A 72089-nucleotide genomic window follows, 5' to 3' on the forward strand; every position below is an offset into this window, starting at 1 on the left:
GGCTGCAGCCTAAATAAGAACTCTGCTGTTCACTTGGACCTCTGCCTTCTTAGGCATACATTTCACCTGCCTTATCATTTTTAGGCAATTCAAGCGGCTGTGGCTTTTTACGAGATCTGAGCAGCTCAGCCAGTGGTGCTAGAGACTCTGTGACATCAGGCCAGTTCAGCCAGTCATTGCCAGAGGCTTTAGCATCTCAAGCACCCTAAAACCCCTCCTGCATTACAATAGGAAGAGGTAGTGATTTGGTGGTGCAGTGGCTAAATGCCTGTACTGCAGCCACTCACTCAAAACCATAAGGTTGTGAGTTCAATACCAGCAAAAGGGCTCCAGCTTGACTCAGGCTTGCATCCTTCTGAGGTCACTAAAATGAGGACCCAGATTGTTGGGGGCAATTAGCTATCAGTTGTAACCCACTTAGAGACTGCTTAGTTCAGTATGAAGCGGTATATAAATGAAGCTGCTATTACTATTGCTATCTTTTGCCTGGTACTCTAGAAACAGGAACAAAGCTTGAATAAATGGCCATGGATCTAGGACATTGTGGCCACAATTGCATATGACCCAGAGTAATGTAGCAGTCCCACATGCAGAACTGCACTACTGCATTGACAATAGTGCCCCATCTAGAATGGGGTCTCCAGAATTTGTCTCAACCATACTGCCTCTAACAAAAGGATTAGGAACTGTAACCCTTGATGAACTACCTTCCTCATTGGTTCTCATTCTTGGCCAAGCTGGATCAGACGGATGGCATTTAAAGTCCAACAGGTTCCCCTCCCTGATTTTAATAAGCCATTTGAACCTGTGACCTTCCACATGCTTTGCTAGAAGATACAACCATGTGTTCTTAATAAATCTGTTTGTCACAATGGAATGGAACAGAAATGGGATCATTTTGACAGGAGACAAAACAATCCATCACTTCTGGTGAATCATTCAGAGAGGATTTGGACAGAGGTTTGTTCCTGGAACTGAGAAAAGTAGAATATTAGGGTTGTTGTTGTACTCTCTCACCCATTCAAGTAAATAAATATATTCCTGGGGTGTCAAAATATGCTAAAGCAATTTCGAAATGACAAACTTTCACTTTGGGAGGTAGGGGTACTTTTTGAAACTTGTACATTTAAAGGTTTTCCACTTGCCAAGAGCATTTTCTTTTCCTTCTCTCTTAATCTCTCTCTCTTAATCTCTCTCTCTGTGTGTGTGTGTGTGTGTGTGTGTGTGTAAACAGCCCACTGGTTAAACATTATGCGCACATGGATCTGAAGCATATAAAGAATCATGAATACCGCAAACCCAGTTTATAAATGCTTAAAATGAAATTATTACTATTAATATGTTGCAGTGTGTCTTCAGGTGATAACACAAGCCACTTACCCGAAGAATTTCAACAAAACATAAACTGTTTAAATACTTAACAATTTTATTTCAGGTTTGCCATTGACACACAAACAGCAGAGACCAACAGACAGTATACATGGTATACACAAAGCAGCCAGTACAATCGGCATTCCCATCCTTTTGCTGTATATTTCGCAAAAGAACCATATTTAAAAAACAAAAAAGGAGCCCTTCCCTCCCTCAAATAACATCGCAACAGAAAAGGATGTCAGTGTTGTATAGTTTAGGGGAAACCAATAGTTTCGATCCTACAATGTTTATGGCGAGCTTCAGGAAAAATCAGTAGCCAAACAATGGCAAGTAAGTCAGAGAAGACAGTGAAATACCACCGCTTAATAATGTATTTTCAGGGCAGGAGGCGGTGACAGGCTAAGATCTCTGCAATGCAAAGATATTATATCCATATCTACAGCATAAAAATATTCCCCTCTGCCCTTTGCTAAGGAATTGTAGTTATACAAAACCAGGCTCTATAACGGATTCCTAAGCACCAAACTACAGTTGGTAGGACTCTTTGGAATGATGCCACAGCCATGATTCATCATGGTCCGTCTACAAAGCACCCTAATTCCCCATGCTACATGTATCAATGAAAGTCCTTTGTTGACCACAACAGTGGTTCCCAGGCTTTGATCCTCGAGTTGCTCCAAACTTCAGTTCCCAGAATTCCTGACTACTGGCATGATGGCTGGGACTTCTGGGAGCTGAAGCCCAAGATATCTGAGAGCCATGGACTAGAAACAAAAAGAAACTTTGGTCCAGAGGTACTTATTCACCACATCAGATTAGCCAAGAAGCTACTTAGCAGCCTGGTGAAACTAGTATAAATTCTGTATTGGTTTTCAGCATAGAAAGGCCCTGAAGATCTGGATGGGACAGTTATGCACCAATAGATGTTGTTGGACTGAGTTTCCCATGAATCGTTAACATTGGCTATCCTGTCTAGGGATGATGGGAGCAGCACCTCAGAACATCTCTTATCCTTAATCTAAAGCATCAATAGCTTTGTGGTTGTCTTTGAAAAGAAACATCTGGATGGCCAGTGGAACGTCCCATATCTTGACCCAAATTAAAAGAAGAGTCAGCTGATACTTGAAACTGCAAGACCCAGTCCAGTAATCTCTTGACACAGATGTTGCTTCTATGGACCATCAGTGGTGGGATTATATGGAAACATAATCTCTTGATAACAAAGAATTGTGGTTGTCACTGTAGGCCCAAGGAAAGAAAAATAGACTGGACTACTCTTGTCCTAGAAAGAAATCTGTTTCTGACAACAACTGCATAAGGATTTGTGGAATGATAGGGGTTCATTATATATATCTGGATCCCAAAAAAAGATCTATGCATGCTCTCCAGTGCAACTGGGACTGGAAAAACTAGTACAGCTGAAGTTGAATGAACTATTTAAACAACAGATCTAAATTTGTTTAAGTTTTTCTCTCTCACTGAGGAAAGTTGGGAATGACAATTGTGTGGATGGGTGACAGATGGGAATAAGGATTTCTCACAGATAACTCTCAATCCCTTTGCCAAATTCTTGTGGTTTGTAGGCTAGACTGTACTCTCAAGGGTGACTTTGGACATTGAGGATCTCTGTAGTGCTACAAAACTTGCAACTGATATGACACTTGTCTCAGTTTCCTGACTAGTTCCCTGCACCTCCTAACCTACCTAATACATGTATTGCATGAAGAACATGCTTCCAGCTTCTTTCATTTGCTCTCATTAAGGGCAGATGTACACCACAGACTTAAACTGGTTTAGACATCTCTTCCTTTCTCCAAGGCATGGGAACAATGGACTTGGCATCATTCCCTATTCCCAAGTTTCCTAGGATTCTGAAGGGGGAGCAATGGCTGTGAAACTGATTATTAAACTGATACAAGTTTCTAGTGCACAGACACTGGGCTGACCAGACGCATCAGCTGAAGCCAGGAACATCTGGCTACCTTGATGATTAGTTATTAGTCCAAGATTCCTTTGGCATTTAAAGTGGAAGGAATTGTGTAGTCCTGCAGAAGTTAGTGAACTGCAACTCCCAGTAGTTTTAGGTAGCATAGCAACTGTTAAAGAATGCTGGGAGCCATGGTCCAGACATTGGAAGGCTGCACAATTCCCATCCCCAATCTAAAATACAAGGCACTATAAAAATGTAAAAGCCAAGCTGCAGTGGGGTGATAATCCATCCAGTCCAACATTATTTTTACCATACTGGCCAACTAGATGCCTTGGAGAGGCCCATAAGCAGCAGGATAGTCACCTGTCCTTTCTGTTATCCAGCAACAGCATTGACAACATACAGCCATGATGTCTCATAGCCAATGGCTGATTACTACCAGCTGATCTAGATTGGCACAACTCATCCCTGAGATCAGGAGGACAATGAAAATCAAGTACCGATGGCCAAGATCAGTTGAGAATCTGAATTGAGATGCTTTAACTGGGGGTGATACAAAGCTATTTCTAAAGCCAACAAGTCTTTAACATAGTTTTAAAGAAGCCAGGTTCCTCCACAGACTCCTCTATTTAACTAGAAGGTGAGATGGCTTTCTAGAATTTGCTCCACACTCCCAGAAATAGAGACCCACACAGTGGCAGCAGGAATGGCTAGTGTTTCTCATTTTATTGGGGCAGTGACATTGCTGGCTGAGTCTTATCCCTTCAATAAGTCTAACAGCTTGGTTAGCTCCTTTAAAATCTCAACTAAAATCTGGAACAGATTCACTGCTCCACTGGCAAAAGAGCCACCAGACACTTCTGAGTCGAAGGCCACCAGTTGCATATGAGTGTATAGACTAAAGAACTGTACTGGAGAGACCTATCTGGATTATTTTACATGTGTATCCACACAACACCCTTATATTAGGTTTATTCCAGTTTAACCACTATGGTATCCTGCAATGAATCTTGCAAACTCTTGTTTGGTGAACAAATGGAATATTCTCTGTTAGAGATCCCAACCTAGCTGATCACACTGAAACTATTTGTTGAAAAACCAGATGAGAGGTGGGTTTGTCTAGTCAGAAATGATCATGAAAATGATAAAGTGTCAGAGAGAGAGAAAAACATATGCACAAGTCTCAAATGTATTAATTATGATATTCCCGGTTATAATGGAACATTAAAAAACTGTATTTGCAGCATGAGTAATCAATCCCAGAATTGATTTAAACTAGGCAGATTATATTTTCACATACTGTAGATATCTAGATTTCTGATGGCTGTAGTCAAGCACTTTGGGAATAGAGTGGGCCTTTGGTATCTGCTGGTGTTTGGTTTCAAGATCCTCTATGGTTACCAAAATCTGTGGATGCTCAAGTCCCATGTGTCCATTATATAAAATGGCAAAATCAGTGTTTATGTTATGGGATTTATTTTTAAATATTTTCAATCTGTGGATGGTTGAAACCATGGATTTAGAATCTGTTAATATGGAGGACTGATTATTTAGGGCAACTGGAATGAAATATCAGCTAAGAAGGTCCTCCTCTCAGAGTGGGGTAACTATGGCCCTTCTAATGTTTTAAATTGCAGCTCCCAGAAGCATGAGCCATTGTGGCCAATGTTTATGCAGTCGGTAACCCAAAACATCTGGGGGACCAAAGATCCCTCACCCCCATTCTATTCCAACCAGGCACTTTTCTCCATATTTTTGCAAAGTAAACATCATGCTCTCATGAGCTTCCTCCTCACAGGATCTCAAAGGATAGGGGGAATCCTAAAAGCCAGATCCCAATCTCAGTTTGTTTTTTTAGCAGCATTGCTAATGCACTTATTTCAGCCAAACTACTTGGACTGTCTTGGGCATGGACAAGCAGAATAACAGACCAGTTTGTCTTGGTTCATAGTCCCTTTTGCATATATTACACCTTTAAAATCTTGTAAACAATCTTGAAGGAGGGAGTAGGATGCTACCACTTTCAGTCAATAGGAACCCTCCCTCAAATACTCACTGAATGAGCACCATCTTGAAAAGAAGAGTTTTCTTTGCTACATGTGGCAGATATAGAAACGAAGTCCTTGGCATCATTTCTTCCTGGATAAATAAATAGTAATCTTTACATGAAGAAATATCGTGGTGATTGATCGATCATCTGTGGTTACCAGAGGTACAAAACAGCAGCTGGTGAACTGAAATTTAAGGCATGGTGGTTCTGGGACAGACCTGTACAGTTTGTCTATGCCCACCAACTGTATGTGTTTCTGTGTTTTCAAAAATTCTGCTCAGAAAATGGGGAATTGCACAGCTTTTTGTGCAAGAAAAGATGTTTTTGTTTGCAGAATAACTCCTGAACACTTCAAAATGTTTGAATATGGGGAGAATACTCCAAGAGATATTCATTTCCCCCCACAGTGGGACGAAAACTACTTTAATTATTTGTCCTTGCACTTGAGGATGAAATAGTTAAGGTTGGTGATAGTAGCAGCTCCAGATAGATACTTACTCCATAAGTCAAGTCAGTATCTAGAGTATTTGGTGTAGGGGAGTTGACTGCCAAAAAACATGGGTACTTCTATCCTCTACTTCCCTGTATATATAAAGGCCCTATACAGACAGGACAAAATAAAGCTGCTTCAAGTCACTTTGGAGGTATGGTGTTTCAATGATACATGCGTCCTAAGTGTCTGGAAGCTGCACCAAAGCTGCACTCCAGTCCTTAGGACTGGTGCGTGGCTTTGGTGCAGCTTCTGGACTCTTAGGACGCATGTATCATCGAAACACCATACCTCCAAAGTGACTCAAAGCAGCTTTATTTTGGCCTGTCTGTATCAGGCCAAAGTTTCCTCTGCAAGTTGACTTGTCTTCCAGGACAGTACCACAAATAAATATCGTGGTCATCTGTAGATAGAAGATGTGTTTTTTTGTTTTTAGAAGGCCTAGTGTGGCTGAGCCCTGACAGGGTGCTAAAACCCTCACATATGTTTAAAATTACTCCCTACAAACACCATGCCTGCACAGCACAGAATCCTTGTCCAACATGCCTTACTTCATAAACAGGGGAGACAGCAAGGTAATGTTTAGCTCAGCAAGTCACAACTTGGATAAGTAGCCTTACGCAACAAGACACTGTCCACCTGGGCAATGAGAGAAATATTATCTTCTTCTCCCCTTTATTTTCAAAACTGGGAACAATCAGAACTTCATTTCCAGTCCAACAAAAGAAAACAAAAGCTCCCCTATATACACGCACACGCTGAACCAAGGGTCTGCACCTTATTCTAGTGCAAAACCATTCTTGCTGCAGCCTTTGGTTGTTTTTTTTAAAGCAAAACGGTTTTACTTTGTTTGGGAAGGTTGTGTGTGGCGTGTCTGGGAAAAAAGGGCCTTGGGCTAACATGCAGTATGTGGACTACACTTTGCCTTTTGTAAAGCAATAACCGTTACTTTCCAGCACAGTTAAGAGAAAAAACTTTAAGATGCATTACCACTCTACTAAAAACCACCGTGGTGAGGTTATCCATAGTCTCTTTTGCATCATACTTAGCATACCCACTCACCCTGCATCAGATTGTTCAAGTAGCATACAGTGATCATCAACCTGACCCATAAGATTTTGCTTGCACAGTACATAGTTGACTGGGCAAATTTGCAAAATGCTATAGATGAAGGGAAGTTCATATTCACAGGGATTTTGCATAGGATTACCGCAGTCTTTGGGGACCCCCAGACAAACCAATGTATTTAGAAGGCATGTGGTTTTAAGATAATTGCAGAGGGAGGGAGGGAATAAATCTATAGGGTGGAAGGATGAAATGTACTTCCACTCCACAATATATGGCACAGTATCATGGAAGGAAACAAGGGAAATGGGCAACTAAGGGCCCAAACAGGCCAAAATAAAGCTGCTTCAGGTCACTTTGGGGGTACAGTATGCTGTTTAAATGATGCATGCATCCTAAGATGCCAGAAGCCATGCTCCAGTCCTCAGGCCTGGAGCACACCTTTGGCACAGCTTCTGGCCTCTTAAGATGCATGTGTCATTTAAACAACATACCTCCAAAGTAACCCGAAGCAGCTTTATTTTGGCCTGTCTGTTCAGGCCCTATGTCAGGCAAGAAGGACCAAGAGAACACAGGATGAAGCACCTTTTCTTTTTTTAAAGTATACTGTTTGGTCCATAAATGCTAACAAAAATAAAGCTCCCAAACAGTGACTGGCTGTCAGTCCTTCATAAAACCATGAGTGCCAAGAACAAACAAACAAAATGTGTGCCAAGATACCCGCAATGCATCAGGGCTAGGATGCCACTAGCCAGTAGGCCTTGGAGGTACCACATGGTACCAGTTGTTAAACCTTAAATTTTGTTGCAGGTGTATAATGGTGATTCCTTACAGTCCTCTATAAGACTTGGGTGCTGGAGAGGAAGGCTGACTTCTACCTTCCCCTTCCAGAAAATAAGAGATGAGCCCTTTTTGTTTTGAATGAGACTGGGGCCATAGTTCTTAGGAATGACTGTCATTGGTCCATCTCTGACGGCAATTTCTTCAAATTCTGATCTTGGCTTTCTTTCTCCTCAGGACTCCAAAATGCACCACTAGGCTGTGACAGAGTTTGGGGTGGTTTCGAGGTAGTTGTTTATTCCTGCTTTACCACTGAGTGACCAGATCCTCCAAACTCCACTACTCAGCCTCATATTGCTGGCAACCTCTCCTTTTCTCTCTCTCTCTCTTTCTTTCTCTTTTTCTTACTATTTAAAATCCTTTTGTTTGTTCAAATGTGCTATGTAACAGACCCCACCCCTCCACTCAATCGACTCCCTTTCCTTCCCCCAGAGGCCTTTTAGGTCATCTTTTTTTTAACACTTTCCACCATGGTATCACCAAAAACCAAAATGCTGCCCCATTACACCTAGGTCAGAAATGGATTCAGTCTGGTCAACATGGCCTCAGGGTACAGAGGTCCAGCTCCTGGGGCTTTTTTCTGAGGTTGCAGCGATCCCGGGGCAACAGGGTACCACCCCGCCCTGTGCATTTCAGCATCCGCCTTTTGAACCCCCTACCACAGGTTTTGGAGCACGACGACCAAGGCGAGACCTCCCAGCTGGGACATGGGTCTCCACATATCCGGATATCAATGGGCCGCTGAGTGGCATCACAAGCAGAAGCTAGCTGGCCGAGGGTGTCACGACACATCACCATGCGCTTCTGCAGCCCATTGCCACAGGTAACAGAACAGTCTTCCCAACTGGTGGTGGCCCATTTGAACGAGGGCCGTTTGTAATCCGGCCGGCCCATGTCCAGGCGGTTAGAGAGGCCAAGGATGCTGTTGGTGAGAACTGGTGGGCGCTTCCCATCTTTCCGGTACATGGACTTGTCTTCTTTGATTTCCTTGGGCAAATAGAAGGAATAGCGCACCCGAGGTGGAGTCATCTTCCCAACAGACAGCACTTCAATGGTCAGTGGCTCCTGGGTGGGCATAAAGGCCTGGAGGCTTTCCACAGCTGTCCCTGTCCCACTGTAACGCAGCACGGTGCCTTTGACCATGAGGTCCCTTTCTACAGCTGAGACAATGAAATGTCCATTCAGGAGGTACTTGCCATGTGCATTCTTCACAGCTAGGTAGTTATCATCACTGATAAGGCCCTTGTAGCCCCGCTGTCTGATGTCGATGCTAGACGCACCAGCTGGGATGAGCACCACAAAGTTGTAGCCATGCCTTGCAGGGTTAAGAAACAAAGACATTCTCAGATATCAGCTAGCTAAATCACATGTCAGAGGTCTCATATGGAGAATCTCTCAGAAATGCAACTTTCAAGCTAGTCAAGGCTAGTGTCAACTCAGTTTAGGAAAGTTATTTTTTGGACTACAGTCCCCAAACACCTCAGCCGGCATGGCCAGTTGCCGAGCTTTCTGAGGGATCCTAGGAAATGTCCAGAACAGTAACTGTTCCAAACTCCAGGTATCAACACAGGGCCTTTTCAGTGGTGGTGCCTCAACTGTGGGATACTCTCCCCAGAAAAGCTCGCCTTGTGCTTGCAATAAGATATTTTTGGTCCCAAGTGAAAATTTTGGTCCCAAGTATTTTACCAATTCCTTGAGTGCATTCATATCTTTGCTCTCTCATCTTCCAGCTGGATTTAAATTGATTTATATAATGTAATCCTTTTATTCCTTGCTGCTAGTTGTATCTAGGTTTAATATTCTGTTTTCTCTGGTTACTATTTTATTCTTATGCTGTTCTTTTTTATATTTTTAATATACTGTACACTGCCCAGGGAAGGCTGGTTAGTGAGACAGCTTAAAGGTGTAGCCAATCAATCAATAAATTAATCAATCAATTGGGCATCCTCTGGCAAGAGCCATGTGCCCAATGTTCTAGGAGGGGTCCACCAATTATGACCTTCCAATCAGTGTCAGGAAACTTGGTGTGATCAGGAACCCACTGAAACTTCCCCCAATACTTCCCACAAAGCATTACCCCATGGCATTATGGGAACTGCAAATGGCAGCTCACCCACCACCCATGCAAAGATGACCCAGTATAACACAGGTGATGTCCTCTCCAAGAAGGTTAAACAAAAATGCATGTAGCAGTTATTCTCAACCTGTTGCTCTAAGAGTGGGTAGCTCTTTTTATTAATTATTCATTATGTCTTAGTGTGTAAGGCACTCCAAAGGTGCTTTACACAGAATCCAGTATCTCCAAGGTTTGAAGATGGGGTCTTTCCCTTCTCTACCTGCCTGAAGATGCCAGAGATTGAATTTGGGACCTTCTGTAAGCAAATGTGTGCTCTTCTACTAAGCGTCTTCTAAAGGTAGCTAGACGACTGCTCAAAAAGGATTTGGTCACTTACATGGGTTTGGTGAACAGGCCAGAGACTTTTTTGCAGCTTTTGTTGTCTCCTCCACACACTCCACATTTGTCATACTTCTTTTTGGAACCAAGTTTCCCATCACAACCAGCCTTGATACATTTCCCCTGGACGCATAGCGAGGTGGAATCTGGAGAGCATGGTGTACCATCCACAACCTGAAAATCACCAAGGCAGAGTAAGAACATTAAATGTTACTTTAGTCATATAGGGCCATATACCATTCCATTTCCTCATACAGCATTGACTTAGCTATCTGAGATGCCCAGAGAAGACTGTCTGCAAACAGTATGCTGAGCCATTCCAAGGGATGGAAGCTGACATTCTGAACCAATGCATTCCATGATAGGTATACTCTCTACTTGGAACTGGAATCAGTTCACTCTTCTACTCTACTTTTAGGAAAAGTGAAAAGATACATCTTTTCCTAGCCCTTTAAACAATTTTTGTTATGTGATTACCTTAACACTGTTAGCTTTTAACCCTTTCACACACACCCCCGAGTGCTATGTTTTAGTGGAAAGTTCAGATACACATGTAATCAAAGTAAACAAAGCTAATAACTACTCCATGTGAATGAGTGAACAGTCATAGACCTAGTGGTGCTTCCTTGCACTGGTGTGCAACTGCGCTGCTGCACTGGCACCCCAAAAATGAGTGGATAAATCATGGAGGTTGGAGACTTCAACAATGCTAATCAGGATGGTGTGAAATATATACCTTTTGTATGAGACGCAGTGTGCCTCTCTGTATATCTGCTGCTGGGGAACATGAAACAGCATGGAGATACACTTGTGTCCTGCTGGTGGACATCCCAGGGGCTACTGATCGGTAACAGTCCGCTCCAACATGCCCCTTGTTCTTAGATCCTATGACCTGACTTTAAATTGAACTTTCTGCTTTGCTGTATGTTGTGTATATTGCTAGCATATATCTGCCATTTTCATTGTGGACTTAGTAAGCACCTGAAAGTAAACTAAGGTCCACTGGAGAATCAGGGGGGAAATAAGACATCCTGCCTCGATCCAATACAGGGAGAGCTGAGATACATATTATTATTATTATTATTATTATTATTATTATTATTATTATTAAGCCCCAGAGGAATTGTGGGTACCATTCTCTTTGGACTGAAAGAGAGCAGAGCACCTAGAATTTCTACCATCCCAAGACTGATACCCTTAATGCCTGGAAGCTAATGCCTTGTTTTGGCAGTGGCTGTGGTTCCAGGCCTCCCGAAAGATTCCTTCATTGCTGGACACTACTGCATACTACTTCTATAGCATAAGCTTATTGGTGGTAAATGATGCAACAGATGATATATACCAAGGCAAAATTACAGCCCTTTCATCAAATAGGGTTCAGCATCCCATCACAACCAATGGGCCCCTGAACAAATTCTACCCAGATCTATCCCTTGGCTAGCAATTTTATTCTAATCCCCATTGCTGGGCAATGGTCAGGTATAACCCACACACCCTCCTGACAAGGCCAATGGAAAATAGGCTCCCAAAGGTTATATAATGCAGAAGGAGAGAAAATCAGTGTGTCAGCATGACTCATCTCTTCCCTTACTGCCATGAGAACTGTACAAGCAGGTTCACTCCCCCAGTCCATTCCCAGGCTTCATATCTTTTCCCAGCCTCAAACTGCAGAGCAAATGCAAAAGTTATCCCACAAGGTCACTAATACAAATGAATTTTTTATGCCACTGGACATCTGTTAACTTTAGGTCATTATGCTAACAAGGACTCTAAAACCCATCAATAGCAGAGGCCTGGCTCACTACCAGGCTGGAGGAGAGGAGGAGGAGGAAGACAGGAAGGAGGAAGACAATGATAACAACCATCAATAACTACTACCAGGTTACTGTGTCTTCACTCACCTTCGGCGCCAGGACGTAAAAGTATCCTGTTCCATTGGCTCGACAGATGAGTTTGCACTTATCCCGAGGAGAAACTCCAGAATATTTGGGAACCCAGGAGACTGTGGCAGTGAGCCGGTTTGTACTGTGGTTGTAGCCGTTGAAAGCCTCACATTGTTCTTCCCGAAAGCTCTTTCCTGGAACTGTGAGAAAACAATTCCTTTCAGGAATTCAATTTTTTTCAAAGCTCATTCAAAGAGCTATGTCACATAGGAAGAAATACACAAGGCCCCTCTGCTCAGTGTGTGAACTCTCCCTGTTGAAAAGTATTGAAATGGATGTCTGGTTTTATCTGCAATGGTTGCTTAATACAAGGGTGGGTAAAGTCAAGCCCTGGGACCATTATGAGGCCTTCCAATCTGTTTTTATGTCCTCAATTCCCACCACCCACTCTTCTGGACTGCCCTTTTTCTGGGGGCAACAGACTGGAAACATTTAATATACACAAAATCGCAATTCACAAAAAAGGAGACACAAAAGACTGCAGCAACTATAGGACCGTAGCATTAATTCTCCATGCAAGCAAAATTATCCTCAAAATTCTGCAGCACAGGCTCCAACCAAACATGGAGATAGAAATCCTAAAGGTACAAAAAGGGTTCAGAAATGGAAGAGGTGCTAGGGATCACACTGCAAACATACGATGACTAATGGAACACACCAAACAATTCCAAAAGAAAATCAGCATGTGTTTTATTGACTATAGCAAAGCCTTAGACTTAGATCATGAAAAGCTATGGAATGCTCTTAAAGACATGAGAGTGCCACCACATCTGATAGTCCTGATGAGAAATCTGTACTTAGGACAAGAAGCTACTGTTAGAATAGAATATGGAGAAATTAGATGGTTCCCAATTGGCAAAGGGGTCAGGCAAGTCTGCATCCTTTCACCCTATCTGCTCTACTTGTATGCAGAAAATACATACAAAGAGCAGGCTTGGAAAATGGAAGAAGGTGGAGTGAAAATAGGAGGGAGGAATATCACTGATATGCGATATGCGGATAACAGAAAATATTGCAGGCCTGGAACAACTACTAAGAAAAATCAGAGAAAGAAATGCAAAGGCAGGCTTACTGCTCAACATAAAGAAAACAAAAATAAAGACCACAGAGGATTTACACAGATTCAACCTAGACAATGAGAAATTGTAATAGTAAAAGAGTTCCCATACCTTGGGTCAAACATTGACCAGAGTGGTAGACTGCAGTCAAGAAATAAGAAGAAGACTAGAAATGGGGAGGGCAGCTATGAAAGAGTTTTAAAAGATCCTAAAATGTAAAAATATACAACTGAGCACAAAAGTTAGAATCGTACAGACCATTGTTTTCCCTATTACCAGGGATGGTTAGGAGAGCTGGACAGTGAGGAAAGTGGACAGGAGGAAAATCAATTCATTCAAGATGTGGTGAGAAGAGTGCTGAGGATACCATAGACAGCCCGAAAGACAAACAAATGGGTCCTAGAACAGATCAAGCCTTAAATGTCCCTGGAAGACAAGATGACAAAACTGAAGTTGTCATACTTTGGTCACGTCATGAGAAGGAATGACTCAATGGAAAAGACAATAATGCTAGGAAAGGTGGAAGGATGTAGAAGAAAGACCACATGTTAGATGGATGGACTCTATTAAGGAGGCCATGGGCATGAAATAACAGGTTCTAACCAGAGCAGTGGAAGATAGGGAGTCTTGGAGATGTCTCATCCAGAGTCAGGATCGACTTGAGGGTGGTTAACAACAACAAAGAGAAAGCTCAGCAACCTCTCCTGGAAGACTCTAAGAGCAATTATTCAACTTCTTAAATGGTTGCATGGTGTCACTGCATTGTTTAATGTGTTTTAAAACCCCAAATATTCAAAACTAGAAATGGATTTCCAGCTCTTGCTTCTGAATGCCCTTCCCTTTGAGATGGAAAGGTTTGAATAAGGTTTGACTGTCACTGACATTCTGGAGCATTTCACTACCAGATGAAGGCTTATTCATCTGCCCAGATGCTTGAAGGATAGTGTATGGTTCTAGTCTGTCTGGCTCGTTTCAGCTGCTCTTCCTTATTTTGCAATGATATTGTACTGAGTGATATGTTTTCAGAACCATTAATTTCATTCACCTGGAGAATGGCAGGTGCCAGTGGAACAGTGAATCTGCTCCAGGATTTAGTCTAAAGTATAAAAGCACTATCCAAGATGCTGAATCTATCGTGGGGATGGGCACTAGCAATTTGAATTGCGCTTTTAAAGTCTGGGGTGCAACTCAGACCGGATTCATCACTCCTCTGGCATCCCAGCCAGCAGTTTGCACTGATTTTATTAATACCTTCTCTAGCATTATGCTTTCTTCAGAGGAAGGCTATCTAAAAATAATTCAGACAAATACTAATTAATCGATTCATTAGTTAATAACTCCCCTCTTTGTGGTGGCAGAGAATTCCATAGCTTGATGATGCATTTTGAGAAGGACTTAAGTATTTCTTAAGGAAAAACTTAAGAATACTTAAAATTAAATCAAGAAGTAAAATGATGATGCAAACACAGTGGATAGCATCCATTCTTCCTGGTAGTAAAAGTGCAGTCTGTTGCAAGAGACCTAAGTTAGACACAAAGCTCTAAATGTAATCTCACATCTCTTACGCATTTCTTTTCAATAGCCTCCTCTCCCAGGATCTGTCAGAAGTAGCTTTTCATCCAAAAGGTCAATCAGATCTTGGAATATTCATAACTGGGGGAAGAGACTGCATCTGCCAGATTTGATGCTAGTCATTTCTGGGCACTGGAGATGAAAAGTAACTTGTCCAAGCTCTGACACTCATCAGTGCCACATCTGCTTAGCTTCAAGACTGCAGGTGCTCAAGAAAACAAAATACATTCACTCTGGTCTCTTGGCCTACTCCTTCCCCCAAATCCACACCAAATAGAGCTTTACCTGAATCAGAACAGGGATCTAGCCCACAGGAACGGTATTTAACTCGAAGCCCTTCACAGTACTTCCCTTCATTGGTGGGAGATGGGTTGTTGCATTCACGCTTGGCCAACTGGACTCCTCCACCGCAGGTCCGGGAGCATTGGCCATAAGGTCCCCACTTCCCCCAATTGCCATCCACCTAAAAGAGTAGATTGGGTTAAGAGGGCATGAAACCCACACCCATCACCCCTGGTGTGTCATTTGACCTATTCTATCCAATTCCTCCAACCCTCCCTAGCCTTAGTTTCCAAAACCAGTAACTCCCATGTATCATATCTTACCATCTAGCTATGCTTGATACTAGCTGACTACCATGCTCAACACTCTCTATGTTACCAAAGGAGTAGTGATGTAAAAAAAACATACAAATGTTCTTGTTCTCAGTGAAAAAAGGATGTTTCAACAAGCAGCAACAACAGAAGCAGCAGTAGTAGTGGCAGCAGCATTTGTGATTTTATTTATATCTTTTTGCTCCATGATTGGAACTCAGAGGGAGGGCAGTGGGCAGAACATGCCTCCCCTCTCGCAAGCAGCTTTTTCTCTCTCTCTCTTTTTTGTAATTTTTATTTTTGACAGATTATGCACATGCTTGTGCTACAGGTTGATACATATTGAATGTGTCTACTTGTGCTATGTTTCCCTTTCATTTGCTTGCTGCCGGCATGACATGTCACTTTTGCAAGTGGCATTTTTTAAAATTATTTTTTTGTGTGTATGACAGAATATACAAATGCTTTTGCTACATATGCTTCCCTTTCAATTTGGCAAATTGATATATGTGTGAATGCTTTTGCTACATATGTGTATGTAAGGAGAAATGGCATTCTGGGGTGGCAATCAGAGGGAAAACAAAGAAAGAGGATGCAAAGATGGCATTCTGGTGGCCTCCCCTGCAAGCGACACTTATTATTGTTGTTGTTGTTGTTGTTGTTGTTAAGGGGAAGAGGCTGGCATTCGGAGGGGAGACAAGGGCTTCGGAGGTGGCATTGGGCTTGAAGGGAAGGGAAGGGAAGAGGTACCAAAGAGGAGGAAATCCTGGGCTTTCCCCTTTGCTTCCAGCCCCGCATTTCCTCCTCTTTGGAACCTCTTCCCTTCAAGCCCAGTGCCACCTCTGAAGCCCTTGCCTTCCTGCCGAATGCCAGCCAGCCTCTTCCCCTGCAGAGCATAATAATAATAATAATAATAATAATAATAATAATAATAATAAATAATATTGTTTGCAGGGGAGGCCACCACAATGCCATCTCTGCATCCTCTTTGCTTTCCCTTTGATTGCCACCCCTAGAGGCTGGCATTCAGAGGGAAGGCTGTGGAAACCCATGACTTCAGGGTAGTCACACTCTCTCAGCCTCAGGTTAAAGGCAATGGCAAATCTCCTTGGAACCAATCTTGCAAAAAAAAAAAAAAACCAGGATGGTGTCGTTTTAGGGTTGCCATAATGACCCAAATACACACAACACACATACACACACACACACACACACACACACACCTGGAGGTTTTTCAATTTGACAAGTTGACAGAATATGTGAACACAGCTGCTAGTTTGTTTGTTTTTTAAGGAGGGGGGAAGCACCCATTCTGTTGGCCAATGGTTGTAGGTTATGTCACCTTTGACAAAAGCAGAAGTGAATTTGATGACAACAGAGGAGGCTCCATTTTAAAGCAATACTGAAAATGTAAACTTCAGAGGGGCAAATTGCATCGATCAAGGTAAAGAGTAGTTTGAACTTCTACCTGGGGAGATTCAGTACAGAGGCAACAGGATCTGCCCAGTTCTATCCAGAGCAAATGGGGTTGTGAGAATGGGGTTTCAGAAACCTCCAAATTGCCCATTATCTACAACCTCAATTCTGTAACTGAAACAAATGAGGTCTCTTCTCAAATTTTATATGCATCTACATTCTTTCCATGACTTGGACCTTCATTGTATAGCAATCTATACCTCTGCCAGTAGAACCTCACCATACAACCCCAAGCAGAATCCTCAGCACAGAATACTCAGGTACTCACCCGGTACTTACTGATGTTATGTCTCTCAACACAGACACCTTTCAAACAGAATCTTCCTTCTCCACAGCTGGTGCCATCAGCCCAAGGAAAGTGACGTGTCTGGCACATGATGTGGCCACGAGCCTTCCCTGTGCACCACAACTTGGTGCAGTACTGCATGTAAGGGCAGGGTTTGGAGCCAACACCAAAAGCCAGCTCACATTGTTGGTTGAGGTTGTAATTGGTGCCAGGAAGTTCTTCAGGCAATGCAATAGGCTTCGTAGGTTGATCCAAGAGGCAGTCACCTGGAAGAGTCAAGAGAGAAATCAGCAAAACAGGAAGACATCATAGAAGTTGACCATTTTCTTCAGAAAACAGGTTGAAGCTCAGAATCTGACGTTGTTCCAAACATAAATGAAGCCAGTTGAGGTATCTGAGATTATTGAAAGGTTTAGTTTCCAAATCAACTACACTACCACTTCCCAATGGGAGAGTAGGATATGGTTAGATGCACAGCTTGAAGAAGCTATATTGTTCACCGCTGGCTATGCTGATTGGGGGATTCTGGGAACTGTAACTTTTCCAAGCTCTGTTCTGAAGTAAAATAACATAGGTCCTGCCTGAAGATAAGCATCAGTTCACTCAGTCCTACCTGCAAGATCACTGTGAAATTATAGGTACTTCCTTGAGTGCTATCATGGAAGAAATGTGATCTCTAAATGTAACATTTGAAAAGAGAGACAACCCACTGGATATCAATTCAGGTAAACACTGTTCTTCCAGAAGTAATAAGGATGTTCCTTTTCTGTCCAGCAACTGGGTCTTCTAGGTAGAGCTGGAGGATTGTGAGAATTGATGTCCAAACTGATAACCAACTTTTCCCTCTCCCCACTTTGCTGATCACTTCTTTACTGATCTTGCTTTTATCATACTTGATGTTTATCCCTCTTTCACCTGCCTACACCGCATCCCCTGCTTACCATGTCCACTGTCCAAGAAGTCAGTGATGATGGCCGCACTACAAGGTGACCATGGGTTGGTGCGGTCAATCTGGATTAGAGTAGGTGACATCATGTGATTAGTTTTCAGCCTGCCAAAGATTTCCTCACAGACCTTCACGTTATCATGAGGCATGTTAAGCACGTGACCTGGAGAGAGAAACAGATATAGTCCGAAAATTGAGAGAACAGTCTGGAAGCTTTGGGTTAATGAAATTAGCAACGGCCAAAAGTCTTCATTGGTGTCTTCCCAATTTCATGGAGGCTTGGAGGGGAAGCTAGAATGGGTGCATCAAAATGTTTCACTTGGCTGGCAGCATGCATTTTCAATGTGGGCAAACTTGGAAAGCATCTCTCTTGAAGAATTACAACCCACTCCCCACACCCAGGTTCCTCCAAGTCAGTGGACATGCTGTCTTGGGGATTCTGGGAATTGTGAGCTAAAAATGTAACTTTTCCAGGCACACAACACACACAGAGCAGTTTCCAGGATCCACAATTTGGAGGAGAGCTTAAGCTTTGGATGGATGATAGCCGACGCTAAAGAAATAGCTTTTCATCTCTTTTTGTGTGTTTTTATTTGTTTCTTTAATGTTATTTGCCATTACAGCACATTTAATGCATGATGTTTGATGTACTAGCAAGACAGAAAAACAAAAACACTGGAGGGTGTCAGTCACCTAGCAAGCTAGAAAATACAGCTGGTAGGCTATGTTTAGTTTGGTGGGTCATAAACTGGACAGCCCTACCTGCTGTCTTTACTACTTCTTTTCTAATCTTTCTTTAACAATCCATAAATTACACCCTTAATGCTTATGAGACTGATTGGTTCTGGAAACACATGCAGTACAGTTGTGGCTCCTTCAGATCCTCCTTCCTGGCTACATGGCTTGCTTGCGTCTCATGTTCTGATCAGATTGCCCCCAAAGGCAGAAAAAGTTACAACAGATGCATGCTGTCTGTGCCAGCGAAGGCCAGCAAGCCAGCATTTTGCTGGCCAAGATTCACACCATCTGCTTTGTGTGTGGACACTCATCTTTCCAAAAGACATGAGAAGGAAACCTGAGAAAACGAGGGAGAAGTGGGTGGGAGAGAGCAGAAAGAAATAATTTCCTTATTCATACACGCTGGCTACCCTGGGAACAAGCTCCCACTGCCCAGATTTCCAATACTTGGGCTCCTTCTGAACATCTGAAAGCAGACGGCAGATGCACTGGGAACAGCTGAACAGCCTCCTGTTAAAAATTAGACCTAAAATAAATTTTACTGAACTCAACATGGGCCAAAGCATGAGCATTCAAGTCAGGCAGCTGAGTTGTCGTTTCAAGATTTGAATATTCAAGCACCACCCTCACTACACATCTTGCTTAAACATGGCATAAGAATGTAAGAAAAGTCATAGAGCTGGAAGGGGCCATAAGGACCACCTAGTCCAACCCCTTGCCTTCCAGGAATGAATAGCTAACGTATTCCTGAGAGATTACCATCCAACCTCTATTTAAAGACCCCCAAAGAAGGAGAACCCACCAACCTCCAAGACAGTCTATCCTACTATTGAACAGCTCCTGTGATCAGAAAGTTCCTCCTAATGTTTTAGAGCTTTGTTGGATCACACTAAACACCCATCTGATGCCATATCCTTTTGCCCACAGTGGCCAAGTGAATCCCTGTCATGAAGACAACAGTTTTCACACACATTGTTGTTCTCCGGCAGCAATGGTTTTTAAGAGTATATTATCTCAGAACCTGGAGACAGCATAAGTCCATCATGAGATCTAGTAACCATTGACAGATTTTTCCACCATTAAATTATCTAATCCCTTTTCAAAGACATCCCATATGCTGGCCATTCCCATATTTCCAAATGTTCTGTGTGGAAAAGGAACTCTCATTAGTCTCAGTCCTGAATCTCTTTCCAGTGGCATCTGGTGGCATCCATTTCATGGTGGCAGTGAATCCATTCTAGTCTTTAGTTCAAACTTTACCGGAGTTGTCCAAAGTGCTGAGATTATCTGGGGGAATCAGTTTAACACCTCGGCTGACTCTTTTAAAGCCTGGATAAAAACCTGGAAGATTTATCACCCTACAAACATGGAAGTCACCAACCACCACTAGGTCTACTATTTTAAGAACAAGATAATGGAACCTTCTCTTCATCCCTTTCCTTTAATACATCTATCACAATTTCTCTCTTTGGTATTTGGATTTTATTTTGAATTGATCTCTTTTGGTTGTGTTACCCTGCACCACCATATACACACTTCCCGTTTTCTGCCACCATGCTATGCTTGATGGGCAAACAGGTGCCATTTGAAGAAGCATTCATTTTCTACCCATCAGACCACATATAAAATACATTTTAAGTATTAAAACTGCCAGTTTTGCAATCCAAACTACCAGCCATCAAATCATTATCTTAACTGACTTCATTCATACATGCGAATGCTGCAGCAACCATATAGTCAGACCCCATTGCAAAGTCTGGCAGCTCAGACAATGTTTGAGCTAGACCCTTTAATCTGGGTTGATCCATTTGAATGGATGAGCCACCAGCATTGAATAATATTACAGTCACACACGTGACAAACATGGGCACTGCAAGCCATCCCATTCTGGCAAGGAAAATCTAATTCGGTACTGAACCTATTTCAGCCCGTGGGACAGCTTCTGAATCGCATCCAAGAATGCAGGATTTGTTGTGGTGCTAATCGGAAACCCTAAGCCTCTTCCTGTTCTCCAAATAAAAAATCAAGCAATTTGGCTGTAAATCCTGTTGACAATTTGGCACCAGGCTTTTCCGGATCTAGGTGTGTATCCAATGCATCCTGGCCATGACAAGTTATTTTAGGATTTCTGAAGCATGGGAAATGAAGCTATAGCAGAGCCAGGAATCTCTGCTATAGCTTGGGCTTACTTGTCTTCCTCCTAACAGCTGTTTCCAGCAGTTCCAGTCAAACCTCTCTGCAGCAATGGGAATAAAATTCCAAATCTATGTACTCTCTCTGTCTCTCTCACACACATACAAAGATATCTTGGAAAAATTACTTTTGGACCATAACTCACATAACCCTCCAGCAGGGTCCTTGGCCTTGCTGGTGAGCAATATGAAAGATGTAATTCTAAAAAAGTAACTTCCCAATGCAGGATGGTGCTTCCCCAGAAAACTCTTTGGGAAGCTTTTGCTATTGTCTAAACTTCCTGAATGAAGCGTTCTAAGTTATTTTAAACAGCACACTTGTCTCTCTCCTAATTATAGATCAAGACAATTTCTTTTTCTTTTCTTTTTTGGGAAAAAAGGAAGGAGGGGAAGAAAGGAACCAATCACCTCCACCACCACCTCCCTAAGGAAATCTGTTCCCCAGGTGGCAACCGCAGACATGGGGCCAGCCTCTTTGCTGTGGCTTTGGTTTAAGTGGCTGTTTCCTTAGCCACAGGATGATGGAGGGAGACTTGAAGCCAAGAATGGTCTGGCAAACATTTGAAAGGGAACATGCAAAACCAGACAGATGCAAAGCACAGGCACTGATTGATTAGATGCTGCAACAGTGATGGATTAAAAGCCTAGAGAGCCTTAGACAGAGGAATAGTCTGGAGAGCCACACTCTCAAAGTCCCCATGTTCACCACCATCCTTTCTACCTGCATTGGTATAATCAGGTTGATGTGGCCACAGAAACACAGACCTGAATGGACACATACAGAGGTGGCATCAAGGTCTTCATTCCAGGAAGAAGCGTGGGCAATTGGTAGAATATTTGCTTTGCATGCAGAAGGTCCCATGTTCCATGCCAGTTTGGATTGTGTGCTTTTATAGATCATGTAGAAGATTATGGAAAATAATTCTCTCTGCCTGAAATTCTGAAGAGCTCTGGCCAATCAAAATTGAAGATTCTGGGCTAAATGTACAAATAATGTGGCCTGGCTCTGAAGCAGTGGTCCCCAGACTTTGCGCTTTAAGAGATTTAGAATCCCAGAATCCCAGACTATTGGCCAACATGGCTGAGGCTTCTGGGAGTTGAAGTCCAAAATCTCTTAAAGGGCACAGTTTGGGGATCACTGCTTCTAAAGCATTTCCTGTGTCCTGTCCTGTCTGTCAGGCAGCCATATCATAATTCAGGCCTGGAGCACATGGTTTCTCCAACTTAAAGTTTTTGCAATCAGGATCTGAAATGGACATCTGAGCTACAGCCAGCAATAGGAAATGTAATGTAACAGTAGTCATGTATTTCTGGCCAATCTTCTTGTGTTTCTATTACAAGGCCAACCAACAGGCCTTGTACCAATCACAGAGGCCAATGTTGTGCCTCTCTACTCCATTTGGAACTTGCAGGAAACTCTAGGACCTGAGCATATCCTGTTCATGATAGGTTTAGATCCTTCATTTCTTAAAGTTCCTAGTTCCTAGCTCAAGTGCCAGCCAAAGGGCACTGCTATGAAGAAGGGCTAGCAAGCATATCTACACAGTTTGCCTCAGGAAGCAGCTATAGAGATAAGAAGTGTTAAACAGCAGAGAGAGAGAGGTGGATAGAGTTGTTCCTTCTTTCTGTCTTTACACCCTCCTGCTTTCCTTACCTATAAGGGCTTTTCAAAAATCTCAATAAACAAACCCAGGCAAGTCTCACAAAGTGAATGTAACATGTAGCCTGGCTCTCCTAGACAGAGTTGTGGTACCTGATTTAAATGTTAAAACTCATCTCATCTATAGTGCTGTGTTTCGATTTTACCTGCCATGGTAATACTACCTGCCACGGCAGAATCCTGGGATTTGCAATTTAAGGAAGAGTATTTTGAATTTGATAGCAAGTGTAACATAGTGGTTTGAGCATTGGAAGGAGATCATGGTTTGAACCCTTGCTCAGCCATGGAAACCTGCTCAGTGACAATGGGCAAATCACACTCTATCAGCATCAGAAGAAAGGCAACCCCCCTCTGAACAAAACAAGAAAACCATGTGATATGGCCACCATAACGCAGAAATTACTTGAAGGCACACAACAACACAACTTAGAATTCTCAGTTAGAGAGCTCTAGTGGCTCACCATACTATAAGCGCCAGGATACCACTGGATGCAAACATGGCAGCTGAAGTATGCAGTGAATAGTGTAGAACTGAGTAGTGTGGAAGGGCTCCAGGACTGGCTCTACTTGGCTTGATGCACATTGAAACAATTGCCTCGGATGGCAGATATTAAGATATAGAATTATGATGCTTGCTGTTGTTGTTACATGCCTTCAAGTCCTTTCTGAATAATGGTGACCCTATGGTGACCATATCATGGCATTTCCTTGGCAAGATTTGATCAGAGGAGGCTTGCCATTGCCATCCCCTGAGGCTAAGAGAGTGCGACTTACCCAGGGTCATCCAGTAGGTTTCATGGCTAAGGAGGAATTTGAACCTTGGTCACCAGAGTCACAGTCCAATGCTGTAGAAAAGCATGTTGTGCAGCTTGCCCTGCATGCCCTACTTGCTACTTCCATGTGTGATGGAGGAGGATGCCAATATTAAAGGAACCGTAAAGGGAGGATGTGCCATTTGTTTCTTCGCCTCAATCAGGAAAATGTCTTTGGACAATTCAGCCCTTGGCACCTCCAGTTAAAAAGCTCTTAGGGAGTCCATAGTAACTGATAGTTTCCATGTCAAAGTCGGGCAGTTAAACCATTCTGGATTTTAATCTGACCTTTCTTGGAGTCATCCAAGAAGATGAGCCTCAGTCATTAAAACAGGTTCAGCACAATGGAGAGTTCCTGTATAGGCAAAAACCACCATGCTAACCCCAACACCAGTGCTGTCTGTTTCCACATTACATAGTAACTTCCAGCGAAATACCATGGGCTTCCCTGGTTAATGTGATTTTGCCCCAGAGTTAGCAAGGCCATGAGAAGTCCTGGTCAACACAGTGTGGTGAAAGGGGATGGCTTGTACCTGGCATCACTGCCGCCACATTCCTAACCTGCAGGAACTCCATGATCAGAGATTAGGCTTGCACATGCAACCAATAAGGAGATAGATCATGATGACACAATCAGGGTGTCCCTCTACCCTCTCCTCTCTTTAGTCACATAGGTGAGCCCACCCTTTGGGGAAGCAGCACAATGCCAGGAGGCCTCTTCATGAATCTCCTGCAGGTAAGGGATGGCAGAGGTGACTCTGGGGATGGGGCATGGGCAAGCCATGCCAATGTGATGTCAGCCTAATTGGCCCATGCAAATAATGCTGTGACACTGCTCCTGGTTTGGTCTGGTACATGTGACCACTTCATGGTCAAACCAAGGCCAGTTCCAGAGCATAATGTTCCGGGATTTGGCCCTGGACTTACCAGCCAGTACAGACAAGGTCTCAGACTCAGAATGGAATTACCATTGCCCAATATGGAATCCACTGTCTTCCACTATAGGGAGCAGGACTGAGTCTTGAGGAATCAGAATAGAAATTGCTATGACACTCATACTGTTGCCCTGGTAATACCAGATAGCTCAGGTATGGTCCAAAGACATATCATTGCCTGAGACAAAGAATTGAATCTTTTCCAATTTCACATACAGACAACTGACCAGACCAAGATTTGAACCTTTACTTCATCACCTACAATGGGACAAGATCTTCTTCCTTCATGCTTGAGGCTACCAGGTAGCTTGGAGTGTACTCTTCCCCTGCCCCTACCCCACATCTGTTACCTGAGATGCTCACCTCATTCTGTCCAATGTCAGAGCTGTCCTTGTATGGAGAGAAACTGACATTAAATAAAGTGGTAATTACCAAGAACACAGGTTGGACCATCTGACTATCTTTGCCAAAGAGGGAAATCCTTACCTAGTTCATGAGCTGTGGTAAAAGCAGAAGGAAGACCATCATCTTCAATGACTGAGCAGCTGCGTTTGGGATCACACATGGTGCCAACATCTGCCATTCCCAAGGTGTCACAGGTGGTAGCACCGCACAAGTCCTGCCATAAACAATAGAAGTAGTGTACATTAAGAACCCTGTCAATGTTTTCAGGAAGCTTTCACATGGACATGACAAGGCTTTTTTCTACAGTCATCATTTTTGAGCAAGAGGTTGTGTTATACCCTCAAGAGAGGCTGCAACCTGTGACATTCTTATACCTGTGAAAAGTATGGTGTGCTACAAAGTGGGAAGTTATTGGCCTGTTACAGACTGCCAAAATAAAGCTGCTTCGGGTCTCTTTGGAGGTATGCTATTTAAATGATGCATGGGTCCTAAGAGTCCGGAGGTCGCGCCAAAGCCACACTCCATTCCTAAGCACTGGAGGGCAGCTTTGGTGCAGCTTTCGGATTCTTAGGATGCACGCATCATTTAAACAGCATACCTCCAAAGAGACCCGAAGCAGCTTTATTTTGGCAGTCTGTAACAGACCATTATGTGTGTGCATGCACATGAAACAAATGGCATGTATCTTAAGAACAGTAATTGTGCAGCATTGAAAGATAAGGTAGATTTTAAGGAAAGGGGTATGTTCAGCCCACAGAATGTAAGACTGAGGAGGATCTGATGGCATTCTTCAAATAACTGAAGAGCTGTGAGATAGAAAAGGACTTGTTCCCTGCTGCCCTGGAGGGCAGGACTAGAGCCATCTGGCTTAAGTTATGGAAGGATTTTGGCTGGTGGCTTCCATGTCAGTGAGGCAGTTCAGCATCTTGGATAGTTCCTTTAAAATGCAAGCTAAAACCCAGAGCAGATGCACATTGCCACCAACACAGAGGCCATCTGCTAGAGCAGGAGAATATGTTTTGGTACAACACAGAGAGAGAAAAAATTGAGGATAGGAGTAATTAATCAATGAAATCTAGTGGGCTGGTGGGAGACTTTAGACAGAAGCAGGATGAGTATATTCTAGCTCTATATTTCCCACACTGAGTAGGGGGTCATACTAGCGGGCCTGAAGGATACCCTCCAGCTCTTATCAATTTTATGGTATGTACACAATAAATTAATTCCTACGGAGCTGTTTCTGTATGCAAGAATTCCAGTTAGCCAAGCCAAGGCCAAAATGGAAGGAAAGGACAGTCAACAAGGTTGGTTTTGTTCAACACAGAAAACCTTGGGCAATAAGAGGAAGATAAAAATCAGCACTACATTTGGAAATTTGAGCATGGGGAGAAAGAAAGATCCCTCTTTTGATCTCCAATGGGAGCATCATGTCACTTTTGTACAAACAGGAAGAGCTACCTCCAGGCTATGTAATAACCAGCACATGAAAGCAATAGATATTTTTGTCCAGCCAGAGGATGTTCTTGATACTTTCAAGCTACCCATTGCTTTTTTGTTGCTTCGTCCTCCTCTTTGTTTGGATTTGCTATTGCACTGAAATGGCCTCCAAAAAAAAAAGTTCAACAGAAGTCCAGAAGCCCTTCCACACTACACAGTTATAGCACCTCAGTGGTCATTGCTCCATCCTATGGAATCCTGGGCCATGTACTTTGGTGAGGCACTACAACTCTCTGACTGAGTATTCTAAACACCCCATTCTAAATTACAAATCCCAGGAGTCCATAAGATGCAGTCATCATGATAAAGTGGATCAAAGTACTATAATTGTGTAGTGTGGAAGGGTCAGAACTGATTTAACTTGAGCTCTGCCCACATTTTACAGAGTTCATCTCGTCAGTTGTGTTGAGCACCAGAATCATGGTGAACCATTCTCAAGGCAAAATTCAACATGCTACAAATCACAGAATTCCATAGCATTGAGCCAAGTCAGTTAAAGTGGCATCAAACTGCCTTATTTCTGCAGTGCAGATAAGACCCAAGGCAAGTCCTCTCAGCCTGAAGTCTTGGAGTCCTTCTTGTTGAGGACAACCAAGGACCTAACAGTTTTAGGCCAGAAAATGCCTACAGGTAATGAGTCAATCCAAAGTAATAATGATATAGAGGGAAAGGCAGGTCCCCCAACATTTCACAGATGAAAACCAGGACAAGCATGGCAGAGTGACATCAGAGTGGCAAAAGTTATTAATGAGAAAGAAATCATAAGGTAGGAAAGACTACAGCAGATTGCATTTTCCTGAACCTACTTGGAAGGGCAATATTTTGCCACCTTCTTTCATTTTCTTCTTGCTGAATTAATGGAATGCAAACAACATATTGTACTTTTAATTCACTTGCAGCATCTGAAGGAAGCTGAGGACAAAGGGGGAAAGTGGGAGGTGGAGAGAGAAATTGGGACATTTTAAAAGCAAGTGAAAAGCGGGCTGATAGAAGTCCATCTGGGCTGTCCTTGCAAAACCTGGACAATTGGAGGATATAGAAAGCTTGCTTTCCTTTGGACAGTGTGGTCAACAGGAACATCCATAGTTTATTAATGTGTGTCCATATATGATGGGGTGAGCAACCTCTGAAGTAGGGTTTTTGACTGCTGCATCCACTCAAGGACACACCAGAATAGCCAATACAACTGAAAGTGGTGTCGTATCACTTCCAATTTCAAATTTGGCTAAAACTGGGTCTGAATTTTAATAAGGTTGGGAGTATTGAATGAGTTGGACGTTGCGGGGCAAAACCTCTGCAGCTTGTACCAATTTCGAGCTGGTATGGACCCAAAAATCTCTTTATTTTTAAGGCTCAGATAAGCTGTACTTTCTCCACTCGTGAGGTATATGTGCTCGGACAGCCCTGTCTGTTGCATTCACACTTTCCGTCTGCCCTAAAACATTTTAGGTCTGCTGTACATCTGATAACATAATTTGTAGAGTCAACTTGAATGGCAAACCTATTATTCAGGGATCCACTGAATGTACCTGTGAAATAATTCAAGAACATGGGTCTCTCCTGAACATGAATGCTTTTGGTTGGGTTGGCAGAGAAAACAAAAGCATGGAGGAGGAAGGATGATCAGGCATGTGGTATAGAGACAAGCAATGGGGCTGGAAAAGCATTTAAAGAACTGGGCAGAAAATAGAAAAGTCACAGTGCCAGAAGAAAATGGAAGTGAGATAGCTTTGCTTTCAGCATCAGAAAGCACTTCTCTCAATCCCATGAAGCAGATTTCTTCAGCTCTTGACAAGATGTGGCTCACATAATTTCCAGTCTTTTTTGACAGCCAACAAGGCATGGAAAGCAGTCAGTAGTGGAGCACATGTGTGCTGTGTGTGTGATGCTCTATAGATTAGCACAGGCCATTTAAAAACAGGGTATTCAAAACATTTTCATCTTCCCAACTGTAACTCTTGAGTTTAGTTACTTTCTTCCAGTAACTGTCCTCTCATCACATAGCAATGGATGCTTAAGGTTATGAGCAGAACAGCTGGCAGTTGGGAATCAGTTCCCAACGTCAGAAGCACCATGGGGAATAACTGCCACATCTTTCTCTTAAGCGATAAGCCCTCTTGATGTTGTGATGGAGCCAGATCTGACATCATGGCCTGCAGATGTTGCCTGCAGAGGCTGGTCCACAAGCCTGAGTGCAGTGCTTTTCTTTGCGTATTACAAATTGCTTCCATATCCTCTCATTGGAAGAGCAACAGAAACAGTTCCATGACACATCCTTGGAGAACTGAAAGACCTTTTTAAAAAGAGAGCACATGCTGTCATGTTTCACGATTACTCCATACCAGCCAATGCAAAAACTGCAGCAGTTGAGGTTGGAATGCAAAATGCAACACTGCCACTTTGCACAAACCTAGCATCCAAAATCTCCTGGCTCCCATCTCAACTTTCAGATGCAATTTTAACCTTTATGTGGAGAAGAGGTAATGACATATATATTTAAATGACTGCAACCCGGGGTGATAACCAGGGTGAAGGCAGCAGGTTCATCCCTCACCTGGAACACTGATAACACCCCAGTGAACATTCTTCTCCAAACTATTTCTGATATCACATTCAATGAAAGAGAGCCAGGGATTCTAGTCCTGCTTGCTCAGGGATTTCTGAGTGTAATTCACAAAAGTAACTTATTCAAGCTCTGCAAAATATGCCAATCTAACATAACTAGGATTTCAGTGGCTAGATTTTTCTATGCTCACTATATAACCTGTTGACAAGAAGAGAAATTTGCTATTCGAGGAGAATTCTATGAATGCTACAAACTGCCTGAAAGACAAATAAATGGCTCATAGAGTGAATCAACCCTGAACTGTGCTTAGAAGCCAAAATAACTAAATTGGGGCTATCATACCTTGGACATACCATGAGAAGACAATTCATTAGGAAAGACATAAACGTTTGGCAAAGTGGAAGACAAGGGCTCCAACGCCTTAAAGGCACCACATCCCCACATCGGATTTTGGAAGTTAAGCAAGGTCAGCTCTTAGATGGGAGACTCCCAATGTAGTACCAGGTGCAGTAGCTATATTTCAGAAGAAGAAATGGACAAACCCACCTCTGAATATTCCTTGAGTAAGAAAATCCTGTCAAATTAATGAGGTCACTATAAATCGACAGGGGACTTGAAGGCACAAACACACAAAGTGGAAGGCAGTAAGAAAAGATGAAGTATAGGTGGATAGACTCAAACAAAGAAGCCACAGCCCTGAGTTTGCAAGAACTAAGCAGGGCAGGTAATAACAGAGTATCTTGGAATTCTCTCATTCGCAGGATCGCCAGAAGTCAAAGTCAATTCGACACCAATGAACAACAACCAAGTTTCAAGGTGAACCTGGGTGGAGGAAACATCCCCCTTTAGCTACTGTAACAGCAAGCAAAGAGGATGTACTAGATCCTGACTCCAGAAGAATGAAGTATTATCACCATTCCAAGGCATTGTCCTTTTGATAAATCTGAATACAATATATTCCACTGCTTACCTTGCATACCTTGGTTACCTAAAGAGTTTCTCTCAATGACACCTAAACCTGTTGTTCGATTGTTTTTCTTTTCTTTTCTACATTTGTTTTGTCAGCCGGTAATAATATTTTGGGCAAGGGCCAACTCCCAGGGCAGTTTGGGTAAAAATCACTCAGCTGCAGCCAAAAACAACGTACAAAGCAGTGTATAAAAGCAAACAAAACCCAGCTATTACTATTGGCAGTGCACTGACCACTTTTCACAATTAAAAGAAATTACTTATTTATTATTACAAACTATTAACTGTCACGTTGCCTCGTTGCTGGTCTGTTGTAAAGGAGCAGCACTGAATGCATTATCTGTGTCTATTTGATCAAACACCATGTCTTTTTTTACTTCTGTGCTGTGTGTGTATAAGTGTGTGTGTGTGTGTGTGTGTATCTGCCTAATTTGTCCACACAAATCAAAAAGATGCTTCTGTCAACACATCAAGGCATCCTTGTCTCAGCCAAAATCTCACCAGCTGTGAAGTATTTTCACATCCTTACTCCACCCACATACAACCCCCAAAACAAAGTGTGTAGTACTCACAGCCTAGTTACATGGGCACATGAGCCAGAAAATCTCCCAAGCAAATCTCTACATCCCTGCCAGTGAAAATAAAAAAATAATTAATTAATTTGCTGCCCTTTGGTCCCATGCCAAAATCTTCTGCCATCCAGAGCAAACACTTCGCTGAATCTACTGCAAAGGCTGGCTCTAGTACATGATGCTGGAGGGAGGAGAACGTGATTCCCTTCAGGTGCTGCTGGACTGCAGCTCCCATGATCCTTTGCCTTTGGCTATGTTGGCCAGACCTGATGGGACATGCAGTCCAATGATATTTGGAAGACTACACATTGCTTCACTCCTGATGCAAAAAAGCCCACTGAACATCACAGGGATGGCTGACTGCCAGCACCAGGCACGTATCCTGAGACATCAAATCCGATCCCAGTCCTTGGATGTCCTTCTCTCTGTCAGAAGCAGATACAGCCTCCTTCTTTCCTGTGAGGGAGATCTCCTTTGAACTGCGCCCACACAGGAGAGTCAGGAAGGAGGAAGAGAGAGAAGAAGATGAATGGTTTGACAGATTTTAAACACAGGGGCATTCTTCATCTTTTGGGGAAGACTCAAGCATCGTATTTCACCTCTATCATCTTTTGGGATCTTGCTGACAGCTGAAGGAATCCAGGATGAAGATACACATGGTATGAGCCGCTGGGAGCTAGCCAGGATGGTCATAAATATTATGGGAAACATCAGCACTGCAGAGGGTGGGATGGCACAATCCATAAGAACAGCAAGCCAAAGGAGCCACTGTGTCTGGTTGTCAATTACGCTTGCTCTCTGTGTGATCCTCAGAGTTGGGAAACAAACAGTCAGAAATAATAAGTTACATGACATTAGTTCCCTTTTTGGAATAATTAAACAAATAACCAAGGCTGGGGTTCTCTTGATGATTTACACTTGTGTAACAAAGGATTACACAAATGTCAGTATATTTTCAGCCACTGTGCAAGAAGGTCCCCAGTACCTCCCTGTGCAATGCTTTATCCCAAGCTCTGCAAAGGAAGCCAGATGGCAACCAAATGGAGCTCCCTGCCACCCCCAACTAAGCCACCATTGCTGGGCCACTGGGGATGCCAGGGAAAGCTCTGTCTGTGCCCTTCACCATCTGGCCACGGCCACCTTCCCAGACCCATAGCATCAGTTAGATGGTGGAGCTCTACATTCATGTTACCTTACAACTGTACTGAAAGATAACCTCAATCTTTTTATGGTGCAACTGTAACTATTTTAGTTACCTTTAGAATTACAAGGCAAACTCACTAATTAGGTGTGTTTTGTGTCCCAAACCAGGGGCTTGTAGCATTCTTATATATTTAAAAGAAAAGAACCTAACAATAGCAATTGTAGCAACTTTATTTACATACAGTCAATGTTTAAAAATCTACTTTGTTTTTAGTGATATTACTTTTTTGGTCTCATGATGCTAATAGTAACAAATTACTTATTAATATAACTTTCCAAAATTTGGCAGTTCCTGTCCTTCACTTTGTGCAAATGGGACCTTCTGGGAGAGGCCCTGGGATCTATCCATACCCACATGCATGCATAACTTCAACCTACATAATTTCAACCTAGACAAGGAAGAAATCAAAATAGGTAAAGAATTCCCATGTTTTGGATCAAAGATTGATCAGAATGGAGACTGCAGTCAAGGGATCAAAAGAAAACTAGGATTGGGAAGGGCAACCATGAAAGGACTAGACAAGATCCTGAAGTGTAAAGAGGTCCAACTGAGCACTAAAGTTAGAATCATCCAAGCAACTGTATTCCCCATCACAATGTATGGATGTGAGAGCTGGATAGTGAAGAAGGCAGACAAGAAGAAAAACCCACACAAAAAAACTATGCCAGCCATGAAAGCCTTTGACTTCACAGTTCCTTTAAACTCTGGATGAAAACCTGGAGAGGAATCACCATCCCACTGATGTGGAAGCCACCAGTTGCCACTGCTTGCAAGTTTATGATCTTTAAGAGCTTTTGCCTCAAGGGAAGAATAATCCTATGAATATTTCTTCAGGGGTTCTGCTATATTTCAAAAAGCTTACTCCCTCATGAACATGCATAGGACTGACAATTGTTCATTTAATGTACCACAAGATTCGTTTCTTTTTCTTTTCTGAATTTGTTGCCCCAGATTAATACAGCAAGCCAGTCCAGGATTTACTACTAAAAGTGCAGCCCGAATGTTTCCATGTTCACTTTCCTTTTTCTTTCTAGATGCTAATCTCAAAAGGTTCAGCAGCCTGGACAGGGAAATCAGGCAGATTCCATTGTCCTTCTGCAAACTGCATCACTTGTAGCCAGCACATGCTTTTCTGTGGCGGATGCTAGAGAATCTGGCACAATCTTTTTTTCTTTTTCTTCTTTTTAAAAAAGGAAGCGGAAAGTAAACTGAGTAGTAAGACCAAAAAAAAAAAGAAACCCCTCTCCTGCTAGGCAACTACTGGGCCTTAAGAGGAAACCTATATTATCAGATGGTGGGGGATAGGAAGGAGTCACTTGGTTTTTAGGCCACCATCCAGAACGAGTGAAATTAAGTGTAATAGGTTTGCAAGGGTCGCTGGCCAGAATGCAGCAGCATTTTTTAAAAAAACAAATGTACACGCATAACAAATTTATGGATAACTCAGCAGGAAAATTGGATAACAAGCAACACAGAATGCACACAAGGAAACTAATAGGTCTGCTTTAGCATCCATGCCAGTAACAGGGGAATGGGTATAGGTCCATTCCAAAGGACAGCTCTACTATGAGTGGTCTCACACAAAGAAAAAGAGGGTGGAAGGGGGTCCACTGGAAAATGTCTTCTACTGAGTCTGACCAGTGATCCACTTAGCCTAGCAAAGCTGGCACTGGCTGGCAGCAGCTCTCCAGGGTTTCAAGCAGAAGTTTTTCCAGTCCTACCTAGAGATGCTGCGTATCGAACCTGAGACTTCATGCTTGCAAAGCTTTTGCTCTACTACAAAGCTATGGTCCCTCCCAATGGTCGGCAAGGAATGATGGAGAGCTCCCATCCTCAGTTTCTCCAAGGGAGATCCAGGCTCATTGAGAAGGCTGGTTCACCTACAATGAACTGTATGTGTGAAAGTGATCATAGGCATGGCATCACTGAAAAAGCCTTCCTGACAGAGCTCTCCAACAATGTTGGATTTGGTCACCCAATTACAAGTTTAATAATTACAAGTTTAACTAATCCTGAGCTAATCCCGGACTCCATAAACCTTAGAGTAGTGGTGAAACACATGCTTTTACAGCACAAGATCCTGGGTTCAATCACTGGCATCTCCAGGGCCCCTTTCACACTCCACAATCATAGCGCTTTTTTTCCACTTAAACTGCTGCAGTTCCATCCTATGGAATACTGGGGTTTGAAGTTCCATAAGCACTAGAACTCTCTGGCTGAAAATTCTCAATAACCCTCCCTAAACTACATATCCTGGGGTCCAGCAAGATGTTGCCACAGGAGTAAACATGGAATCATAGCAATATAATTGTGTAGTGTGAGAGGTCCCCCAGGTAAAGCTATCAGGGTTTATGGGATCAGAAGAATGCAGAGCTTGAGAAAATTCCTTTTTTGAACTATAACTTCCACAATCTTTTATTCAAAACAGCCACTGACCATGTAATCTGAGTGATTCTGAGAGATGCAGTTCAAAATAACGTCACTTTCCCAAGCTTAGTGTCCTTTTGTGCCTAAGAAAGATCATGCATAAGGGAGCATTAAGATAAAGCCTGACCTGGTACAAAGCTACCTTTCATGTTAAGAGAATAAAACGTGTCTTTGAATATTCAGCTTTGCGCCTAGGGATGGGTGAGAATTGTGATTTAGTCCATTTAATTTGGGGCATTTTTCAAATCTGAAATTTTTAAATAGGAAATCTGAAGACCTGAATGGGGCAGTGAATTTACTCCAAGTTGCAGTCCAAATGTTAAAGAAGCTATCTGGAGTACTGAACCCTAATTCCAAAATAGCCTCAGCACCTCAGATAGCTCCTTTAAAGAATGCAAGTGGACTGGCCACCTTACTGACAATGGAGCCACTGGTGCCCGCTAAGCATGGGTAAAGGTTTTGGCTTAAGTCGTTTAATTTTAATTCATCCAAATCCACACGTGTTTGAATATGGGAGGAAGCAAACTAAGATTCACTGCACTGCCAGGAGATGCTGAGCAAATATAGGTTTGAAACCCCAGGTGAAACCAGCATTGTAGAGACAGTGTGTAAACTAAAGAAGCCCCCTTCATGGTTATTTAGTGACCAGTGAAGAGCAGAAGTCATCGAAGAAGCATGTGGCTTTGTCCCTACAGTCAGATACAGAAAAATGCCATTATCCACCAAGACCACCAAAATCTTTGGGGGTCCTCAGGGCATCTTGGCCAATGATGTCAATGTTCTTCATCTGGCCATGGGACATAGCCAGATGCTTGTCCAATGTTCTCTGCTCTCCACCAGCCACTAAATGACTGTGCACAGGATGCTCCTCATGCAGCTAAAATGTAGGGTATGGGGCTTGTTGTTGCTCAGGTTCCGTAGAGGATTCCAATCCTGCAACAACAACAACAAAAAGTGGCTTACTAAGGCATTAAGTTGGACATAAGCCATTATTATGTCACTAACAGGATGCCAGCACACATTGGCAGTCAGGGAAAGGACAGAGCATCATTTCTCATTACAAGTACTTTACTCCCAGATGCTGGCTTTCCAGACAATTAAGTTCTGAATTTTCTAAGGAAAAGGGTCAACTTACTTAAATTTATTTTTAACATGCTTGTTGGACTTAAGATGGAATTTCAACATTAACTAAATTCCAGAAATAGCTTAATTGAATTGTTAAGTGAGAGACCTTGCCAAAGAGCCAAGAGGTTTTATATTTCCCAGCTGGTTCTCTCCCCAAAGCCTAGCTTTTTTGGATTTTTTGCAAAACTGCTTCTTGCTTTTTTGTTAGTCCCTCAGGGTTAAGGAACTGCACTGTTTAGGTCACAAGATCCAAAACACTTACTCAAGAGATGTTCCAATGGGATGAAATGTGTTAAGGGCTTTTCAGGTTAGCCCTCTCAGTAAATGATCTGCCTCCAAGAGAAATGTGCTTTTCTAAAACTCATGCAGTTTTCCCCCTTTTTCTACCAAATTCAAAACAAGGATGTAGCAGAGGAGGAGAATAAAATCAGGGACATTATTTTTCACTTGCGTTCTGGTAATGTCTTCCGTGCCGACACTAAACTTAAAATTTAAATGGCAACATAAGAAACACTAAATAATTAATTTTCTCCTTTCTAATTTAAATGTTAATTGAATTAGATTATTTTATCTTATTAATCATTTTCTACTAATGTGAAGTCAAAGGCTTTAATGGCCGGCATCCATAGTTTTTTGTAGGTTTTCAGGCCATGTTCTAGAAGAGTTTATTCCTAATGTTTCGCCAGGAAGATTCCAGCCACAGAAGCTGGTAAAACATCAAGAATAAACTCTTCTAGAAAATGGCCACATAGCCCGAAAAACCCACACAAAAAAATTCTTATCTCCGCTGACATGCAAAACAATTTGGGCCCCATGCAAGGAAGAGATATGAAGCTGTTCCAACCTGGTTCTGAATTCACCAGAGCCCCCAAGATGTCTGTTTGGCTGCTGCTGATCTGTAGAATGGTGCTATTGGACCAGTCTGGTACTATTCATTGAGACCTGATTGAGACCCAAGGTTTAGTGAGCCATAAGAGCTGAAGGAGTGGCAAGATGCTGGAGAGAGAAGGATCTTCAGACATCTCCTGGCACAGAGTACAAGTATCAATTGCAAAGGCCAGAATGCCTGCTGGTCTGCACATGTACCTTCAGTCACCTGTTGATTTATGGTGACCCCATGAATTTCATAGGGGTTTCCTTGACAAGGAATACTCAGAGGTGCTTTTTCCAGTTCCTTCCTCTGAATTATAGCTTACAACACCTGGTATTTAGTGGTGGTCTCCCATCCAAGTATTAACCAGAGCTGACCCTACCTAGCTTCCAAGACCAGACAGGATCTGGTACCTTTAGGGTCTCTAGGCCTTATACCTAGTAGTGATAAGATGCTAATCAGTTAGTAGTAAGTGCCAGTGAAGGGGGAGGCCTTGACAGACATTGCTAAGCAAGGGTTTTCCCAGTGCTGCTTTCCATCAGCCACAGAAGGAATTTCACTCTCTCTTGTCTCACCATGACAGGTGAGTTATGAGAAGAAGCTAAGCTCATTCATCATTCAGATCATCCTTTCTGCTTCTTGAGAGATTGAGATGGGAAAGCTACTGAATTCTTTGGTCAGTCTCCATTACGATCTGCTTCTCCTTTCCCTTCTGAAGGTAGACAGAACAGAAAGGAGCTGGTTCACTCCCAAGATGGCTCTCTTGCTGGCTTATCAATTTCGGAGGACCCAAATCAAATATCACCCTGCAACTCTGTGACACGTTCATTACAAAAGGCTTTGATGCTAAACAAAGTACTTCTTCCCATATTATTCAGGTCTTTGGGAGATCTCCTGCAAAAGAATGTCAGCTTGATTTGTTTCAAAGAGCGTCTTCCTAATCCTCATGATAACAAAGGTAACATCTGCAAACAATGCAAGGAGTATCCACACAAGGGTTCAGGGATATTGTTCCTATGATTGTCATGGCCACCTGCTCCTTCCATCATTTATGTTTTCATGTATATATTAATCCGATCTTAGAGAAGTCATTTGCTGAGATTACAGTTTCCCCAATCTTCCCAACCAGCATCAGATTCAGCAGTTCCAAAAGTTCTAGCCTAGACCAAGGCTTTCAGAAGAGGTAGAAACTACTGGACCCTGAGACTCTGGTGTTTGCCTACTCAAACACCACTTTGGAATGAAAAGGTTCAGATGCAAGGGTCTCCCACCTAAAGGCTCTCTTAGCAGAGGTCAGAGGGATGTGGTGAACCCTACGTAGGGCTGGATATCTCCACTATCATGACCATGAGATTTCTAAAAAAAACATCTGGCTATCCACATCTGGAAATAGAATATGGCATTAGATCGACCCTCCAGCTTATCCAGCAGAGTAGAACTTCTCTCACACAGATGTTTTCTCCAAATACTACATGGATTTCCCCCCACTTTCGTCCTCTTTCACTCTCCAAATGAAATTTTGCACACATATCTTTCTATATCTGTCCTTCTGCAGAAGAAACAGTGTCCTAGGATGGACACAGGCAACATCATTGACAGAGCACAATTCCCATCATCCCTTGCCACTAGCTACATTGGGTAGAGCTCAAGGGATCTGCAGACTGATAACATCTGGAGTGCTACAGGTTGCATGCCCACCCATGGCCTAGAGTTAAGATGAAGACACCATAGGCATGATGCTAGCTGGTTCCTGCTCTTCATCCAGACCTGCTAGATAGAGGAAAGAAAGCATTATGGGCATTTGCTTCCAGAGGCTCATCATCCAGAGACTGAGAGTGTGATCCAAAAGTAGAACATCCGTTCATCTGAGGGAGGGGGAAATGTTGCTCTGTGGAGGCTGGCCATTTGCTTGGCCTTACTCATTCCTCTCTCTTTCTTTCTTTTTTAATTCCTGTTTCCTTGCTAGCTGAAAAGAGCCCTTGGCTCCCCGCCCAACACCTGCACTGACACACTGACACACTTTCTCTGGTGAATCTCGCCTGCTGACTGCAAGCAGAGATTAACAAGGAACTTTTAATGGGTCCTCCCTTTAACCCCTATGCTTCTTATGCCTGGGTTCCAATGGACATTAAGTCATAACTGTTGTCCTTTGCCTTAGGAAACCATCAAACCCACATATTGACTCTTCACATAACTTGGGACAAACAACCAAACGCCCTCCACACCTTTGGGACTTCAACTCCCATAAGCCTCAACCCAGCATGACAATGGTCAAGGATTATGGGAGGACACATCTGAAGGACATCCGATTGCTTACTGCTTGCTTGAGCCTGTGCAATGGTTCATATGAATGCATAAGGTGGAAGGGAGAACTGGCTACATAAGTCATAGAGAAAGAGCCTCAGTGAATAAGTCCAGTATCCATAAAATAACACAATGGAAAGCAAGAACTAGACAGAAACATGAGATGGAAAGTTCTCCATGGGCAGCGGTTATTTGTGAATGAAATGAATGCTACTTATGAGCTCATGACATAGCATGAACCATGTCTTGCAAATAACACTTTATAAGTAAATATGCTGCATGAAGCACATTACTTCTCTGAGTGACAATTTTGTTTGTGTGAACTAACACAGGAAACAGTTGTGCTATTACTTTTTGGAACAAGTATGCCTGGATCTGAGTTTGAAGCCTGCAAGCAGGGCATGAATGTCATAGCACGCCCCCCCCCCCCCCAATCCATATTTCCCAGCAAGTGGTATTGAGAGGTCTGGGAAAATATATATACATGGTGACTAATTTATATATGTCCTATTATTCTCATTGATTACATATATATCCCACAGTTCTTCCATCCTAAGACTCAAGGTGGCATACATAGGACTCACAAATAGTCTCCTTTTCATTGAAGCATTGACTACTTAGCTTCAGAGCAGTGGCTATATAATATGATGTGTTGACAGCCGGGCCTGAAGCCCATTTTGTTTCTCAAAGCACCTTGATGCTTCATTTCCCAAAAATTCTGTACAAAGCCAACTACCTCCTAATTTTAATATGTTGATGCTATCAGCCTTCAAGACATTTCTGACTTACGGTGAGCCTGTCACTGGGTTTTCTTGGCAAGATTTGATCAGAGTGAGTTTACTTTTGGCTTCCTCTGAAACTGAGAGAGTGTGATTCTCCCAAGGTTGCCCAATGGATTTCCATGGTCTCCAGAGTTATAGTCCAACGCTCAAATCACTACACCACTCTGGTTCCAATGTTCACATGTTTAACACAAACTTTGGATGTTCAGAATCCCTTGCGTGTACTGCCTCGCTTTAGTCCTAACAATAACACCACTAAATAGGATCAGTGCTATTATCCTTTAAATAATAATAATTTGCATGCTGCCTTTCTTTCAGAAATTGGGACCCAAGGAGACTCCTAGACAAAATCAGCTTAAAAACCTTAATAGTGAGATTTCCTGAATCATAGTCACTACACTACAGTAGTGCCATCTAAGAATGAGATTTGTAAGAGCATTAGGAAGCTGCCTTGTATATAATGAACTACATCATTGACAGAGACCACCAGTACTTCTCCAGGGGTTCAGACAAAGGATTTCCCAGCTGGGCCACAAGACATTGGCACTCCAACTTTGTATGTACTGAGTCCTCTGCCACTTTACTCTTTCTAAAGCCAGGGCATGGGAAGCTGTCTGATGCCAAATAAAATTACTGGACCATCAAGTTCAGAGCACTGACTGGTGCAGAATCTCTGTATTTTCAGGCAGACCAGGAACATTATTTAGGGAGTGAATCTGGGACCTCAATATGGAAAGTATATTACTCTAGTGCTGATCTACAACCCTGTCGCCTCAATGCAAACTGTGTTATACCAATACTTTTTTATGGGTTTTTTGGACTATGTGGCCATGTTCCAGAAAAGTTTCATCCTGACGTTTCACCAGCATCTGAGGCTGGCATCTTCAGAGAATGATTTGCCTGGAAAAAGTGAGTATATATATACTGTGTGAGCCTGGGAATGCAGGAGTGATTTGCATGTGTATTGTTCTGTTGCTGATGGCAGGCCTGTCCGGGAATGCTGCCAGCAGACACTTGACAGTAGCTGATAACAGAGCCTTAGCACAGTGGAAGTGAAAGTAAAGCAGACCTTGCAAGGAATCAGTCTGAGAGCAGTCCGAGAAAACAAGCCGAGTTCAGTATTCCAGAAGTCCAAACGTTCCGAGAGTCAAGCCGAAGTCAGGATACCGAGAAACAACGTTGATCAAACAGTCCAAGGTCAAACAGCCAAGAGTTAACGAAGTCCGGTCCAAGGTCAAGGTAACAAAGAATCCAAACACTAGGAGCTAGTGCTAGCAGCAATCACGCCGAGAGATCATGCAATAAACTCTAGCAACCAGCATTAGTCTCTGTCCCACTTAAGTAAGGGAAACTCTCCCTCGTGCCACCTGAGGCTGGTTGGCTAATTGCCTCTCGGCAATTCTCTGTGATCTGCGCCTGCAAGCACTCTCGGCTCTTCTCTCTTTGAAAGAAGGCACCTGCATGCAAGCTTCGTCCCCAGAGTCCCCACTAGGCAGTGGTACCAAAGAAGGCCTCTCTTCGGCACTAGGACCTGGTTGAATCTCCTCCTCTGGGGCTGGAGGATCACAGCTGGGACCTGGCAGGGCAGGAACAGCACCTGGCGTTGCCTCAATCAGCCCTTGCTCTGGAGGAGGCTCATCCTCCTCCTCATCCTCCGAGAGCTGATCTTGGCTGGCCATGACATCGCCTCAGGCTGGGAGGCTAATGAAAAAGAGGATTAATGTCTGCTAATTGGTGATCATTATCTGCAGGGAAAGCCCCTGACTCTGAATGGTTTCCCATTTGCATTTGCTGAGTCCTTAATTTGCTATTCCCCAGGACTGGTAGCCAAATTTTGTTCACTTTAAGGGTTTCTTCTTTCCGGGTGAAATTGTCCAGGTATTTGTGGATTTCAGTGGCTACCCTGTGCATCCTGACATGGTAGTGGTTGGCATGGTCCAGAACTTCAGTGTTTTCAAACAGTATTTTATGCCCAGGATGGTTAGTGGCATGTTCTGCTACTGCTTATTTTTCTGGCTGGCCCAGTCTGCAGTGTCTCTCATGTTCCTTGATTCTTGTTTGCACACTGTGTTTGGTGGTCCCTATGGAGACTTGTCTGCAGCTGCATGGTATGTGGTAAACTCTTCCTGCGGCTGTGAGAGGGTCTCTCTGGTCCTTGGCTGAGCAAAGCATTTGCTGGATTTTCTTTGTCGGTTTGTAAACCATTTGCAGGTTATGCTTCCTCACCACTTTGCTTATTCTGTCTGTGACAGACAGACAGTATGGTAAAAATACCTTCCCTTTGGGTGGCTGCTTGTCTTCACTCCTCTGGGTTTTTCTGGGCCTGGCAGCCCTTCTGATGTCTGAGCTGGAATAACCATTGTCCTGTAGAGCCTGGTCCAGATGTTTCAGTTCATCCTCCAAGAAGTGGGGTTTGCAGATGCATTTTGCTCAGTATACCAGTGTTTTGATTGTGCTTCTTCTGAAGCCTTCGACTTCACACTGTGTTATACCAAGTCAAACCATTAGACCATTGAACTCATGACTGCCTGCACCAGTAGCTTTCAACCAGGAGGGGATGGATCCAGATATTATTAGATAATAGATCAATTACTAGAGGCCCCGGCCATCACAGTCAGTGGCCAAGGAGTCTGGAAGTCAACATTTGGAGCATCCCTGCTTGAGAGCCACTGGTCTATACTGGGAGCTGGTAACTCTCCCAGGTTCCAGGTAGGATTGAACCTGGAACCTTCCACACACAAAACGTGTGCCCTTCCACTGAGACTGGCCACAGCCCTTCTCATCCCTGCTTGGATGGAAGATGAGAATAAACAACATTGGAAAAGAGGGCCACACACCTCTAGGAGTGGCTAAAAAAAAATACAATTCTGGACTGCATCAACAGCAACACAGTGTACTGATTGGGGGAAGTAGTAGTGCCAGTCTATTCTGCTTTGGTCAGACATCACCTGGAATATTGCATCCAGTTCTGGGCAATTCAGATCAATAATTACACTGACAAGCTGGAATGTGTCCAGAGAGGGGCAACCAAGATGATCAGAGGTCTGGAAACCAAGCCTTACAAGGAACAGCTTAGGGAGCTGGGTATGTTTAGCTGGGAGAAAAGAATACTGAGAGGTGAGATGATAGCTGTCGTTAAATATCTGAAGGGATGTCATTTAGAAGATGGAGCCAGCCTGTTTTCTGGTGCTCCAGAGACTAGAACATGAACTAGTGATTTCAACATACAAGAAAAAAGATTCCACCTAAACATTAGGAAGAACGCCTTTACTGTAAGAACTGTTTGACAGTGGAATAGACTACCTCAGAGGGTGGTGGACTCTCCATCTTTGGGGATCTTTAAACAGAGGTTGAATGGGCATCTTTCAGGAGAGCTATAGCTGTGTATTCCTGTGCATGGGAGGTGGTTGCACTGAATGGTCCTTATGGTCCCTTCCAACTATAAGATTTTATGATTCTATGCAGGGAATTAGCATCAGAAAGAACTTCCAAAAGCCAAAATGAGAAAGAGCAGCCACACTCCATCCCCAACCTGTTGACTACAACTCCAAACTGCCTATCAATTAGCTCTTTCTTTCTTTCTTTCTTTCTTTCTTCTCTTTCTTAATGAAAAGAGAGGTTTGGTTTTGCATAAGAGCCTCTTGGCAGGCAGATGAATTCCATGGTATCAAGGGACCACAGATGGATGAGTTCAAGAAAGGCAGATGTCTTGGTTGATCCAGTGCCCTCACATTGGGGTTTGAGGAATGAACAGTTTAGTAATGCAGAAAATATGCAAATTGGGTATTGTCTGAAAGATGGGATGAGGCCTTAAATGCTGGAGACCAAACCTATCCCAAATGTAATTCCAAAGACTTCTAAAGGTTTCTACCAGGAATTATGAGAACCCATCAAGTTAAAGGGATCAGCACACTTCCTTTCTCACAGTTGCAATCTTAGAATCAGGTCAGGGTTAATCCAAAGGACGAGCCGTCAGTAGAAAACTTCCTCCCCACATCAATGCAAGATAAGAACCCATTGTCTGTTTTGCTGCTATCTTCACAGGGAACACAAAGTGCCGTTCTCAGATTCGGGTAAACAAACAAAGAAACAAAAAACGACACAAGAACCCATCCACTGTGACCAAACTCTTGCCGCGTTAATTGTGTGCCTTGTGGTCATGCCAAGAGTTAGAACATTTAATCCAGAGCAGGGTTACCAAACTGAAAACTGGAAAGGTCTCTTGTCCCTTTGAATGGCCGTGCAGATAAAGGAATTGTAGCAGGTGTGTTTTGTCATGCAAGCAGATAACAAGTCAGGTGGTTTAGTTTGGTTTTACATTTGGTAAGTCCCTTTCACCTGCCTGAAGCAGAAAAGCCCTGAACGTTTAAGATTACCTCTTTATCTGCTCTGGGTGAGAATTACGTGGTGCTTGGGAGAATTAAATTTTGAACTACAACTCCCAGTGGCTATGTTGTCCGAAAAGAAGTAACTTTTCCCAGCTCTGGAGCTATTGCACACTGCAGCTCCATAAGTTGAACTGGAGGTCAGCACTTACATCCAGGGCTCTAGTCACTGCGTTGTCTAAATTGCTACAAACTTGCTGAGATCAATTTCCTGTGTTTCCAAAAGTGTTTTACTTTGGAACTTCTTATGGAAAGAAAAAAAAACCTCCCCAAGAAGAAAAAAAATTAAAGGGTGGGAGTGAGTTACTCATCTGCTCCGGGATAGAATTTCTTCTTTCCAGAAAGAGAAGGAAAATTTAAGACACCTTTGCTTTATCTATTAAAAATATCATATTTTTCTTTTTACTGTTCCCGCAGCAGCCATGAGGCTGAAACACTCTTTCTGATTGCTGATAATCGAGCGCAATTCATTCTTTCTCTCTCTCTCTCTCCTCCCTTTCCGTTCCCCATGAAGAATTTCTTGACAATCCGGTAAGTAATATCACATTTGTCAAACATTCGTATCCTTTGCCACAGTGCTGCAACACAGCAATTGGAGAAAAAACATCCAGTTCCCTTTCAAAGTTGGTGGAAAAGTTCCAGGTCTCGTTTTCAGTAAGACAAGGGGTCTCATCCGCCGAGCCACATCCTGCTCTAATGTATAACATGTGAGGTTTCCACATCTCCACCCCATAGATCGGAAGAGTGAAAACAGCCAAAGCTGACTTGTTCCAATCCAGTATCATGGGATGTATACAGGGAAAGGGAGAGAGAGAAACAGAAGGTATGCCTAAAGGCTGGATACACTTGTTTATTAACTACACAAAGATTGGTTTCAAGGAAGTTTATCCATCTCAAGGAGGGGTGGTGCCAATAATATGCAAAGAGATACCAGGCTACCATGAAAAAGCAGTTTTTGAGATGCTTTTCAATGACCCTTCCTTTTATCCCCTTCTTCTTGTAGGCCCACATAAAAGGAGAGCATGTAGATCTAAATCTCAGCTAGAGCAGACACAATGAATCCATGGGAATTTGATAAATCCCATTGATTCAATGGATTGCTCTAGTTGGGACTAAATTGGATTTAGGACACAGAACAAGGCAATCATGCACATCTCCTGCTGTTGTTGAATCCCATTTTGGAAGAAAGGTGGGACATAAATCCCTTAAATAAAATAAATAAATTGTTGTATACCAGAAACTCGGGCCAGCATAGCCAGTGGTGACGAACACTAGGAGTTGCAGTCCATCAGCAACTCCAGGCTTGCATCCCTGATGTAAAACTTGGCAGACAGCGCAAAGCTTTCCATGTCCTGTTCCCCACAAAGAACCTCCAAGGGTTGGATCTAGATTCTAGAATCTACCTTCGGTTGTTGAAAGGGCTCCACTCACAAAGTGAGTGCTTTCACCTGCTTTTCAAGGATTCACCCAGCCTCTCCTTTGCAGCACAGATCACTCTATTCAGTACAATCCTCCTACCTTGTGCAGCATTTTCCAGGAGCTGAAAGAAGTGCCACGGAGAGTAAAGATAAGGAAATCACTTTCTGCAACTCAGTTGCATAGTGTATCTTCCAACCTTACCTCTGCAAGTGAGCTGTGGGGTGGCCACAGTGAGTTGGCTGCTGCAGCTGTGGATGGGAAAAAGGGGGTGGCACCTAGAAGATGTTCTGGCCTATTTTATGCATGCATATTGCTGCTACACACATGAGCACATCCTTCATATTAGTATATCTAGCTCAGAAGTTGGCAGCTGCATCACCTGCATCCATGGTACCTTGGAAGGATGCACCCCCTCTGCATCCCATCCATCCTTTTTCTTATCTTTTTGTGTCTTTATTTGGCTAAAAGTGCCCCCCAACATGTCCTTGGTGGCACAGAGAACACATTTATCATGTTCTCATCCTACCCCTGGAAAAAAAATCTTATATCTGCAGTATGCCACTTTAAGACAAGAAGCAAACATGACATCAAGTATTTCTTAGTTTAAAAAAGCTCCCCTCTCCAATTTAAAATAGCCAAGTGGAGATAAATCATAGTAAAATGTCCCTTCACACTCCCAAGAGTTTTAAGAACATTTTTAACAACAAAACAAAACCCAAACTATTTGAAGGGCCAGGGATCTCAAAAATGTGTCCATGGCCACACTTTGCTTTCTGCTGATCCAGTCTATGGTAGTATACTTAGGATTAGATTTACAATATTTGGAGAGGGGGGTGTTGAGGGATTCCTAGTGTCCTCGGCTCAAGAGAAGATAAGGCATCCTTAAATTTGTTACATGATAGCAGCCAGCCATATAGACACAGGGAAAGCAGTGGCAACCTGCTACATATATGGGAACCCTGAAAAATAAGAAAATTTGAAGTTGTGTAAAAAAAATGGAAATGCAACCAGCCTGGATGTTTCACAGCATGCTTTGGCTGAAACATTTGCATGTCTTATGAGAAATCCCAACTGGACACACAAAGATGTTTCTCATGAGCATAACTGGGATTGCTGCCATGAAGCATGAGCACAGGCTGAGCATATCCTTGCAGAAGCTGCACGTCAATCACCTGTCTGAAGCTAGTCCCCATAGAAGGAAAGCAAAAACCTCTCACTTCTGTGTTAATATCTGCTAAGGGATGAAGGGTGAAGTGTGCAATTGTGTTCCTACTGGGCAAGAAGCCATCAGACATGACAAAGAATGCTCTGGCTGTCAGGATCCTCGCAGAGGCTAAGGACCACAGTGGGGAGGAACTGGAAGGTCATCTTCTGCCTTCTTCACAAGGTCTCCCTGCAGGATTCACCAGAGGAAATCATGATGGGTTTGGGCTTTTCTGGAGCCATAAATAATGAGTCGAACAAACTAGGGACTCGTCTCTTCACTGGACTGGGATGGATTCCCATCAGCACCCAAACAAAACAAAACAAAACAGTAGAGCAAGGAGTAGTAAGTCTTTCCCCTAAGCATTCCATCACAGGAATGTTCCTCTGAGGACAAAAGTCATGCAACTTGATAAATGTAAGCGTGTTTACGGCAACTGTAAATAAAACGTTCAGAGTGAAAAATGACCCCAGAGGAAGAAATCCCAGATCACACGTGAGGCAAGTGAGAGATGCCTTGCTTGCAGACGGCCCAACCGCTCTGTTTCCTAGTCCTTTTGCAATCATTTTTACAAAAGAGATTTGATTAAACAAATAAGAATGTAGCAGGTCAACCAAGCTGAAGATGAGGCGGAAAAAGAAAACAGGGGCCCCATCACACCTCCTGAGAAGCCAGCACCATGGGTCTCCTCCCCTCCTCATCCCAATTCCAATAGTCACCATGCTGCAGCCATTCCCCCAGGTCACAGGACCTCATAACATGAAGCACCAATATTTGAGTTTTCTTGATTTCCTCTTCCTTTCCCATCCTCTTTTCCTTTCAAGCTGGGGCTTTTTAGATTTATGCCTGAGGGCAGGAACCGTCTAGTATTCTTATTATTTATACATAATCTGCTTGCAGAAACCTTCCAGCTGTAAACAGTGATATAAATGTGACGAGTAAGCAAATAAAGGAGAAGAGCCCTGCTGGATCAGAGGAAGAATCTGGTGTAAGTATGGAGCCAGTAGACAGCTCTCTAGAACGCAGCTGGACAAAGCGTGGCCTTTTAAGATGTTGCTGGACTGCAACTCCCAGCACTCCTCACCATTGACTGTGCTTGCTAGGAATGATATGAGTTGCAATCAAACAATATCCAAAAGGACATGCTTTGCCTCTCCCTTCCCTAAAGCAACTAGTCTGCAGAGGTACACTGTTTCAAAATATAAATGTTCCATTTCACTTCTGATAGTGGCCATTAATGGTGACGATGAATCTTATCGATTCAGTCTGCCCTGAGTACAGGATCTGTTTCACCATCAGGAATAATGAGGCAGCTGCCTCAGCCAGCTAGCTGCAGGGAGAACAGAAGTGAACTGTGAAAGGACAGGTTAGCCTGTCCTGCCCTGCATAAACAAACCTATCCTCCTCATGAAGGAGAGTGAGAATACCGTTCCACCACCTTCCAATGGCAGCTGGCAGCTTGGATCAAGTATCCACTCTGGGTTTTGGTCTGAACTTTAAAGGTGATATTAAAGGCTGGACCTGTCCCACCAACTCCATATAGCAGCTGGCAGCTTGGATAAAGTATGAACTCTGGGTTTTAGTCTGAACCTTAAAGGTGATTTATTAAAGGCTGGGGAGGTTAGAATTCAGCACCTTGGACAGCTCCTTTTTACCACATGGGATGAAATCCAACCCAAAATCACTGCCCCATTGACATAGAATCGTAGAATCATAGAGTTGGAAGAGACCTCAAGGGCCATCCAGTCCAAACCCATTCTGCCATGCAGGAACTCTCAGTCAAAGCATCCCCACTGACAGATGGCCATCCAGCCTCTGTTTAAAGACCTCCAAGGAAGGAGATTCCACCACTCTCTGAAGCCCCTAGCTGCCCACCACCATTTATTTTTATTAAGTTACCAGTATAAGAGTATATGACATAGAACAACAACAAATATAATGCAGGAAACTGACAGACTAAAACAAAATGGAACAAAAAAAAAAGGAGAAAAGAAAAAGGGGGAAATGTATTTTCTTCTGACCGCTCCTCAACCTGCTGCCTAGCAGTTTCACAAGGTGGCCCTGGCACTGAATGCAAGGAGAGCGAGACATTCTCTTGCCATCTCTGTTGGCCATAGCTCTCCCACATTTCCCAGAATTGCATGAGCCATGGCAGTTAATGTGGGGTCAAACCAGGTTATTTCTGCAGTGTGGATGCAGCCAGAGAGAAAGAGGAAGAGGAAGAAAGTAGTTGCAGCTCCAAAGCTGCTCAAAGAGGGCCCCACTGACAAACTGCAGCCTTGTCGGAATTGCCTCCTTTGGAAGAATGTCTCTTCTGACCCATTTACTGGCCTCGCGCAAAAATAATAATAAAAAACTGTGCCAATGGGTGTTTGTCTTTTTTGTCTTCTTACCCAAAAGGAATTCAACGTATGCCAAGTGCCTGCCCCTTGAGCTGCCTTCTTTTGGAGATGCCACTGAGCGCTGGCATAGAATCCGAGCGCATGCCTTGCATGCACCAGGTCCCAGATTCAGATCCTGACCCACTGCATGACAAGGACTGAGGCAGCAAGTGGGAGAAAGGTACGCCCTGCTGAAAACCCTAGTGTTTAGGAATGGGATGTTTGGGACTACAACTCCCATTATCCCCTGCCAGCTTATGGATGGGGACTTCTCAGGCTACAGTTAATCAAAAACCGCCCACCAACCCAGGAATGGGACTGTTGGACCTGCCATTCCCATAATCCCCTAACCCTCTTGGGAAGAGGGCATTTCTGACCCTAACTTCCAGGTCTTAAACCCTAGTGCTTAAGAATGGGATGCTGGGGACTGCAACTCCCAGAACCCCCATCTACATCTTCCAGAATCCCCTGCTAGCATTCGAACTGGCTTTTTGGACAATATTGGCTGTTTGGCCATTATCCCCTGTCAGCATAGGGATGGGACTTTTTCATGGTTCCGGTTCCCCAAAAAGCAGCAACCGGACTAGGAATGGGACTGTTGGGACTGCCATCCCCATAATCCCCTAACCATCATACAAAAGCGACTTTTTGGACTCTAACTCCAAATCCCTGAGCCATGGCTGGCGAGAGGCTGGCTAGTTTCCAAGGAAGTGTGCAGAACACCTGCTCCAGAGGGCAGAGCTTGGGAACGGGGAACTACACTTCCCCAAATCCCCAGCCAGATGTGCCTTAGGGATTTGGGGAGGTGTAGTTCCCTATTCCCAAACTCTGCCCTTTGGACTGGGGGAAAGCCCTGCAAGAATGCCATGCGACTTCTTCCTAGCTTGAAACTTGGCATCTGAAGACTGCCCACCTAAGGCCAGTGTCACTTTTGGAGTCAAGAAGAAGCCAATCCTCCCCACTGGCACACTCTGGCACAAACCTACACACCCCTAGAACCTCATTACTGCAGCGCCTCCTACTTACCGCTGTAGTAAAATAGCCCATTTCACAATTTGGTCCAAGGGCACTGGTTTCAAATAGTGCAGTAGGCAACCACTGGAGACCCACATACAAGCAGCACATACACAAACACACACAAGGTGGGAATGGGACCCTTTGCGGCACTTGGTCCACATTCCAGCAAAGGAAGGGTGCCAGGCAGAGGGGGAAAGGGAGAAGGGCAGGGAGCCTAGTAGGCAGAGCTGTAGCAGGGCAGGGTGAGCACCCAGTGGGCACAGCAGCAGCAGTAGCAGCAAGGAAGAAGGAAAGGGAACAGAGTGCCTAGTGGGCACAGTGGGGGGAGGGAGCGAGAAGGGCACAGAAGCAGCAAGGAAGGAAAGTGCCTAGTGGGTACAATGTGGGCAAGGAAGGGCAAAATGCCTAGTGGGTTCTGAGGCTGTAAGGAAGGACAGAGCATCTATGGGCTATGGGCACAGCATGGGCAAGGAAGGGCACGGTGCCTATTAGGCACAATGGTGGCAAGGGAAAGAGAAGGGCGGAGAGTTGGCCAGGAGGGAAAGTGGGTATAGTGTGGGCAAGGAAGAGAGAAGGATACTGAAGTGAGAAGGAGGTGCAAAGTGCCTAGTGGGCACAGCATGGGCAAAGAAGAGAGATGGAGACTGAGGTGGCATGGAAGGGCAAAAGGCGTAGTGGTCACAGAGGCAGCAAGGAAGACAAGGAGACTGAGGTGGCAAGGAAGGGCAGAGCGCCTAGTGGGCACAGAGGTCTCAAGGAAGAGAGAAGGATATTGAGGTGGCATGGAAGAGCATTATGCCTAGTGGGCACAGAGGCATGAAGTAAGAGAGAAGGACATTGAAGTTGCATGGAAGGGCAGAGCGCCTAGTGGGCAGAGCATGGGCCAAGAAGAGAGAAGGAGGCTGAAGTGGCCTGGAAGGGCCTTGTGCCTAGCGGTGCCAGCAGGGTGAGGGGAGGCCGTGGGGCTTGCCCACCTGTTTGGTGAAGAGGACGGCGGTGTCCCAGTACTCGGGGTGCTTGTCGCTGCCCTTGTTCCACTTCTTCTGCCAGAGGCAGAAGTGGCGGAGGGTGAGGGCGGCGTTGGCCGAGACCTTGGGGCCCTTCTCCTGGCTGCCGATGACCAGCACCTTGACCACGGCCAGATGGACGGCGTTGCGGAGGCTGGCGTGGCGGTAGAGCCGGGCGGCGGTGGCCAGCAGCGTCAGCAGGTAGTGCGGCAGGTCCGCGCCGTGGAAGCGGGCCATCGACTCGTCGGCCACCAGCGCCGTCTCCACGAAGCGCGGCAGCGAGGCGAAGCGCTTGGACCGACGCCGGGGCCCCGGGGACGGCTCCTGCTCCCCCGGAGGATGCTCCTGGACCCCGCAGCGGGAGGCGGACGGGCCCCCTGCTCCCACTCCTCCTTCTCCGGGGCTCCGTCGGCGATGGCGGCGCTGCAGCAGATGCTCCCCCGGTTCGCCCTCCAGGAGCCTTCTCCCCCCGACGGCGGCCTTCTTCTCCAGCGGCCGGATGAGGTACTCCGCCCCTCGGTAGCCGAAGGCCCCGGTCAGCCCCCCGCAGAGGCTCAGGGCGGCGAAGGAGTCCCCCTCGGCGTTGACTTCCCCGGAGTAGAAGCACCGACGGAGCTCCCCGGCGCCGCCCTCCTCCGCCTCCCAAGGGACGCCGCCCAGGAACTCGGTGGCGAAGGAGGGCGCCACGAAGCGCGAGTCCGGCCTCAGCGCCAGCGAGAAGGACTCCTGGAAGGCCACGATCTCGAAGGAGGGCCCCGGCGCCCCGACGACATCCAGCCGCACCGGCCTCACCCTCGCCGTCTCCCCGGACCAAGAGCCCGGCCCCGACGAGGAAGAGGAGGCTGCCGCCGCTGAGGCCAAGAGCCACCAGAGCCACGCCGGCAGCATCGCCGCCTCCTCCGCCTCCTCCGCCTCCGTCGGGTCCCGGCGCTTCTGCTGCTGCTGCTGCTGCTCCTTCGACGCCGCCTCCGCCTCCACTGCGCCAGGAACCGGGCTCCCGATGCTCAGGGCTTTATATATAGACAGCGCCGTCATGTGCCAGGGATGGGCTTCCCTTCGCCTCGCCTCGCCTCGCCTCGCTCTGGCCGAGCCTTTGGGGAGGACGAGGCTGCCTCCCTCCTCCTCCTCCTCTTCTTTGCTGCCTTCCTTCCTCCCCTTCCTCCTTCCTCCTCCACTTCTTCTCCCTCTCACCCTCTTCCTCCTTCTCTTCCTCTCCTTCCTCCCTTTCCACCCTCCTCCTCCTCCTCTTCCTCTTCTTAGAATCATGGAGTTGGAAGAGAGCGCAAGGGCCCTGATCCAGTCCAACCCCATTCTGCCATGCAGGAACTCTCCATCAAAGCATCCCCAACAGATGGCCATCCAGCCTCTGTTTAAAGACCTCCAAGGAAGGAGATTCCACTACACTCAGAGGAAGGAGGGTGTTCCACTGTGGAACAGCTCTTACTCTCAGGAAGTTCCTCCTAATGTTGAGCTGGAATCTCTTTTCCTGGAGCTTGCATCCATTGTTCCAGGTCCTAGTCTCTGGAGCAGAAGAAAACAAGCTTGCTCCATCCTCAATATGACATCCCTTCAAATATTTAAACAGGGCTATCATATCACCTCTTAACCTTCTCTTCTCCAGGCTAAACATCCCCAGCTCCCTGAGTCGTTCCTCATAGGGCATGGTTTCCAGACCTTTCACCATTTTAGTCGCCCTCCTTTGGACACATGGCTCCAGTTTCTCAATGTCCTTTTTGAATTATGGGGCCCAGAACTGGACACAATATTCCAAGTGGGGCCTGAACAGTGGCACTATTACTTCCCTTGATCTAGACACTGTACTTTTATTGATGCAGCCTACAATTGCATTGGCCCTTTTAGCTGCTGCATCACACTGTTGACTCATGTTCAACTTGTGGTCTACTTGGACTCCCAGATCCCTTTCACATGTAGTTTCATTCAGCCAGGTGTCCCCCATCCTATAGCTGTGCATTTCATTTTTCAGCCCTAAGTGCAATACCTTACATTTCTCTGTGTTGAATTTCATTTTGTTAGCTTTGGCCCAGCTTTCTAGTCTATTCAGATCATTTTGAATGTTGATCCTGTCCTCTGGAGTATTAGCTATTCCTCCTAATTTGGTGTCATCTGCAAATTTGATAAGTATGCTCCCAATTCTGTCATCCAGGTCATTGATAAAGATGTCGAATAGCCCTGGGCCCAGGACAGAGCCCTGTGGGACCCCACTGGTCACTTCTCTCCAGGATGAAAAGGAGCCATTGTTGAGCACCCTTTGGGTTCGGCCAGTCAACCAATTACAGATCCATGTAACAGTTGCCTTGTCTAGTCCACATCGTCTTCTTCTTTCTCTGACCAGTGTTGACTTTGCTTAGCTTCCAAGATGAGGTGGGATCTGGTACCTTTCAGGTATTTAGGCCCTTCAGTTAACCATACTCATAGACAAAATAGTTTCTGCTTTGACTTAAAGTCTTGGCTGGCAGGCAGCTGTAGCTAGTGGCGCCAGGTCAGGATTATCCTAGACCCTGAGCTTTCAGAGCCAAAACATGAGACCTAGGAATGGACCTAGATGGTGTCCTGGGTGTGCGCTCCAGTGATATCAACCAATGAGGAAAGTATCTATGCCTTCCAAGCCAGTGTTCTTGCCCTGAGATTTCTCCTCCTCAACCTGAGAAGCGAGTCAGGGCCATGAGATCTGGCAACTGAAGAATTTGGTGCCTTTCTGAAATCTCAACCTGAATACATTGCCGTCCGCTCAGAAGCTGAGAGCTCTCCTAGACTAGTTCTGCAAGCGGAGGGGAGGAAAAGGCCGCTACTTCTGCTGTATAGATCAACCATCATTAAATCCCCCCTTTGGCCCAGAATTGTGACTTGCAAAAGCTTATTGAGTTACTCAAACTCAGGGAATGGGTGACTTTTGCTAATGATCTCAGTTAACTTTAATGAACTGAACTTTGAGGGCTTGGCAGAGTAGATGAAACAAAGAGGATGTTTTATTAAACTGAAGGGCTTCATCAGAGACCAAGTGAATTTTACTGCGTGGAGCATCCCTCTCTCTCTCTCTCTCTCTCTCTCTCTCTCTCTTTCTCTCTCTTTTAAAAAAAAGTCAGATGTCCTTCATTTTCCAAGGAATCTCCCAAATTCTGGGGCCTCTGGACTGAGGGCTGCAAAAAACGAAATGAATCCATTTTGGTGAATGAGCTGCTACAGTAATGGCAGATTTGACATGTGGCGTTTGTTATTTTGTTTTTATTTTTAATTGAAACTGTCTCTTCTCTTCTAAAAGAATCATCGGCCACAATGGTGCACACCTCTTCTTTCAGGAAATGTGTGTCAGATGATTCGACGAACACGAAAACCACATTTTTGCCCCGTGCTATTTACGTCTAGCAAGGGAAAAAAAGGAATGAGCTTCATCTGATAACTTCCAAATGTTGCTTGTATGGGAAATCTAGTAGCAGCAGCTCATAGAATCATAGAGTTGGAAGAGACCACAAGGGCCATCCAGTCCAACCCCATACTGCCATGCAGGAACTCTCCATCAAAGCATCCGCAAAAGATGGCCATCCAGCCTCTGTTTAAAGACCTCTAAGGAAGGTTGCAATCCCTCTTCATCTATGAGATTCCTTGGTGAGCTACTGGAGGGAAACCAATGTCTTTAACGCCAAACTAGACAATCTGCTTGGCACTCCAGAACTGACCTCAGCCGAGAAAGTGTGCTTAGCACTCCGAGGAAGCATCTCCTTCTTTATGTTGAGGTGGAATTGCTTTTCCTCTAGTTTGATTCCATTGCTCCAGGTCCTATTCTCTGGAGCAGCCGAAAACAAACTTGCTCCATCCTCAATATGACACCACTTCAAATATTTAAACAGGGCTATCAAATCACCTCTTAACGTTCTCTTCCCCAGGCTAAACATCCCCAGCAACCTAAGTCTCTCTTTATAGGGCATGGCAATTAAAGTGGATTATAGTGCTATAATAGTGTGATTTGATAAGGCGCTAAGATTTACACAGGAGACTCTGGTCATATATGCCCTCTGAAAAATGCAATCAAATTGCCTGGCACAGGAAACAAGCCTTTTTTTGGGTGGTGGCCCCTTGGCTGTATTATGCTGTTCCAAATGAATTAGCTTTGACCCCTTCAGATGAGGCTAATATTTTTTATTATTACTATTATTATTTTGTTCATTTATATCCCTCCTTTCTCCCAGTAATAGGACCCAAGGCAGCTCAAAACAGTGCAGGTCAAAAACTGTACAACAGCATTAATAAATTTATAGGTATAAACTTTATTTAAAAGACATTTTATGAAGGTAAACACATTAACATTAATTTTTTAAATAAAAAACTATACAAAAGCAGCACAGCGCACAATTAAAAGCCCAGACGAGTCCATTGCTAAAACATTAAAATAGAAGAACGTTTTAACTAACTGGTGGAAGGAGAGCCTCTGTATGGAGCAAGTTCCAAAGTCTGGGAAGAGCCACCAAGAAGGCCCTCTCCCTTGTTCCTACCCTTGTTCCTATCAAACAAGCCCAAGAATTTGTATGATTGTGTGTAATTTTGCTATGATCCGGCCTCGATATGTAGGGAGAGGCAGGAAATAGAATTATTATTATTATTATTATTATTATTATTATTAGCCAGCATGGTGGATTGGTTTGAGTGTCAGACTATGGCTCTGGGGACCACAGTTTGACTCCCTGCTCAGCCACAAAAACCCAGAACTAGGGCAAGTCACACAACCCGCCTCTCACGAAATGTGCCAAGAAAACCCCATGATAGTTTTGCCTTAAGGTCGCCATTAAGGCAGGAACAACTTGAAGGCAAACAACGCACACACACACAAGCCTCCATGCTATCTTTTACCTCTACGTATACACAAAAAAGGCAGCCTACAAATGTCCTGAGCAAAGTAACCAAGTGCTTTCATGTGTCTTTATCTTAAGTCTGTCATATGCAGCTGTGGAGTAACAGAGTCACTCACAGATGCTGGGACTCTCTGCCTGTATACAAAACCTTTAGATCCTATCGATAGATCCTATCCGTTCCCCTGTGTGTAATATTTGTAGTGCTCCTTCCTCCACCAATGGCCCTGGAGTTTTTTGCATGTGTATGTCAAGTACAGAAATATAAAGGAGATGGAGAGGTCAAGAGTGAGATGTTAATTGCAAAGTCAACAGGAAATGCCTTCCCTTTATGGGCACTTGGATACTTTTTGGCCAAGTCTGGGCAAGGGCTGCGGAGGGCAGGGCATTGGAGCACAATGGCATAGGCCAGCTCCATCCGGCAGGACGGCGGACACTTGAAAGGGAGCTGATAACCGTTGTACTCCATGAAAGGAAAGCTTGTTTTAATTGCATTGTATAGTTAAGGACAGAAAAACACACTTCAGGCAAAAGTATGCACGCTATAAAAGGGGAAGGTGCAGTTCCTCAGAACAGAAGGCATGGTGGGGTCAGTGAGTTTGAAAAGTTGCTTGTTTAAAACTACAGCTCCTGGGGGCTACACTAACTGGGGTTTTTTGGAAGCTGCCATCCACAAATGTCAGTTTTGAACATTCTCAGGCAGCAGACAGGCAGCATGATATATTCATACTTATTGGCTTGCATCTCCTTGTTAGTCCTGATTAAAGTAGTTCCATTTAATCAAATGGATTTTCTATGTGCTGATTCAGTTTATTCGGCAAATCTATTCTAGCTGGGACAAACCAACAAGATTGAGGCTGATGTTTAATAGGATGCATTTCAGGTGCTCAAGCAATTTATGTCTATTATCCCAGTAAAATGTGATACTGGAGGAGAGTTCTGCAGATACCCTGGACTGCCAGAAAGACAAATAAATGGGTCCTAGAGCAAATCAAGCCTGAATGTTCCCTAAAAGCCAAGATAACTAAACTGAGGCTGTCATACTTTGGCTATATTATGAGAAGACATGACTCACTGGAAGAGACAATAATGCCAAGGTAGAAAGGAGTAGGAAAAGAGAAAGACTGCATTCCAGATGGATAGATTCAATCAATGAAGGCACAGCCCTGAGTTTGCAAGACCTGAGCATTGCTGTCATTGATAGGGTGACTTAGAAGTCTCTCATTCATAGGGTCACCATAGGTTGAAGTCAACTTGACGGCAGTTAACAACAATCCTTACAAAATCTTGTACGGGTGGCTTGTGGTTGCAAACACAAATCTCACACAACGTCCCTAAGCCTCTGGTGACCTCCTTCCAAAGGAAACCAAGTCCAGATAAGTTCTGCATTCCTAGAATTTCTTACCACTCAGAGAACCAGGATGAACATAACCGTACTGATGTTGTAGGAATGGAAAACCAGAACTAAATGCCAGCCCCGGTGTCAATGGGGTAGTGAACGGGGAGTTCCAGATTTTAGTCCATAGCTTAAAGGAATAATTGAAAGTGCTGAACTCATTTTAGGGACTGGGTTCAGCACCTTGGATAGCTCTTTGGATAGCTCCTGTCTGGTAGCCATGCATGCAGGGGGTTCTGGGAGTTACGTTGCCATGTTACATTTGTTTTTTTAATTCATGTTTATTGTTATTGCCTTGTATTATTCCCTCTGTTGTAAGCCACCCGGATTCCCAGTGTTTGGCAGCATATAAATAAATCATATTATTATTATTATTATTATTATTATTATTATTAGATGTGTACAATTCCCCAAAAGAAGTGCCCCCCCCCCGTCATAAGACTGAAGAATCCTCACTCCCGAATGCTTAAACTACAACAAGGATAGGTGAAAATTCGGTTCTGTTTGCTGATTTTTCAAAAAAAAAAAATGAATTTACCAAAATTCACGAGATGGGAAGAGATTTTTATTTAAAAAAAATCAGAGAATAATAATAATAATAATAATAATAATAATAATAATAATAATAATAATTTTTATTTATATATATCCCGCCTCTCCCTACGGATCGAGGCAGGAGAACAACACAAGTATAAAATTACAATAAGTTACAACACATTCTCATGATAAAAAACTTAAAAACATATCAAAAACCTATACATATGCAATATCGATATCTGATTAAGATCTACTTGTACATGTTCTGAGTGGAGTGTTGTCTTAAAGCTGTTATAGCAGGTCTGGGGGATAGGCTCGCCGGAAGAGATCCGTCTCGAGTGCCTTCTTGAAGGCATCTAAGGTGGTAATAAGACGGATCTCCTCCAGCAAGCCATTCCACAATTTCGGAGCCATAGCAGTAAATGCCCTGTGGGAAGTAGATCTTAATCTGGTCTTTGGATAATCCAGTAGATTCTTCCCAGTTGTTCTGAGAGTGTGGAGCGGATTGTGTAGGGAGAGGCATTCCTTCAAGTAACTTGGGCCCAAACCATGTAGGGCTTTAAAGGTAATAACCAACACTTTGTAATGCGCCCTGAAACTAATCAGGCCCCGGTGAAGAGATCTTAAGATTGATGTTATATGGTCAGACCTAGGTGTACCAGTGACCAATCTGGCTGCCTCATTTTGCACCAACTGAAGTTTCTGAACTTGATACAAAGGTAGTCCCATGTAGAGCGCATTACAGAAATCAAGACGGGAGATTACCAGTACAAGTCCTTTCGGTCCAGGTAGGGACGCAGTTGGCTTATCAACTGAAGTTGGTACCAGAAACCAGAATGACAAATCCCTCTATCCAGACAGAAGGTTCAGGATGGTTAGCTCTTCTGTGTTTAAACACATTCAGGGTTGCCGCCTCTTTTTTTATTTTCCAACGGTCCTCTCATCTTTAACATCTGTTTGGCAGGAAGGTGCAATATGATATTTTCCACATTGGAATTAAGCTACGGATTTGTTGCTGCAGATGGCTGGGAACTTCATTTAGCTTGCTTTTTGATAAGAGCTTACCAAAACTGGTGAATTTCTTCATTAAAAGGATACAAAGAGTATCAGAATTTTTAAAAAGTAAAAAATGAGACACGGGTGTATTTGCCTGTCTTTGAACTGCATTCAATAACATCCTTCACACTGGAAGTAAGAAATAATTTGAATCTTGCAAGAAGCACCTAGTTTCTATTTCCCCATCAAAATCCTGCAGTTCTGGATCAATACTTTTGAACACATATTAATGATGTCTATCAATAGAACGGTGTTCCTCATTGTTGACAATGTATGTCAAGAATCAGGTGGAAAGGGAAAGGACTGTAACTAAGATCCAGATATAGGTTATGTGCTGAACTTTTAATTTTGGAGCAAGCGTTTTTGATTGTGTGGATGGGATTTCTATTTTTGAAGGAGAGGCACATCTGGAGAATCATTCAGGCATCAGTGGCAAAATGCCGCTTTTGCCACCAAAATCTGATTTGAGCTGGGGGGAAAGAGCAATATAAAGGACTGAAACAACATTCTTGCCTTATTAGTTCATTTTCTTCATTCTGTATCATCAACCTGTTACCCATTATGAGGCAGCGTAATGGTCATTTTAATCAGTTTACTTGCTGAGCAAAACTATGGAAATTACTGAGCTCATAATCTTTTTACTGGGTTGACCGCCCAACAATATAGCGCACATTGCAAGGCCCAAAAAGATTACTTTGCAGATTATGTCTCCCAGAATCCCCAACCAGACTGTCTGGTAGCCATGTATGCAGGGGATTCTGGGCGTTACTATCTAAATATTAATATTTTCAAGTTCTGAGAAAGCTTATTGAATGCACTACAACTCTGACATGAGTCTTTATCATAAACATCCATTGTTTTTCCTTAGAGCATCCCTACATTTATGGAATTTTGCAAGGACAAAACACAACTAAGATCACAGCAAAGAATATATAAATCTCCTTTCCATGACCTGGTTCTCATCCCCTAACCTGCCCACCTCCAAATTCCAATTTTCCTGCCATAATCCAAAAGCCATTACATGATTTATAAAATCAAATTCCTCTCTTTTTTCACTGGACTGCATTTGCTGCATTCAACATTTCCCTGGGACAAAGAATGGATCTGATCTCTTTTGGAGTTTTGCTTTTTTTAAAGGGAGATGAAAGGAGCAATCAAAAGCCTCCAGTCGACTTTCTCATTTTAAACTAGAAAGCAACAACAAGACTATTTTAATATAGCTCTTTCAACAATTCCAAGCTAAAGATAGAGCGAGAATGACTTGAAATGCTGAAAAAATGCTGGTTTTGTATATACTGTACACTCCACTTGTCTTCACTTGAGAGCCTGGCAGTGGCACAAACTGGATCCAAGCCCAAGAGAGTAACAAGTGCATTCTTCCCTCTCATTCAGCCAACTATTTAGAGGTGGAGAGGGTTGGGAAAGTATGGTCCACGTACCATGTGAGGCCCTAAACTGCACTTTCGTGGCCCCAAAGTCCCTTGGAAGTTTCCCCAAGCCCCTTGAACCTTTCCCACCAATTCATTTTTCCCCAGACCATTTTGAATGGCCTTTTCATCCCCAAATGATATAAAACCACCAACATAGATATGTTTTACCTTCTTCAGACACTTGGAGAACCACACATGCCTGGTTTTAAAAAGAGGTGATGTGATGCATGGTAACTTGGTTGAGTGCAAACAACTGTTGCACTTTAAACTCAGTTTTCAGCAATTGAAGCAAGCCTGAGGCTAAAGGGGGAAAGTTGGAGGAGGAGAAAGAAAGTAGGACATTTTTAAAGCCACTGAAAAAAGGAGGAGAACAGAGGGTTAAGAGGCAGAGAGGTAATGAGAACTAGGACTCTGTCTCAGTTACAGACTGAAGGATGGCCAGACTGAAAACTGGAGAGGTCTCCTGTACCTGGAATGGTTGTATAAAAGAGGGCATTTCAGCAAGTATATCTTTTTACCTGGTTATATGACAAGCAACACTTGCTGGAATCCCCTCTTATTTGCTGTTATTCTTAACTGTCCACAGGTTGACCCCAACTCATGGCAACCCTGTGGATGAGACATCTCCAAGCCCCTCTATCTTCCATTGCACTTCTGTGTTCCTGCAAATCCATGCCTGTGACCTCTCTGATTGAGTCTATCCATCCAGTGTGCAGTCTTCCTTCTCTTTCTACCTTTCCTGCCATTATTGTGCTTTCCAATTATTCATGCCTTCACATGATGTGGCCAAATTATGACAGCCCCACTTTGACCATCTTGGCTTTCAGGGAGAGTTCAGGCACGGTATCCTCAGCACTCTTCTCCAGAAGCACATCTCAAATGGGTTGATACTCTTCCTATCTGCTTTCCTCACTGTCCAGCTTTTGAATCGATACACAGAATCATAGAATCATGGAGTTGGAAGATACCTCAAGGACCATCTAGTCCAACCCCATTCTGCCATTCAGGAACTCACAACTAAAGCACAGACAGATGGCCATCCAGTCTCTGTTTAAAAACTTCCAAAGAAGGAGACTCCACCACTCTCTGAAGCAGTGTGTCCCACTGTCAAACAGCTCTTACTATTAGGTACTATTGTACTATCTCACAATCCAGAAAATATGCAGAAAGCATGCATGGGTAAGCCAGTGGAGCTTCAAAAGCTTGCAACAAGTATACTGTGCATTTCGGTTAGTCAATAAAGGTATCACTGTTTGGTGGATTTTGGTTTGAATTTACTAAATGGCCAACACAGCTTACCCCTGCATGTTCACAAGCATCTTAGTTACAGAGTTACATAATATGCAAAGCTGTCTATGGTCCCGTACAGAGAGGCCAAAATAAAGCTGCTTCGGATCACTTTGGAGGTATGCTGTTTAAATGATGCATGTGTCTTAAGAGTCCACAAGCCATGTCAAAGCCATGCTCCAGTCCTAAGGATTGGGGTGTGCCTTTGGTGCATCTTCCGGACTCTTAGGACGCATGCATCATTTAAACAGCAAAGCTCCAAAGTGATCCGAAGCAGCTTTATTTTGGCGTCTCTGTATGGGGCCTTTACAACACAATAGCTAATGCTGCTTTTTCTTATAACACTACTGCCTGCAGCTTCTCCCCAATCTTACCATTAATGCAGCCAGCCATTCTGCCATGGCAAATCAAGGTATATGGATGGCATGAAATAGTTGCTAGGCAACTGTAGGAGATGCACCTCAGTCACCTACTCACTGGCTCAAAAGCACATCCTACAGCTGCCTAGCAACCACAACACACATCTCCCCATTTTCTGGGTTCACCAAAGTGTTCGCCAAATAAGGCAGCAGCAGCCGTAAGACTGTCAGTAACGTGGAAGGTGAGAGATGGTGTTATATTTTAAAAGGGTTGCATTGAAAAGGAATGGATAATTCCAGATAATTGTTCCATCCCTTGTATAAAAGTCAGGCCAATTTGACTGAGTCATAATGCATCATCTCAGGACCTGGCAAGGGGAAGATTCATCCTGGAAATTTAAACAAATCCAGGTGATGGATTTAGAGTAGGCAAGACTCTTCTCCCGTAGCCAAGTAATGCAGATGATGGGTTTTTAGCATCCCTGAAAGCCACCATCTTTTACTGAGTAGGGACTTAAAGCGTAGCAGCTTTGCCAGCAAATGAATCAATGGACAATATTTAGGATGCAGAGTCCAAGGAGAGTGCATTTTTCTTGCATCAGTATCTAGTTCATTAGCCTTCATGGGGCCTGCAGATTTATTTATTTCTTTAAAAATCATTGGCCCTGAACTTAGACTGTAGCATCACGTCCGTAGCTCTGTAGAGTTTCCTTCAACAACCAAAGAGAATACATACAATTGAAAAATTAAGATACTTATTTTTAAAGAGTCATTCGGAATGACTCTTACATCACAGACCTTCAATGCACATGAAGATTAATTTGACATTCTTCTTTGATTGCAGAATGAACCTTGGTGCAATTCCCATCCATAGTCTTTCCTTGAACAATGAGACAATGCTACAAGAGAGCACAAGTACTTTGTCACATAATGCATAATAATTAACATATGAGCTAAGATCCTATTCAGCGTTGGTGGAGCATAAAGCCCAGCCAGCGTGCATACAGAGGAGAGGTTAATGGCATAAGGTCTGAGCAGGTGGAAACCTCCTAGTGGAAACATCTGAGCAATCTGGAAATATTTTATATGAGACGTGGAGCTCCATGCAGCACTGTCCAACACCAGGGAAAATCTGTTGTGTAATGAGGTTAGCAGTACCTCCTTGCAAAATGGCAAAAAAGCATACCCTCCAAAATGTCACAGATGAGAACGAAGACACTTGTGACTATACAATATCAAAATGTAGCTAAGATGTTGAAAAGTAGGAAGAACAGACAAACTAGGAGGGGTTGCCCTTACCTGAGTCTACAAGCAAGAGCAAGATTCTGCCACCTCCTCCCTTCTCCTCTCTCCCCTCCAAGTTAACTAAGTGTAAGTTAACTTAGACCAACCTATGGTGACTCTAAGGCAAACCTATCACAGGGTTTTCTTGGTAGAAAGGGTTTGCCTTTGCCTTCCTCTAAGGCAGAGAATGTGACTTCCCCAAGGTTGCCCAGTGGTTTTCTATGACTGAGCAGAAACTCACACTCCAGTGTCCCAAATTCCAAGTCCAATGCTCAAATCCATGTGGCTCTCTTGAGTGTAAACTACTTTTGCATGTTCAGCTCAGTGTGCAGTGATTGAAGTGGCTATGCTGGCTGGAGGATTCTTGGAACCAAGTTACACACACACATACCAAAAAACAAGCTTTTCCAAACTCTGGAAAACTATGATTAGATGCAGAATGACACTAAATACCAGTTACAACCACCCCCAAAAAATGGATGAATTTTTTAACCAGTATTGGGTTGGGGACTTCTTGGCAGAAAGTCAGTAAGCTACTATGAGAAGCAGAATGAAGAACTAAATAGACTCTTGTTCTGGACTAGCAAGGCCCTTCTTATGTTCATATCAGCATAGGTGCTTTCTCTGCTCTCTTCCTGCATGATATGAGCTCCAAGAGAACATACTTGCATGAACTCAACTATCACAGATGTGGTTAGCAGTGGTTTATGACTGGGTGGCAGCTAGAAAACATGCAGCCATGATAATAAGGACCCTTGTCATCTACATTTACAGTCATCTAGTTGATGGGGTACACATAAGTCAATGCCCTGGACCAAGACCAAGACTGGGGGAGGCAACTACAAAAATCTAGCATCCACAAAGCAAGCCCATCTGAGGTTACTGACCCAAAACCTGAGATGCTGGGATGACCGTATTAAGCATGAACCACAGTTGTTTGCATCTTGCTATTCAAACACAAAGATGCACACACAGTGAGAACATATTTTCCTGTTTGGAAATTAAGAGAGAAATCTTAGATCAAGTGGCTGTTCCAGATCAAGGGGAAATGGGGGGACTATTCCTTCCCCCTTTTGAGGGAAGACAGAATAAGGAAAATTTAATCTAGCCCACTTGCTTCTAGCCAGAAGGCAGATGTTCAAGAGAGCAGAGGGTGAGCCCTGGCATCGCAAGGAGAGGGAACGAAGGAGGAAGCTAAGTAAGTAAATACATAGATCCTCTGAAGAGTATAAATTGCAGCAACTGATCAATTAATCCTTACAAAGTGTATCAAACTGCTACAAAATCCAGAGATCATAAACAGCAAAATGTTAGCGAAGGAAGTTTCGGTTGCCCAATATTCAGCACAGTCATGCACAGATCACAGGACTAAATCCAACTAGAATTAATCCCCTGAAATAAATTGGGCCACTTTTTATATATGGCTCATTGATTTCAGTGGGTCTGTTGTTGTTGTTGTTGTGTTGTTGTTGTGTTCTCATTTATGGCAACCCTAAGGAAAACGTATCATGGGTTTTTTTTTCTGGCAGAATTTGTTGAGAGGGAATTTGCCCTTGCCTTCCTTGGAGGCTGAAAGAATGTGACATGTCCAATATCACCCAGAGGGTTTCCATGGCTGAACTGAGAAGTGAACTCAAGTCTCCCAGTGTCCTAGCTGAACATGTGAACCAATGCACCGTGCTGGATCCACCAGCTGTTAAAGATGAGTTTAATTTGGACTGTTTTTATGTAAAAATGTGGATTTCAACCGTAACAGCATTTTCTATTGCTTATAGTATCATTTATTCCAAGATGAAACAAAAATCTTGCCCAAATGTCATTATTTATTATCTTACAGTGGCCAAGATCCCATTAAGAGTGTTATGCAATGAACCAAGACACCAAATGTGTATCCAACTGCATGACCAAAATGTAAATGCACATCCATGTGCTATGAGTATCCAGCCACAATGGCACCCCATGCCAACACACCTAAGTGGAGAAATACATCTTAAGGGAACAGTGTTTAATGTGAAATGAGTCAAAGCATTACAAATTGGACAAATTTACTTTGAATTGAGGAATTACAGAGGACAGTGACATCGAGCTTGTTAGCCCTATACCCTAAATGCACCAGATCCTATCTGATCTTGCAAGCCAAGCAGGAGCAGCTCTGGTTAGTACTTGAATGGAAGACCGCCAACTGCTGTAGGCTATATCTCAGAGGAAGGGGCTAGCAAGACCATCTCCTAGGATTCATTGCCTAAGAAAACCTTTTGAAATTCATGGGGTTGCCATAGGTCCACAATTGACTTCGGAGGTTATCACACGGGAGGAATTTCTCTTAATTTCGAATGAAAAGAAAGTGGGGCCAGAATGCATTCATGTGAATTCGCTAGTTCAGCGAATTTACATGAATTCCAATTGCGTTCGAACTGACTTTCCATTGCCTGAAAATAGCTTGCCATTGCCCGAAATTGCATGTGGCAGTCTATCATGCAATAACGTGAAACTCCATGATTGCGTTCGGACTGACTTCCCATTGCCCAAAATTGCGTGTGGTAGTCTATCACGCAATAACGTTAAACCCCATGATTGCGTTTGGATTGCCATTGGATTATACTTCCAATTTCCCTTGTCTGATAAACTCCTTCAAGGCACAAGCACACACATCACTACTGTTATAGTGAAAAGTATATGTGATGCAGCAAACTAAGAATAGTTTATCACCTCCCTATCATGGGCTGTAGAGGCCTACTTTTGCCACTTGCTTAGAATTTCAAAGCATACAGAAAACAATATATGGATGACAGCCTGTGTTCAACCCAATGAATCACAGAAAGGCCTAAATCCAACTGGTTAGTCCCATCTAGAATAAATCCATTGAATGAATGTCATTTACATAAGTGCTAACTTAGGCGGGTTATAAACCGCCGCTTTGAGGAGGTCTGCCGCCACCGCCGCTTGCTCCGTGCGGGAGCCGCAGCAGCCACACCGCGCGGCTCCCGCACAGACCGAAAAAGAAGCTCCAAAATGGAGCTTCTTTAAGCGGCGCCTCTATGACGTCGCGAGGCGCCAGGGGCAGACTCGCGACATCATAGACGCCACAACACGTGCGGACGCACAGCGTCCGATACGTAAACATGGCGGCCCCCATGTGGAAGGGGTGCCGCCATGTTGTACGTATGGAATACGTACTAGGGTTAGGGGGGTGCGGAAGCACTGCCCCTTCCTAACCCTAATACATATTCCATACGTATTTTTTGGCGGTTTGTAACCCGCCTTAGTTTCCAACAGTTGATCCAGTTGGTTTATTCCAGCTAGGACTGAGCATTAGAATTTGGGCAAAAGTGCACAGACTGGATATGAAGCAAAGAGAAGTCAAAGTGGCAGAGTCATCATCATCATGTTTATTTCTTCATTTATTTTCTGCCTTATACCTCCTGTCTCCCACAAATGGAACTCAAGCAGCTAACACAGTGAGATAATACAAATCCATAAAATGAATGAATATTTTTTTTAAAAAAATGTTAAAAACAGAATTTAAAAATACCCAGATAAAAGAAAAATACAGCACTCTTCTAGTTTAAAAAAAACCACCCTACGGCAACAAACTGTTGGCAAATATCTGCCTGAATAAAAAGGTATGCCAGTTCATGTCAGGTTAACGGATTGCATCGAGAGATGCAGTGTACAAATAAAAGTTCCATGCGCTCAGACAGTAGCACTGGACAAACACAACAAACACAGAGGCATGTCAGAGATTTCATTCCTACACACACGCCAAGGATGTTTTAAACCAGCGCCTAGAATGCCTTCATGAAACAAGGATGTGTTTGCAACCACATGTTGCAAATTAGCTGCAACTGCCTTCATAGCAGATGGCTTCCATGTCAGTAGGGTGACAAATCTGTCCCATATTTTAGCCTCGGCTTTCAAGGCACCATCCTAAGTGTTGAACTCTGTTAGCAAAATAGGTTCCGTACCTTGCATTGTTTCAGGTGAAAACCAAGAACGGGTTCATACTCTCTTGGATATGGAAGCCACCAGCTGCTACTGATGTACACTTAGTGTCACTTCTGGATTTACCTGTAATATGGCTTAAGGGGGATGGGATATGATTTTACATGCTGGAGAAGTACAGATCATCCTTCCCAGATTGGATGTGAACTTTTACAACCAGGAGTGGTAGAACCGTGATTCTCCAGATGTTTTGGCTTCACCTCCCAGAAGACCTAGTCATTGTAGTCAGTTGTAAGAGAATGGAAAGAGTTGTAAGAGAAAGCCTCCCTTCCCCTGCTCACAAAAGTCAACTTGGTCCAAAGATATTGGGGAATGCTAACCACAATCTAGGAAGGCTTTTTACATATGTAGCAGAACAGCCATGTATGCACTAGAGTGTGTTGGACTGAGATTTCATAAGCTGAGGCTTCAATGCCCAGCCAATATCGATGCAATATTATATTACACACACCTGTTCTGTAAAGGGCTCATTCCAGATTAATAAACCCCATGCTGAGCAGCTCCGGTTGGAAATGTGTGGGCAGAGCCCTGGGTTGTGTTGAAGGAAACTTGCCTGTACTATATTGCAAGGCAACAGGCCACAAGAGGTTGCTCAAAGTTTACACATCTGGAATAAACCTGGCTCACAGCGTGTTCACTACCCAAATACCAGGGATGTACATCTTGGCCAGGTCAATGGCTTTTAAAAAAAAACCTGTTCATTCCTTTGTCTGAACATAGTAACCCACACAATCTGGATGAGAGCCCTCCCCCATTTTTGGGTGATTTTGACTACGGTTATTCCAGCTGATCATCTCCATATAACACAAGATGGACAACTGAAGCTGGACTGGGAGCTGTTTTCTGGGTTGAGCAACTGCATGAGGGCCACATTTTTGTTTTGTTTTATATTCACTGAATTAAGTAACTAATTTCCTTGAAGACCATGTTACATGATCACGTCTGGATGCTTCAAATGACACTAGGACCCAGCCTTTAGACGCAAAGCTCCAGCCATCTCCAAATCACTTGTATGTAATTCAAGACTTCTGCTTGATTTACTTCTGTTACAGTGCTGTGATCTGAATTCATACCTCCTATGAATGGGTGAATCTGACAGTCTTCTTCTCTCCCACGTTCACATTTCCTAAATCTCAACCTCTTTCCATCTAACTCATGATGAAAATGCAAATCCAGAAGCCAGAGAGCTTCCTACATCAAAAATTGGCTGGCTGAGTGAGGCTTCAACTTGGGATGCATCCAGGCAGCAGCATCACGGCTAGATATGATAGCATCCGGGGGGCATCCCAGATCCTGAATTCAAGCCAGAAGAGGTAAACCAATTAATTTATTCATGGGATAAGCTCCAATATTTTCAACCTAGTCTTAAAAAAAAAATAGGTTGATGACATTCCTTATCAAGGGCTGAGGAAATATGTCACAAGTAAGATCACTAGGTCTCAGGGCCTGGCACCTCTTCTCTGGTTTTCACTGGAAGGAGAGGACTCTCAGGGCAACAACAATGTCTTGAAAAGTGTGTGTACTGTATATACACTTTCCTTATTTGTTAGAATTCATGTTTCAGATTTGAATGGTGTACGCTGTTCAATTGTGGTTGATGCTTACTGTCTCATACTTAATGGCATCACCACTTGTAACATCTGTGACATCACAAGGGATCGTCTCAAGGGCTCAGGGTTTGGCCCCAAAATCTCAGGGTCTGGGACAGTCCTGACCTGGCAATCCCAGTCACAAGTTAAGAAAAGGATCCCTCTTGTGGGTTGTTGTTGTGTGCCTTCAAATCATTTGACTTATGGAAACCCTAAGGTGGCCCTATCATGGGGCTTTCGTGGCAAGATTAGTGCACAGTGGGTTGCCTTTGCCTTCCTCTGAAGCTGAGAGACTGTGACTTGCTCAACGTCACCCAGTGGATTTCCAAGACTCAGCAGGGATTTAAGCTCTGTCCTCCAGAGCTGCAGTCCAACATTCAAACCACTACTACTGTTTGTAGTTACTGGTTAAACATCCAAGAGCAAGGTTCATTAGTGAATGGCTTGGTCAAGTCTTGCAGATGCAGGCCAGAAACCTAGCAGCTGCATTTTTCAAAGGTCAGGAAGCATTAGCAAGGGAATGCAGTCAAAATCTGGCATTTCCAAGCAACTAATTTCTCTGTTTCTGCCAACTTAGTTTGAAAGCATGAAAATGCAAGTAGATAGATAGGTACCACTTCTCAGTGGGAAGGTAACAGCGTTTGGTGAAGTCATTCTGGCCACATGATGACCAGAGCAATTCTCAGACAATGCTGGTTCTTTGGCTTAGAAGCAGAAATCAGCACCATCCCCTACAGTCGGTTATGACTAGACATTCATGTCAAGAGACTACCTTTACCTTTATGTTATTTTTCCATTGCCTCCTTTTCTCTACTACTATTGCACCCACAGCCTTTTTCCTCATGCCACCATCATCCATGCCATACCCTTCAACATTTCACAGTTGAAAACTGAGACACATGGCCAAGCAACATCAGCATATGGTCAAGATGGCAAAAGTTATTAATAAGGAAGTTCACACAAGCTAGGAGAGGCTGCAACACATTGCTTTTGCCAGAGTCTATTGGGAAGGGCATGATGCTGCCCTCTCTTCTCCTGTTCCCTCTGCTGAGCTAAAAGAGTGCAAACTATTGTTGCACTTTGAATTCATTTTGAAGCAGCTGAAGTAAGCTGAGCAGAAAGGGGGGAAGCTAAAGGAAAGGAAGAAAGAAACTGGGACGTTTTAAAAGTAGCTGGGAAAGTGGGAAGACAGGATTAATCGAGACTATCCCTGACAAATTGGGTTGAGTGGAGGCTATACTATGAACTATGTCTTAGGGTTGGCATAAGTCAGAAACGACTTGAAGGCACATAATACACACATATGCGCACGCACACAATGACACTTGGGAAGCAAGGCTCCTAAGGTTTCTACATTAGTACCACTGTTTGCTTATTTCTTCATAATGATCTGGATTCAGAAGCAAATGGGGAGATGGCCAGGTCTGCAGATGACTTCAAACTATTGAGGATGAGGGAAGCCCAGTATACGAAGAGGCAGCCTACAGAAAGCAGAGCTCTCCCAACAAAACTGCATACAAATAATAATGTAACATAAGTGCCCTCTGGTGGCAAGGGAAAATAGATGCCAGTCAGTTTTGGCATGAAAGCAATCCACCTAAACCCAAATACTAGGGAAAAAAGTGCATTGCTTGCCATCACAAGTTCCAAACATACCCACTTAAGGCTGTACTACAAATTACCTCAAGGTCTGTAACAAAATCGTAATGAATCTCAGTGGAGAGAAGTATCCCATTCTTTATTATGCCAGGATTGTTATCATCAAATATTTGAAGGTTTGCATTGCATCTAAATTGCAGAATACCAAGATGGGCAATGTGATGCCCCTGTGATGGGCAGTAGGCATTTTTCTCCTCCTGTTGCAATGTTGTCTGCAAATGCAGTTCTTCACAGAGGGACAACTACTAATTTATGTGGGACAAAATGAAAGGATGCTTCCTTTGGAAATGGAGTTTAAACCTGTCATTGTTCCTGGTGAGACCAGACATGAAAGGCCCAGCCAGCTGCCACCTGAATTCAGAGCTTGGATTTCTTGGTTTCACAAAAGTGTGGTGGAATTTGGGGAAGTACATAGATCTATATCATATACTGTATAATTTGTTCTACTCCTTTAGAATATGGAGAAGTTACTGTTTTATTAGCTGCAACCCCAGAAGCCTTCAGCCAGCATCACCACTGCAAGCATGCTGGCTGAGGATTCTGGGTGTCGTAATCCAAAAAAAGCAAGTTGTGCATACTCTCCAGAGAAGTCATCTTTTAGTTCTCACAAAGCACTGAACCATATTTGGGCCAGAAAGGAATGATCTCTAAGCAGCAACTTCTTCTGGTGAATTTTTCTTTCTTGTAGCAGGTTAGATACAGGGACAGGTGATACAAAGAGTTGAGTACAATGCCAAGTGGAATTTGCAGTTTGGTTAAATCTGCAGCCAAGAGGACTGTGGTAAGGAAAAAGCTTGACATTGGGGCAACAGTGGGAAGGCAAGGTGGTGCTACATTGTGACTTTATGCACCTGTCCTATCCTCTGTCTCCTCTAACCCAAACAGCGTGGATGGGTGCATGTGAACATTAGGAAGTAACTTGATTTTTAAAATTGATTTTAATCCTTCCAAAATGTCAGTTCGAGGCCTCATCACATTCAGTATTATGCAACCCTGCAAAACAACAACAACAACAATCAATGAAACTAAACAGACTAATCAATAACATTTCAAACTGTCAAAACTGATTCTTTGCCAACTTTATATGGTCAGAGCAGATTTTTCTCTCTTTTAAAATGGTTCGTGTTTGCATCATTTAAAAACAAAAAAAAATGCTTCTTGCTTCGAAAACACAATTTTATTAGCTCAAATATATTATTAATTGATTTAAACTTCTCTGAACAGGTTGCAGTTCTGTTATGGTATCATTAAGTGAGAGAGTTGATGTGATTTAGTTGATCTTTAGTTTTCACTAGGCTTTTAACACACCTCACTGGATACAATGCGTTGGGTAACAACTATCCAGTACACAGAATTAATTGGTAATTTTTATGACTGCTTCGTACCTCAATTTTTTTTGCATCCCTTTAGTGTACATTTTTTGCACTAAAAGAGACAGTGAGATAATGCTGACATCTAGTGGTAGTTTTGTGATGAAAATATAATAAGTAAATCATGAACAGATTAAGTAGAGAAGGGATCTTGATGTTGAGATCGTGATAATCTGTATATGTTCTTAATTATCCTTCCAAAATGTCTCCTAGAACATTGCTAGGAGTGAAGACATTTTACAGATAGCTGATATACTATCCCTATCTGCATTTGTATGCGGTGCCTGGATGACGGGGTAGATAATAGTCAACTTTAGAATTGCATGCATGCTGTAGTTGTCTGAGCATTGGACTACGACTCTGGACACCAGGGTTCAAATCTCTGCTTGGCCATGAAAACCCACGGAGTGATCTTGGTCAAGTTGTATTCTCTCAGCCTCAAAGGGAGGCAAAGACACACTTCCCCTGAACAAGTCTTGCTAAGAAAACCTTGTGGTAGGTTCACCTTGAAGTCACACAACAATAACAATCACAATGCAAAACAGCATTAACCACAGGTGTACACATAGGATATGTTGCAAAGTCAACATGTTCTGAGTTCAGGCCCCCGGAATCAGTGGTTCTCTGACAGTGGTATATAGACCACAAGATGAGACACAGAGATTTCATAACTACTACTAAGAATTCAGTTTCAATAAATTCCATTGT

General features: G+C 43.6%; 1 protein-coding gene across 1 annotated transcript; it reads right to left on the reverse strand.

The window, feature by feature from the left end:
- Positions 1 to 6088: 6088 nt before the first annotated feature.
- On the reverse strand, positions 6089 to 51585 carry LOC149307010 (A disintegrin and metalloproteinase with thrombospondin motifs 15-like). The gene is made up of 8 exons (XM_089538241.1): positions 50518 to 51585; positions 24902 to 25034; positions 18074 to 18241; positions 17115 to 17398; positions 15063 to 15240; positions 12106 to 12287; positions 10203 to 10378; positions 6089 to 9064 (listed from the first exon to the last, which is right to left on the reverse strand). The coding sequence occupies exons 1-8, from the start codon at positions 51583 to 51585 to the stop codon at positions 8284 to 8286; spliced, it is 2970 nt and encodes a 989-aa protein (XP_089394367.1). The 3' UTR covers positions 6089 to 8283.
- Positions 51586 to 72089: the final 20504 nt, after the last annotated feature.

Source organism: Sceloporus occidentalis, unplaced genomic scaffold, assembly GCF_023333645.1.
Source record: "Sceloporus occidentalis isolate IW3139 unplaced genomic scaffold, rSceOcc1.0.p SCAF_9, whole genome shotgun sequence".
Classification (NCBI taxonomy): domain Eukaryota; kingdom Metazoa; phylum Chordata; class Lepidosauria; order Squamata; family Phrynosomatidae; genus Sceloporus; species Sceloporus occidentalis.

Excerpts from the sequence above, each read along its gene's own strand:
- LOC149307010 (XM_089538241.1), bottom strand. The coding sequence starts at position 51,585 with ATGACGGCGCTGTCTATATATAAAGCCCTGAGCATCGGGAGCCCGGTT. Across the intron at positions 10,379-12,105 it reads TTTACGTCCTGGCGCCGAAG|GTTGTGGATGGTACACCATG; the intron begins GTGAGTGAAGAC and ends GGTGATTTTCAG. Across the intron at positions 9,065-10,202 it reads GGCCTGTTCACCAAACCCAT|GCATGGCTACAACTTTGTGG; the intron begins GTAAGTGACCAA and ends TAACCCTGCAAG.